Genomic DNA, 72,089 nt, shown 5'->3' on the forward strand with positions numbered 1-72,089 from the left:
CAAAACTCGGAGGAGCAGATGGAGGTGAAACAAGATGGTGTGATAAATGCAAGAAGAAGCATGGAGGGAAGTGCAACGAAGAAGTGACTTGTTACAAGTGTGGGAGGATGGGTCACTATTCCAAAGACTGCACACATAATGACAAAGTATGCTACGGATGTGGAGGCAAGGGGCACATGTCCAGAGACTGCCCAAGGAAAAATAAAGCAGCAAGACCAGAAACGCCACCAAGGCCAAGGGAATTTCACATGATCCTCGACGAAGCAGAGAACCATGCGAGGAATCAAGAATGAGGACTTCTTCCCCGAAGATCGGATTATGCAGTAGCCATAGTTTCGTATGATGTAGCCTAGTAGAGGCATAGTCTAGGGTGAACTTGAACACCTATGTAATCGTTTCAAGAATTAATATAAAACCTTCGTTTTGTTATCTGATGTGTTGAATGATTGTATGATTTGCTGCATGGTGACTTGGAAAACTGCGAGACAATACTTGGGACGAGTATGAGTAGGTGTGAATGGTAGTAGAGGCCTATACTACCGAAAGCACAGGACTCACACTTGGATCAGGGAAAGTCACAAGGTTACCAAGAAGCTAGTAATTGATTTCGTTTTATTCAAGTGTGTTGTTACCATCGTTTCGGTAATGACTAAGAAGATTGTTGATATTCCGACCCTGGTGGTCATATAGAATCGAGTCCGACTACGATGAGTATGTTGTGTGGTTCAGAGAACCAAGTTTGATGTAGCGTCCGACTTAAACCAAACGGTTGAAATCAAAGCGATCAATAGAAGTATCGCACTCGTTGTTAAAGAAGTTGGTGGCTAGAAATGCCTAATGTTAAAGTGTGATTATATCACATTAGAACATGAAGGAAGGCATAGTCTGTTTTAGAATTTAACTCTAAGAGACCTAAGTCTAAGTGTTGCAACATACGATGATAGGTCATTAGAATATGACACATCGATCCATAGTAGTAATAAAAGAAGTCATCTCAAGTTCGTATCCAGTAAGGATCGAGATTGTGACTTGAAGGTCATAATTTGGAGTCTAACCTAAGGTAGAGAGCAGGTGCACGATCGAGTACTCTTACAGTCAATGAGTTTAAGAGATAGAATTGAAGGAATGTAGAAGTTATAATTATTACCTGGGATGAAGAGATGACGTATGGAGTCATTATACGACCCTGTTTCGTTGATGATTCCGGGACGTAATCATCCTAAGGGGGAGATAATTGTAACGCTCGCAAACCCGGGCTAGTCAAATTAGAGGCAATAGGGGTCGAAAACGACTTTTCTACAAAAGATTATTTAGAATAAATAATCTTAACCAAGTTTTAGAGTATGTTACAAGGTTTTCGTACATATAAATAACGCCAAAATCCGAGTTATAACGAAGAAGTTATGACCCGTTGAAGTTTCGCGACGGAACCGGCACGATACCGGGAAGCGTAAATAGTGAATTTACGATAGAGCGAGATTTAGCCTTAGCGATCTAAACGAAAGTCGTAGAATATGTTAAACTAAGAACATCGATAAAAAGAACGCCCAAATCTGACTTCGTATGAGGAAGTTATGATTTTTCTAAAATTTAGCACAGCAGTGCACAACCTGAAATCTGAATTTTAGATCGGTCGATTTTTAGCCGACGGGATCTAAATGAAAGTTGTAGTACTCGTAAATACCAACGCGTAGATATAAAGAACGTCGATAATAGAGCTCGTATGCGAAAGATATGGACGAAGCTTAGTCCCTACTTTTCGAGCGCGGCGAATTCGATACAGTTTTGTAAATCCGAGATAGAATGAGAATTAGCCAACGAGGTCTAAATGAAAGTTGAAGATCTCATTAATAGGAACTCAACGGTAAAAAGACAGACAAAAACGGAACTCGTATGCGAAAGTTATGGACGAAGCTTAGTCTCTACTTTTCGAGTGCGGCGAATTCGATACGGTTTTGTAAATCCGAGATAGAATGAGAATTAGCTAACGAGGTCTAAATGAAAGTTGAAGATCTCATTAATAGGAACTCAACAGTAAAAAGACAGACAAAAACGGAGCTCGTATGCAAAAGTTACGGACGAAGCTTGGAGACTACTTTACTATACACTTCCTATAAATACAAGGGTGAACTCCTCGTATTTTCTTCACACCATAAACCTTTCTTTCTCTCTCTAACTTCTCTCTAACCTCCCTAAACCCCTCCCAAGTCTAGGGAACCTCCCTATCACGAGAAGAAAGCCCCGGAGCGCCCGACGGCTCCGAGAAGAAAAGCTTTCGGCTCGGAAACGCTGCTCTAGCGAAGCCCGGTTTTTAATAAAAACCCGCTGTAAGTGAGTTACGCCTATACTATATTTAATATAGCTTTTATTTAATTATAGTAACATTATTAGGACCTTCAAATAATTATTTGGGCTATTATTATGAGTTGTATTGAGTGTTATTTAACGCTTATATAATAGTAATAATAGCTAGAGTATTAATTAGTCGCGATTAACGTTAAAACTAAACTCTAGTGGTATTAATAGTAGGTTTTGGTCAAGGAAAAATTGTTTTAAGAAGTAACGAAGAGTTGTCCGAGTGCCGAGTCACCACCTTACCAGGTGAGTGCATGGTCCCTTTCATCTTACACATAGATATGGAGTATTTTATATAAACTACGTGCTATGTGTGCATATTATCTGAATACTTGCTGTCTATGCTGGTTGAACGTTTTATACATGTTTTAAAGGACTTAAACTGTATACGTACCTTATATATACGAAAATGTTGGGTATGAGATGGGTAGATGAATGATGAGAGATAGAAGATGACGTGAGTATACATTGGCAGCTATAGACTTAGTGTCTATGGGACAAACACCGGTAGCTATGGACTTAGTACCTTTTAGACGTTGGTAGCTATGGATTTAGTACCTGTTGGGATTTGGTAGCTATGGACTTAGTACCTATTAGTTAGACGCTGGTAGCTAAGGATTTAGTACCTGTAGGAATTGGTAGCTATGGACTTAGTACCTGTTGAACATTGGTAGCTATGGACTTAGTACCTATTAGATAAAGACTGGTAGCTATGGATTTAATTAGTACCCGATGAATAGACTATAGCAGCTATGGAATTAGTGCTTTATGAACGAACATTGGCAGCTATGGATTTAGTGCCAGTCCTATAACCCTGGAAGTAAGGGACTTCGGAATAAACGAATGCAGGATAGATGACTCTTAGGTTAAATCCTTAAAGAGTAAAGAAGATAATGGGGATGGGTAATTGGGTTGATCGTTTGATTGAACATAATAATTATATTATTGTGGGTTGAAAACCCTATGTACTCACCAGGTTTCCCAACCTGACCCACTCAGTTTATGTATATCACAGGTGACGAAGTGAAGTGACATTACACTGAGAGATTTAAAAGAGATGTAGATCACTAGTGTAAATCATTGTAAGTTCTGTTTATGCTTATGTTTCGGTATTAACGATGACATCCCAAACATTTTAAAATGAAATAAATACGTTTCTTCGAAAATGTTTTAAGAACGTATTTACCATGTTTTTCTGGGAACAAATTCCGCAACCTTTTTATAAAATGAAGTACTCTGATTTTTATAAAGCATAAACAAAATCGGTCTTTTCTGGCCGTGATTTTGGGGATGTCACAGTTGGTATCAGAGCATTAGTTTAAGCAAACTAGGAATATGGATTTATTTCTAGACTTAAACTTAGAATGCTAAGCGATGATTGTGAGGTGTGAGCACTAGCTTATTTTAGGAATTGTTCCTAAAATGCTTTTATGTGCTAAATGCTTTGTGCATGATATGTTGTTAATTGTTCGGATCTATGGTCTGTTGCCGACCGGATCTGGAAACCTTATGTGTTTAGGATTCTAAACGTACGACTACGGTATTAGAACTAGCATGTAAACGTTTCGGAGTGATAAGGATGATTTAAACGTCAAGTAAAGGTCTAAATTCACCTTATTCGGTGTATAGATCGAGATGGTAAGGACCCGTAGCGGAAACGTAAACGCAAATGGGAATAGGAACCAACCCCCAGTGGTTCAGCAAATACCTGTTGTAGAAGAAGTTGCGCCTGAGCCAGTCACCATGGCTGGAGTTCAAGCCATGATTCGGGCTATGTTGGCTGAACAAAGGGAAGAAATGAGACGGATGTTGAATAGGGACGAACCTACTATGCCCATTGAGCAACCCGAACTGATTCCCAAGCAATCTGAGGAAGGGAACTACAGCCGCCAAGTGAGTCAAGTTGGGACTCAAGGTGAGCAAAGGGATGGCCCAGAAGGGAGAAACAACAAGGATGGGCGGATGTACAAGAACTTCTTGGGTGCGAAACCACCAAGCCTCTCAGGAAGCCCAAAGCCGGTTGAGATTATGGATTGGATCTCTGAGATGGAGATGGTGTTTGAGAGCTGCAGCTGTAATGAGAAACAGAAGACTGTCTTTGCAGTAAGACAGCTGAAAACTGGAGTCTTGAGCTGGTGGAAGCTATTGGCAGATACGATGCCATGAGGAGAAGCCTTAAGGATGTCGTGGGAAGAGTTTTTGGAACAGTTGAAAATGCAGTACTGCTCGGAGGTAGATCTGATAGACCTAAACAACGAGTTTCAGAACCTGAAGAAAGGGAAGATGAGTGTTGATGAGTATGCCACCGCATTTACCGAGAGGATGAAGCTATTTCCCTACTTGGTGCCTACTGAACTCTCCAAGATTGATAGGTTTGCTAACGGACTGCCCACTGACTTTGGTCCAATGGTCAAAATGGCAACTACCTTGAAAGCAGCTGTTAGGGCAGCTAAGAACGTAGAGGCCCAGATAAGAGAAAAAAAGATAAGGCAGGAGAGAAGCGAAAGTTTGAGGGATCTTCAAGGTCGAACAAGGAAAGCAAATTCTCAAAACTCGGAGGAGCAGATGGAGGTGAAACAAGATGGTGTGATAAATGCAAGAAGAAGCATGGAGGGAAGTGCAACGAAGAAGTGACTTGTTACAAGTGTGGGAGGATGGGTCACTATTCCAAAGACTGCACACATAATGACAAAGTATGCTACGGATGTGGAGGCAAGGGGCACATGTCCAGAGACTGCCCAAGGAAAAATAAAGCAGCAAGACCAGAAACGCCACCAAGGCCAAGGGAATTTCACATGATCCTCGACGAAGCAGAGAACCATGCGAGGAATCAAGAATGAGGACTTCTTCCCCGAAGATCGGATTATGCAGTAGCCATAGTTTCGTATGATGTAGCCTAGTAGAGGCATAGTCTAGGGTGAACTTGAACACCTATGTAATCGTTTCAAGAATTAATATAAAACCTTCGTTTTGTTATCTGATGTGTTGAATGATTGTATGATTTGCTGCATGGTGACTTGGAAAACTGCGAGACAATACTTGGGACGAGTATGAGTAGGTGTGAATGGTAGTAGAGGCCTATACTACCGAAAGCACAGGACTCACACTTGGATCAGGGAAAGTCACAAGGTTACCAAGAAGCTAGTAATTGATTTCGTTTTATTCAAGTGTGTTGTTACCATCGTTTCGGTAATGACTAAGAAGATTGTTGATATTCCGACCCTGGTGGTCATATAGAATCGAGTCCGACTACGATGAGTATGTTGTGTGGTTCAGAGAACCAAGTTTGATGTAGCGTCCGACTTAAACCAAACGGTTGAAATCAAAGCGATCAATAGAAGTATCGCACTCGTTGTTAAAGAAGTTGGTGGCTAGAAATGCCTAATGTTAAAGTGTGATTATATCACATTAGAACATGAAGGAAGGCATAGTCTGTTTTAGAATTTAACTCTAAGAGACCTAAGTCTAAGTGTTGCAACATACGATGATAGGTCATTAGAATATGACACATCGATCCATAGTAGTAATAAAAGAAGTCATCTCAAGTTCGTATCCAGTAAGGATCGAGATTGTGACTTGAAGGTCATAATTTGGAGTCTAACCTAAGGTAGAGAGCAGGTGCACGATCGAGTACTCTTACAGTCAATGAGTTTAAGAGATAGAATTGAAGGAATGTAGAAGTTATAATTATTACCTGGGATGAAGAGATGACGTATGGAGTCATTATACGACCCTGTTTCGTTGATGATTCCGGGACGTAATCATCCTAAGGGGGAGATAATTGTAACGCTCGCAAACCCGGGCTAGTCAAATTAGAGGCAATAGGGGTCGAAAACGACTTTTCTACAAAAGATTATTTAGAATAAATAATCTTAACCAAGTTTTAGAGTATGTTACAAGGTTTTCGTACATATAAATAACGCCAAAATCCGAGTTATAACGAAGAAGTTATGACCCGTTGAAGTTTCGCGACGGAACCGGCACGATACCGGGAAGCGTAAATAGTGAATTTACGATAGAGCGAGATTTAGCCTTAGCGATCTAAACGAAAGTCGTAGAATATGTTAAACTAAGAACATCGATAAAAAGAACGCCCAAATCTGACTTCGTATGAGGAAGTTATGATTTTTCTAAAATTTAGCACAGCAGTGCACAACCTGAAATCTGAATTTTAGATCGGTCGATTTTTAGCCGACGGGATCTAAATGAAAGTTGTAGTACTCGTAAATACCAACGCGTAGATATAAAGAACGTCGATAATAGAGCTCGTATGCGAAAGATATGGACGAAGCTTAGTCCCTACTTTTCGAGCGCGGCGAATTCGATACAGTTTTGTAAATCCGAGATAGAATGAGAATTAGCCAACGAGGTCTAAATGAAAGTTGAAGATCTCATTAATAGGAACTCAACGGTAAAAAGACAGACAAAAACGGAACTCGTATGCGAAAGTTATGGACGAAGCTTAGTCTCTACTTTTCGAGTGCGGCGAATTCGATACGGTTTTGTAAATCCGAGATAGAATGAGAATTAGCTAACGAGGTCTAAATGAAAGTTGAAGATCTCATTAATAGGAACTCAACAGTAAAAAGACAGACAAAAACGGAGCTCGTATGCAAAAGTTACGGACGAAGCTTGGAGACTACTTTACTATACACTTCCTATAAATACAAGGGTGAACTCCTCGTATTTTCTTCACACCATAAACCTTTCTTTCTCTCTCTAACTTCTCTCTAACCTCCCTAAACCCCTCCCAAGTCTAGGGAACCTCCCTATCACGAGAAGAAAGCCCCGGAGCGCCCGACGGCTCCGAGAAGAAAAGCTTTCGGCTCGGAAACGCTGCTCTAGCGAAGCCCGGTTTTTAATAAAAACCCGCTGTAAGTGAGTTACGCCTATACTATATTTAATATAGCTTTTATTTAATTATAGTAACATTATTAGGACCTTCAAATAATTATTTGGGCTATTATTATGAGTTGTATTGAGTGTTATTTAACGCTTATATAATAGTAATAATAGCTAGAGTATTAATTAGTCGCGATTAACGTTAAAACTAAACTCTAGTGGTATTAATAGTAGGTTTTGGTCAAGGAAAAATTGTTTTAAGAAGTAACGAAGAGCTGTCCGAGTGCCGAGTCACCACCTTACCAGGTGAGTGCATGGTCCCTTTCATCTTACACATAGATATGGAGTATTTTATATAAACTACGTGCTATGTGTGCATATTATCTGAATACTTGCTGTCTATGCTGGTTGAACGTTTTATACATGTTTTAAAGGACTTAAACTGTATACGTACCTTATATATACGAAAATGTTGGGTATGAGATGGGTAGATGAATGATGAGAGATAGAAGATGACGTGAGTATACATTGGCAGCTATAGACTTAGTGTCTATGGGACAAACACCGGTAGCTATGGACTTAGTACCTTTTAGACGTTGGTAGCTATGGATTTAGTACCTGTTGGGATTTGGTAGCTATGGACTTAGTACCTATTAGTTAGACGCTGGTAGCTAAGGATTTAGTACCTGTAGGAATTGGTAGCTATGGACTTAGTACCTGTTGAACATTGGTAGCTATGGACTTAGTACCTATTAGATAAAGACTGGTAGCTATGGATTTAATTAGTACCCGATGAATAGACTATAGCAGCTATGGAATTAGTGCTTTATGAACGAACATTGGCAGCTATGGATTTAGTGCCAGTCCTATAACCCTGGAAGTAAGGGACTTCGGAATAAACGAATGCAGGATAGATGACTCTTAGGTTAAATCCTTAAAGAGTAAAGAAGATAATGGGGATGGGTAATTGGGTTGATCGTTTGATTGAACATAATAATTATATTATTGTGGGTTGAAAACCCTATGTACTCACCAGGTTTCCCAACCTGACCCACTCAGTTTATGTATATCACAGGTGACGAAGTGAAGTGACATTACACTGAGAGATTTAAAAGAGATGTAGATCACTAGTGTAAATCATTGTAAGTTCTGTTTATGCTTATGTTTCGGTATTAACGATGACATCCCAAACATTTTAAAATGAAATAAATACGTTTCTTCGAAAATGTTTTAAGAACGTATTTACCATGTTTTTCTGGGAACAAATTCCGCAACCTTTTTATAAAATGAAGTACTCTGATTTTTATAAAGCATAAACAAAATCGGTCTTTTCTGGCCGTGATTTTGGGGATGTCACAGTTGGTATCAGAGCATTAGTTTAAGCAAACTAGGAATATGGATTTATTTCTAGACTTAAACTTAGAATGCTAAGCGATGATTGTGAGGTGTGAGCACTAGCTTATTTTAGGAATTGTTCCTAAAATGCTTTTATGTGCTAAATGCTTTGTGCATGATATGTTGTTAATTGTTCGGATCTATGGTCTGTTGCCGACCGGATCTGGAAACCTTATGTGTTTAGGATTCTAAACGTACGACTACGGTATTAGAACTAGCATGTAAACGTTTCGGAGTGATAAGGATGATTTAAACGTCAAGTAAAGGTCTAAATTCACCTTATTCGGTGTATAGATCGAGATGGTAAGGACCCGTAGCGGAAACGTAAACGCAAATGGGAATAGGAACCAACCCCCAGTGGTTCAGCAAATACCTGTTGTAGAAGAAGTTGCGCCTGAGCCAGTCACCATGGCTGGAGTTCAAGCCATGATTCGGGCTATGTTGGCTGAACAAAGGGAAGAAATGAGACGGATGTTGAATAGGGACGAACCTACTATGCCCATTGAGCAACCCGAACTGATTCCCAAGCAATCTGAGGAAGGGAACTACAGCCGCCAAGTGAGTCAAGTTGGGACTCAAGGTGAGCAAAGGGATGGCCCAGAAGGGAGAAACAACAAGGATGGGCGGATGTACAAGAACTTCTTGGGTGCGAAACCACCAAGCCTCTCAGGAAGCCCAAAGCCGGTTGAGATTATGGATTGGATCTCTGAGATGGAGATGGTGTTTGAGAGCTGCAGCTGTAATGAGAAACAGAAGACTGTCTTTGCAGTAAGACAGCTGAAAACTGGAGTCTTGAGCTGGTGGAAGCTATTGGCAGATACGATGCCATGAGGAGAAGCCTTAAGGATGTCGTGGGAAGAGTTTTTGGAACAGTTGAAAATGCAGTACTGCTCGGAGGTAGATCTGATAGACCTAAACAACGAGTTTCAGAACCTGAAGAAAGGGAAGATGAGTGTTGATGAGTATGCCACCGCATTTACCGAGAGGATGAAGCTATTTCCCTACTTGGTGCCTACTGAACTCTCCAAGATTGATAGGTTTGCTAACGGACTGCCCACTGACTTTGGTCCAATGGTCAAAATGGCAACTACCTTGAAAGCAGCTGTTAGGGCAGCTAAGAACGTAGAGGCCCAGATAAGAGAAAAAAAGATAAGGCAGGAGAGAAGCGAAAGTTTGAGGGATCTTCAAGGTCGAACAAGGAAAGCAAATTCTCAAAACTCGGAGGAGCAGATGGAGGTGAAACAAGATGGTGTGATAAATGCAAGAAGAAGCATGGAGGGAAGTGCAACGAAGAAGTGACTTGTTACAAGTGTGGGAGGATGGGTCACTATTCCAAAGACTGCACACATAATGACAAAGTATGCTACGGATGTGGAGGCAAGGGGCACATGTCCAGAGACTGCCCAAGGAAAAATAAAGCAGCAAGACCAGAAACGCCACCAAGGCCAAGGGAATTTCACATGATCCTCGACGAAGCAGAGAACCATGCGAGGAATCAAGAATGAGGACTTCTTCCCCGAAGATCGGATTATGCAGTAGCCATAGTTTCGTATGATGTAGCCTAGTAGAGGCATAGTCTAGGGTGAACTTGAACACCTATGTAATCGTTTCAAGAATTAATATAAAACCTTCGTTTTGTTATCTGATGTGTTGAATGATTGTATGATTTGCTGCATGGTGACTTGGAAAACTGCGAGACAATACTTGGGACGAGTATGAGTAGGTGTGAATGGTAGTAGAGGCCTATACTACCGAAAGCACAGGACTCACACTTGGATCAGGGAAAGTCACAAGGTTACCAAGAAGCTAGTAATTGATTTCGTTTTATTCAAGTGTGTTGTTACCATCGTTTCGGTAATGACTAAGAAGATTGTTGATATTCCGACCCTGGTGGTCATATAGAATCGAGTCCGACTACGATGAGTATGTTGTGTGGTTCAGAGAACCAAGTTTGATGTAGCGTCCGACTTAAACCAAACGGTTGAAATCAAAGCGATCAATAGAAGTATCGCACTCGTTGTTAAAGAAGTTGGTGGCTAGAAATGCCTAATGTTAAAGTGTGATTATATCACATTAGAACATGAAGGAAGGCATAGTCTGTTTTAGAATTTAACTCTAAGAGACCTAAGTCTAAGTGTTGCAACATACGATGATAGGTCATTAGAATATGACACATCGATCCATAGTAGTAATAAAAGAAGTCATCTCAAGTTCGTATCCAGTAAGGATTCTTTCTCTACCCAATGGAGTTGAAGAAGCATTCGAGAAGATGAAGAAGAAGTTGTGTGAAGCATCGATTCTTTCTCTACCCAATGGAGTTGAAGACTTCGCAGTGTATAGTGATGCGTCGGGAGTCGGGTTAGGACGTGTTCTAACTCAAAGAGAAAAGGTGATAGCATACGCATCTCGAAAATTGAAAGAGCACGAAAAGAACTACCCCACTCATGATCTAGAGTTGGCAGCGGTAGTATTTGCCCTAAAGATATGGAGACATTATCTCTATGGCACGAAGTGCAAACTTTTCACTGATCATAAGTGTCTCCAGTATCTCTTGAATATAAAGGAATTGAATATGAGGCAATGACGCTGGCTGGAATTACTCAAGGACTACGACTACGAGATACTTTACCACCCCGGTAAAGCGAATATCGTTGCCGATGCTCTAAGTCGAAAAGTCAATCTTGAAAGAAAAAGGCCAAGAGTGTTGAGAATAGAAGTTGTCTCGACGATTGTGAAAAGTATCAGGAAAGCTCAAGAAGAAGCTTCAAAGAAGAATGAACGAAAGGAAAAACGTTAGTGTTCGGTACAAACAGTCAAGGATTAAAGGTATTCCAAGAAAGGATTTGGGTACCTAAGACGGGAGGAATAAGAGATCTTCTGATGGAAGAAGCTCACAAGACCATGTACTCGATTCATCTCGGCAACACAAAAAAATTTAGGGACCTAAAACCCAACTACTGGTGGCCGACGATGAAGCTCAATGTTGCGATGTATGTAGCCGAGTGTGTGACATGTGCGAGAGTTTAGGAGCAACATCAAAAACTGTATGAGAGTTTAGAACCTTTACCTGTACCCACGGGTAATGGGAAGACATCACCGTGGATTTTGTGACTAAACTGCCTAGGACGAAGAACGGTCACACGAACACAGACTGATGGCCAGATAGAAAGAACGATTCAAACACTGGAAGATATGTTAAGAACGTGTACCCTGGATGTAACATCCCCCTCTGGCACGTATCACAATATTGTCCGCTTTGGGCCACCCAGCACGAGGACTTCCCAGGGGGTCACCCATCCTGGTACTACTACCGCCCGAGCACGCTTAACTGCAGAGTTCTTATGGGATCTGCTGCCCTCACGGCTTTAAAACGCGTTGTGATAGGGAAGGTATCCACACTCCTTATAAGGAATGTTTAGTTCTCCTTCCCAGCCGATGTGGGATCAAATCTAACCCACTTGTACAAAGTGGGTTAGATCTGATCCCACATCGACTTGGAAGGAGATCGAAACATTTCCTTATAAAGGGGTGTGGATACCTTCCTTGTCACAACGCGTTTTAAAGCCGTGAGGGCAGCAGATCCCATAAGAACTCTGCAGTTAAGCGTGCTCGGGCGGGAGTAGTACCAGGATGAGTGACCCCCTGGGAAGTCCTCGTGCCGAGTGGCCCAAAGCGGACAATATTGTGATACGTGTCAGAGGGGGATGTTACAAATGGTATCAGAGCCAAGGCATGGTTCGATGTGTTCGACGGGGACGTCGAACCCTATAATGGGGGGTGAAAGTGGGTTAGATCTGATCCCACATCGGCTTGGAAGGAGAACGAAACATTTCCTTATAAAGGGGTGTGGATACCTTCCTTGTTACAACGCGTTTTAAAGCTGTGAGGGCAGCAGATCCCATAAGAACTCTGCAGTTAAGCGTGCTCGGGCGGGAGTAGTACCAAGATAGGTGACCCCCTGGGAAGTCCTCGTGCCGAGTGGCCCAAAGCGGACAATATTGTGATACGTGCCAGAGGGGGATGTTACAAATGGTATCAGAGCCAGGGCACGGGTCGATGTGTTCGACGGGGACGTCGAACCCTATAATGGGGGTGAAAGTGGGTTAGATCTGATCCCACATCGGCTGGGAAGGAGAACGAAATATTTCCTTATAAAGGGGTGTGGATACCTTCCTTGTCACAACGCGTTTTAAATCCGTGAGGGCAGCAGATCCCATAAGAACTCTGCAGTTAAGCGTGCTCGGGCGGGAGTAGTACCAGGATGGGTGACTCCCTGGGAAGTCCTCGTGCCGGGTGGCCCAAAGCGGACAATATTGTGATACGTGCCAGAGGGGGATGTTACAAATGGTATCAGAGCCAGGGCACAGTTCGATGTGACTATGCAGTTAAGCGTGCTCGGGCGGGAGTAGTACCAGGATGGGTGACCCCCTGGGAAGTCCTCGTGCCGAGTGGCCCAAAGCGGACAATATTGTGATACGTGCCAGAGGGGGATGTTACACTAGAGTTCCAAGGGAACTGGGACGAGAACTTACCTCTGGTAGAGTTTTCCTACAACAATAGTTTCCACTCGAGCATCAAGATGGCACCTTATCAAGCTTTATACAGACATAAGTGCCGTACGCCATCTTGTTGGCTTAAGGCTGGAGAAAAGCAGTTTATGGGCCCCGAGATAGTCCATGAGACTACTGAGAAGTTGAAGGTGATTAGGGAAACAATGTTAGCAGCTCAAAATCGTCAGAAGAGCTATGATGACAAGAAAAGACGACCGATGACTTTTGAAGTTGGAGATTTGGTTTTGCTTAAAGTCTCACCGTGGAAGGGACTTATAAGATTTAGGAAACCAGGAAAGTTGAGTCCAAGGTTTATTGGACCGTTCAAAGTTCTTCAAAGGATTGGGAACCAAGCTTATGCTCGAATTACCCGAAGAACTAGATGGTATTCATAACACTTTTCATGTGTTTTATTTGAGGAAGTTCACGGGAGAAGTTCCCGACATAATACCAATCTCAAAGTTAAGGATGGATGAGAATAAGAGGCTAATCGAAGAGCCCGAGGAAATCGGTGACCGTAAAACTAAGAAGTTACGACACATGATGGTCGAATTAGTGCTTGTCCGTTGGAAACATATGAATGGGCCGAATCTCACCTGGGAAACAGAAAGTGACATGATGAGTCGCTACCTACATCTGTTTGTTGATGCATGATTCTGGGACGGAATCATCCTAAGAGGGAGAGAATTGTAACGCTCGTGTTTCGGGGCTAAGCATTAGTGCAGTCTAGGTCAACTATTGTAACTCCTTTTGAAGTAATAAAGATGAATCGTTTCAATATTATGTGAACTTATATGTTTATTACTTATTTATAAAGTTATAATTAATAAAAGATAAAAATAAGCATCAAAATTTAAGTTTTGAATAAACCTGATATTGATACATGAAGTGGTATAGGCCGTGACAAGGATTCCATACATATAGAGAACGCCGAAATTCGAGTTATAACGAAGAAGTTATGGCATGTCGAAGTTTCGCGGCAAAACCGGCACGACACCAGAAAACGTAAAAAGTGAATTTACGATAGAGGACTTTTTGGCCTTAGTAATCTAAACGAAATTCGTAGAATATGTTAAACCGAGAGCGTCCATAAAAAGAACGCCCAAATCTGACTTCGTATGAGGAAGTTATGAATTTTCTAAGATTTGGCTTAGCAGTGCACAGTCTGAAATTCGAATTTTAGATCGAGCGGTTTTTGGCCAACGCGGCCTAAATGATAATTTAAGATCTCATTAATAAGAACTCAACGACAAAAAGACAGATGAAAACGGAGCTCGTATGCGAAAGATATGGATGAAGTTTAGTCTCTACTTTTCGAGCCCGGTGAATTCGATACAGTTTTGTAAATCCGAGATAGAATGAGAATTAGCCAACAGGGTCTAAATAAAAGTTGTAGTACTCATAAATACCAACGTGTGGATATAAATAACGTCAAAAATGGAGCTCGTATGTGAAAGATATGGACGAAGCTTAGTCTCTACTCTTCGAGCGCGATAAATACGATAAAGTTTTTGTAAATCTGAGATAGAATAAGAATTAGCCGACATGGTCTAAATGAAAGTTGTAGTACACGTAAATACCAACGTGTGGATATAAATAATGTAGAAAACAGAGCTCATACGCGGAAGATACGGACGAAACTTAGGGACTACTCTACGATCAAACTCCTATAAATAAAAGATGAACTCTTCATAATTTCTTCACACCATAAGTCTTTCTTTCTCTCTCTAACTTCTCTCTAGCCTCCCTAAACCCCTCCCAAGTCTAGGGAACCTCCCTAGCACGAGAAGGAAGCCCTAGTGCGCCCCACGGCTTCGAGAAGAAAAGCTTTCGGCTCGGAAACGCTGCCCCAGCGAAGCCCGATTTTTAATAAAAACTCGTTGTAAGTGAGCTACGTCTACACTGTTTCTAATATAGCTTTTATTTAAATATATTAATGTTATTAAGATCTTATAATAATTATTTGGGCTATTATTATGAGTTATATAAGTGTCGTTATAATATTTTTTTAACCACTCACGGTACGGGGAATCTGATTTAAAGGGCCGCATAGGGTTGTTAGATTTCAGAAGTGTTATATGCCAAAAGGGTCTTGTCCTCCGGTGTTTTATGACTGGCCCCTGTCTGTACATAGTGGGTGAAGATTATTGTTTAACGCTTATATAATAGTAATAATAGGTAGACTATTAATTAGTCTCAGTGAATATTATACTAAACCCTAGTGGTAATGATACTAGGTTTTTTCAAAGGAAATTGTTTTAAGAGTAACAAAACGTTATCTGAGTTCAGAATCACCACCTTAACAAGTGAGTGCATAGTTACTTTCATCTTACACATAGATATGAAGTATTTTATATGAATTACGTGTTATGTGTGCATATTATCGGTATACTTGCTATCTATGATGGATGAACGATGTTATACATGTTTTAATTGATTTAAATTGTATATGTATTTTATATCTACAAAATGTGTTGGGTAAAATATGGGTAGATGTAATAGTTGTTGTGTGATAAAATAAAATAACGAGAGGCCTCGATGTTATTGATGATCTAATCATCTAGTGGAGTATAGATGACGACCACAGGCTATTCTAGACAGTCCAGTGGAACGCTAGCAGGCTTGCAACCTGTAGGTGTTTATTTGAACTGTGTGCTCACCAGCAGTACTCCATCCCCCACATGGTTGCCTTATTTGACATGAATTGCTGAGGAACCCCCAAAGCATGTGTTGTCGCCCCGATGAAAAGCCTTAGGCTAGGTCCCTTATGTTAGATGTTTTAGGAACGTAAAGTGAGGATAACGGGAACGGGTAATCGGGTTTGTTTGGTTGACGAAAATAATAAACTTATTTATTGTGGGTTGAAAACTCTATGTGCTCACCAGGCTCCCAAGCCTGACCCACTCAGTTTCTTGTATTACAGGTAGTGGCGTACGAGCATAGATATGATGTTTGGGATGAGAGATTACGGATATAGGCCTGTAGATATGAATAAATGTAGGGGCGTACGAGCATAGATATGATGATTGCAAGGTTTTATTCCAACGAAGTATGGTTACCGGGAGTGGAAGGTGACTTGATTTAAGCCATGTATGATAAAACGAGGAGTAAATATTAGGTGTTAATGAAGATAAATTTAGACTTAGGATAAAACCATTAAAATTTGTCAAACTTAAAAGAATTTTTGTCAATATGCCTTCTAATTTAAGTGGTAATGTTAGGGGGAGAAGGGGTGGATGATTTTTATTTTTACTTATAAAAATATTAAATTTTATATAAAAATGTAAAAATCAAATTAAAATGACAAAATAGTCTTTTTAAGTATCTATAATCCAAAACCCAACAAAACCATAAAAATTCAGTTTTTGGACCATTTGTGCAAGTCGAAATTTTTTTGGACTAAATCCATAAATTTTTACAAACCACGTGGACCAAATTTGTAGTTTACTATTATAACATTTAAACGGTCAAACTAATAAATACAAAATAGTTCATTGCTAAATTATGAAATAGCGAAAAAAATATGCATAAAATATGACCTTAACATGGTCGCTCGTGAATCTAATTTGTTACGATCTATGTCAAACTTTTTTGTCACAACATTTATGGTATTCAAGTTTACTAATAGATATGTTTATATATAAAAATATATTTTAGAAAAGTAATTAGCGTGACTTAAAATTAAAAAATGTAACACCAACAACGTTAGATTAGAACAAATTCTAATTAAGATATCTGATTTAATAAATTTTATCACTTGCCACTTGTTTGCATGATTTAAGGAGAAGTATTAGAATATACAAAGAATATACTATCCCCCATCCCATTAGCACTTGCTTTTATTTAAATCTTACCTTTTTCATATTTTATTAGTTACCATAATAAAATATCAAGTAATGGTCTGAACCAAGTTAACCAAAGAAGACTCAATCAACGGTATTTGCCGGTGGAAGGGCAGGAACGGGGAAGGGAGGAGACGGCGGTTGGCCTGACATCGCACCTTCATTACATATCTGAAGCCGGCATAGAGGAGGAAGGTGGCGGTGGTAGGGCGTCGATGGTCGAGAGATGGGCAGACGTCATGGATGCTAGTGTGATGTTGGTTGTAGGAGGGACCCGATGGTACATGGAGCCATGGAGGGAAGGGAGAGTTTGGTTTTTGAAGCCGATGGTACATGATGAGAGAAAAAAAAAATAATAATAATAATAATAAGTCTTGGATCTAAAATTGAATCTGATAGTATGTTTGTGAAAGTGACTAATATTTCTTTTTATTTAATATCATGTTACCTCATTATTTTTAGCTATCGATAAAAAATTTAAAAGGTAAGATTAGAATCATTGTTGCAGCAGTCTTCATTAGACTAAGTTGGTATATTAACTTTTGTTAGTGTATATGCATGATCATAAAATAACGACATCGTTGTTAACTTTTTTTTTTTTTTTGATCATCCTATAATTGGGTTGCAAAAATGGATAAGTAGTGAACGATATCGCTATTATCTAATATTAATGGACCATAAGTTTTCTACAATTAAAAGAACAAATTAAGATTTAATAAAATACTTAACCTGGATCAAAAAAATTTGGTAGGCTCTTAGAAGGCCCTTCCACTAATGGGTACAAGGACATTGTAGATGAAAAACCTGCCATGTACAACTACAAGATACTATAGCACAAATAATACGTATTGTATGTATAAAGTACAAACTAGAATTCAGTCCTACAACAGTTAGACTTGCACATTGATGTAAGTAGATTATTGGTTTAATCGTATGGGTTGAGTTATGTTGCAATAATCAAATTGGCAACGAGTAGGACTTAGTTACCTTTATTCTACTTGCTTTATCGAAACTTGATCAAACCAAAACAAAACCATAACTAAGTAGATTCCAAAATCATTAACCAACTGCAACACATTCTTGTCGACTTGAAACATATACTAGAGCAAGTAAAGGTAAAGCAGCCAAGAAAAATATAAAATGAAATGAGTAAAGGTCTTAAAATCTACCAAAATTCTCAAACATCAACCACATATTAAATACGTCATATCCAACAAAACAACCCTACAACAGTACACACCTCCTAAAATCACATCACATGGCTACACAATTGCATTGGCAGCACTAGCAATCCTGGGCCACAAATCAGCACACTCCTTTCCAATCGGTCCAGTAATAGCAGATCCTGCAAATCCAATCCCACAACACAAATCAGCTATAACATGGAATCATGCAAATCAAATCAGCGACAAAAGATAGATAGCAGTTAAAAAAGATTACCCTTCATTTCACCCTTGGGATTCACGATAACTCCAGCATTGTCTGCATAAACAAAAACAAAACAACTTGATTAAGATTTGGTTTTATCCTTTTCAATGTAAATTCAAACAGAACATGTGATGTTATTTGCCTTGTACAACTACCAACAACAAGTCTAGCATCAAAAACAAGTTAAAGTAATGCAACAAAAGTAAATTAAAAAACACCCAACAGCAGTTAGGCAAATCTTATGATAAAGGTCCCTCTTGAAAGAATATGTTACAAGGCATGTAATCGCAAGTGCACATAGTTTGACAAGCTTTGATGTATATTACAAGGTATCTACGAGGTCATCAACATGAATAACTGTTCTTACACAAAGCCTACATAAACCATGTCACTAGACAGAAACTAACTGATGTTAATAATTCAAATATATTATTCTTGATTCAAAGTTAAGTTTTTGGTACTAAAATCTAAGGAAGAATGAAAGCTACTTTAGCAACATCTACACTAAGCAAACATTGGGCAAATACAGAGCCTAGATCCTTGGTTGTCAACTGAATTTCATTAAAACTATAAATTAAGTGCGTTTCGACCAAAGCTAACATGTTCTAACGATTTGCAGTTCACTATTCTAAAGTAATTCAGATATGTAATCAAGTATTGTAATTACGAAATGCGACAAAATATTAAGTTACAAGAGCGAAACTAGACGTGTCTAAGAAATTTTACCTTCAAAGTACATGAAGACACCGTCCTTTCGGCGCCAAGGCTTGCGCTGACGAACAATAACGGCAGGCATAACCTTCTTCCTCAGATCTGGCTTACCCTTCTTCACAGTAGCCATAACCATATCTCCGACGCAAGCCGAAGGAAGACGATTAAGCCGTCCCTTGATTCCCTTCACTGATATGATGTAAAGGTTCTTGGCACCAGTATTGTCAGCACAGTTGACCGTCGCAGCCACTGGAAGACCGAGCGACATCCGAAACTTGTTCCCGGCGGAACCTCCACGACCTGCCGAACAACAAGTAATTAATTGGCATTACAGTTTTATTTGCAGTTGCATTTACCGATATCGACATCGATCTCAAATAAATGCATCAACGCTCATGAGAATTAGAATGGGATCGTACCTCGCTTCGACATGGCTGATCCCTCTCACAAAGACTCTGGATGGAGGCGGAGTGGGGGAAATTAGGGTTTTATATGAATGTAGTAATTCAGTGTTAGGCCTTTAGGGTATATGGTAGGTTTGGGCCGTGTGCAAATATTAAGGCTACTTAAATTAAATTAATATGTTGGGCCGAGTCATTCTTAATTTTTCATTTTGAATAGATAAATTTTCACAAATATTAAGGCTACTTAATAGTCTTCACGTAACTTTTTCTTTTTGTATGGATAGTTTTTTTTGGGTAAATGTCACTGTAAACCAATCAACTATCGGGTTTTGTTTTAAAAGTTCCCTGTCTTTTTTTTTTTGTTCTCTAGGGGTATAATCTTGACTTTTACGGTTTTAAAAGGTCCCTTTTAAGAAAATGAAGGGGTCACCCGGTAACCCCCTTCCTAATCAGTAATATAAACCGCCACGTCATTTAATGAAACTTGCCATCTCATAAACCTTTCTCTCATTCTTCTCTACCTGTCATCATGTTTAGATTCAAGTTCACGAACACAATGTAAAAAAACTTCCGATTACAGACTTCGACTAGCTTCCTGAGTTTAAAAAAAAAAGGTACTTATACTCAGCAACAAATTCTTAAATTCCATGTGTATATATTTACTGCTCTCTTCACCTTCAACTGCCATGAGAGATCACCTTCATCTAACATCGTTCTCACCAATTTTTCTTCCACTTTTCTTCAAAAACAACCTAAAATCACTCAATTCTCCATGCCCCAGACAAAAAATGAATTCAAAATAAGTTTAATCATCACAATTTTCAGAAAAAAAAAAAGTTGTAAATAATGTGGATTTTCTTTTCGATTTTACCTTAATAGAATTTGCAAGCTTATACTCATGCATGATCCAATTGGTTTTAGACCCGTTTTGGGGCTTTGCCTCGGTAGAAGACCAGAGTTTTCTTCAAATGGTTATGTGTTGTGCTAAATTGGTTGAAAATAGAGGCAATATGTATCCTGTGTGTAGGGCCCAAAAGAAATTAAAAATCGAGATATAGGGGTTCCGGTGGTCTCTTCCCCTTCGAGTCATGAACAAAGCTATTTTTTGTTGTTGTGTGTGTCTCTCATCCCGTCCCTTCAATCGTTGGCTTCCAAGCAAGATGGCTTCCAACCTCTAAGCGATTTGGAAACCGTCTGTCATCTTCAACCTCCAATACCGCCACCAATCACCATCGTCTTCCACCACAATCGTCCACATACCTGAAACACGATTCTAGGTTTGAGAAAAACGATTCCACATGGATTCCAAGCAAGATTATCAACGAACAAAAACAAAAACACGTGAAATCGCAATGAAGAAGATAGTCGAACCTATTGCAAACTCATGCCCTCCGAACTCCGATCGCAGACCGACCATCAGTTTCTTCAGCCTTTGCATAGCATCCTTGTTGGGTTGTTGTGATGCTTCACCGATTTGTACATCCATGTAAATCAGAATGAAGAATAGATTCAAACCTGGGATACCAAGTAAAGAGAGAAACCTAATCAGAATAAGGAGAAATCTCTAAGGCGAAGGTCGATGAGAGCGAATCGGGAAGGTGGGTGTCTTGCTTGAACATGAACATAAAGTCTTATGTGGTGGGTGAGGATGCGAGTGAAATGTATTATAGTTTAATTTTCCTTTTACTGAAAAATGCTAAATCATTAAGTAGACCGGCAATTGCAAGTCAAGTTCCCTTTTTAGCAGGTAAAAATTGATTTTATGCCTCTAAACTGCAAAAAAATAACATTAAGGACCTTTTAAAACAAAACCCGATAGTTGATTAGGTTACGGTGACATTTACCCTTTTTTTTTGGGTAATTTGTGCGTTTGGTCTCTAACTTATTTTTTAACTCGAAAAGTCCCTACTATTTGTTTTTGTTACGCGCTTGGTCCTTACTGTTTGTTTTTATTACGTGTTTGGTTCATGTCTTACCTAAAAAGACTATTATTTAAATAGGGAAAGATGGTGGGGTAGGTAAGTTAAGGTGAAGGGGTGGGGTTGGAGTGTATTTATTTAAATAAATTAAAAAATCAAGGGCAAAATAGTTTTTTAGGTAAAATAGGGACCAAGCGCGTAACAAAAACAAACAGTAGAGACCTTCCGAGTTAAAAAAAAAGTTAGGGACCAAACACGCAAATTACCCTAAACCATAGGAACCATTCGTGTAATTTACTCTTCTATTAAATATAAATGAAAATGCTCTCTCTCTCTCTCTCTCTCTCTCTCTCTCTCTGTCTCTCTCTCTCTCTCTAAAGCTTAACACCAAATTTTCCTTAAAGATTTTAGGGGGTGTTTGGGATTCCCTTTAGAATGACTTTTGACTTTTAACATTTTCAAAAGTCAAAAAAAAAGTCAAAAAGTGTTTCGGTAATAAAAAAAATTCTTTTGAAAATGACTTTTTGCATAGAAGAAAAGAAGGGGTTTCTAAAAGTCATGAAAACCTGACTTTTTGGGAATTTTTGTTGTTTTACATGTAAAAGTTAAACCAAAAGTTCGTTTGCTCGTTTTTTGTTAATCCAGACGCATTTTAAGGAACTCCTTTTGTAGAAACTCCTATTACAAAAAGTCCTTCTACAAAAAAGGACTTTTGATGTTCAAAAGTAATCTCAAACACCCCCTTAGTGTGTGAGTCTAAAAATCAAACCAAATCTATCCACAAACCAGAAATACATTAACCAAATCAAATCACCATTGGAAATACATTAAACAAATTGGGTCAACATAGACCAAATACACAGAGAGGATTTTATCAACATAGATAAAAAAAGGAAGGACATAGAGCCTTCGGTAGTGGGAGATCGGTTGTAAATGAAATTGGATCAATACCTAAATGCAAACTTCAACACGACTTTAAACATAGATGCAGGTTTCCGACGACAAGGACTTTAAACCCAGATCCATGGAAATCAGAACCTTCATCATCTTCATCTTCATTTTTAATCTATTGGTTTGAACATGTATCTCCTTCTCAACCCCAATCCTAGTGGCAAGTATCAATGAATGGTGGTAAACAGTTTCTGAAAATCATCAGATAGAGGAGACGAACTCGAACATATGTGCTCCGATTATCTTGTGATGATAAAAGATGAACACGACTTGTAGATGACGGTGATGGTAACTTCGATAAACTTCATCGTCCCCTCCAAATCCATAAATCTAGAAATCGAATATTATTCCATAAATTTTCATCTTTTTTTTGGGGTTGTGACACAAGGATACATGTAGAGTGATGGATAGGAATTGGTTTTGTTCATTGAAAAGAGTGGTGGGTAAGTGACAGTGTTTATTGTTTCCAATTGAGGAGGTTGTGATGGTGGTCCCGTAATTTAAGGTTCTTCAACACACACATGCACACAGGGCCCCACCGATGTGCAAGGTTTAAATACAATTAAAAAAATTCATTAAGGGTGTATTAGTACTTTCACATAGGTTTAACTAGAAATTTTTTACATGGTTATTAAAAAAGAGCAATAGTCGGACAAATTTCAAACTACAAGTACCTGAAACCAAAACTGAAAACCGTAAGCACGAAGCTTACTGAGTCTCCCCAAACTACCACATATCATACACATAATCACATAAACTGGGCCCCGTTCCTTCATCAGGCCCCGCCCGACATCAGGCAATGTCCGGCATCAGGCCCCGCCTGGCATCGAGCCCCGCTCGGTATACAAATTTGTTTTTCCCAGGCCCCACTTGTCATTGGGCCCTGCCCGCTATACATATACTGACAATATCATATAATTATACTAACACATAAAGAATCATACACAGTCCTATATGTTCCAGTCCTAAGGCCTCGCCTATCATGGGCCCCACCCCTACTCTGCTTGTGATGAGATACGGGACCCCGCCCACACTCACCTCCCTACGAGACACGTACAAGTATCATAAAGACAACAAGTATAAATAAACATGCACATAGTCATCGGGTACCACACGACATCGAACCGTAGTCCGGAATCATACATATAAACATTCCTCAGGGCTCGTCCGACATCGGACCGTAATCCGGAAAGCATACAGATATTCCTCGGGTATCGCCCAACATCGAACCATAATCTGGAAACATACAAATATAGACACATGCAAGAATCACGAATACATCAAGCATACCAACATTCATCGGGCACTGTCGGGCATCAGATCGTAATCCAGAAACACAACATAAATACGGGACGCCATTGGTGCCTTCAACCCGTTAAAACAGGAGGAAACTCACCTCGCAAAGCTGAATGCAGAATCTCACGGTATGGAATCTATAACGGCTTCCCCGGCGACTCCACGAGCTATCATTACCTAAATAACACTTAGTCAAAAACCAATAATCTTTCTTAGGGTAAAATCACCATTTTACCCCCGATCTAATTTGGTCTATGTCTAATGCCCAAAACCATAACATGAAAGGCCCAATACTAAGTAGACTTCCCAAGCCCACTAATGGCCCAATTTTCTAATTTGGGCCCAACCCCATATGGGCCTTTCCCAAAAGCCCAACGATTCCTGGTCCAATAATAATAATTCTCCAATGGCCTAACGACCAAGCCCATTAGGCCCACCAAGGCCCAATAAAAAATTTTGGCCCATCAATACATGTCCAAGTAAAAGTCTAAAACTCTAATAACTTTCTAACCAAATAGCCTAACACACGAAATTCTAATCCAAGTCCAAAGCACAACATGAACAAGCCCAAGAAGCCCCCTATGGACTGAACGTTGGGGGTTCCCCTGTGGAACGTTGGGCGTTCGTTACCTGGCCGTTGATCGTGACTTGACAGCAGAACACACAACGTTCCCAGGATGAACGCGTTGTGTTCCCGACCAGGGACCAAAAATCACATTTATGTCTTAATACTTGAAGTCCAAAGCTCAAATCTTGAAAATAACTTCCTATCAGAGTCTTAATCCACAAAGTCCTTGACTTGGCACCTTTGCATGGCCCAAAAGGATCCAAACATCCATTAAAGATTCCAATCCATAAACCAAGACCCAAAACCTCTGCATGGTTGGTCCTCAACCATCAAGTTACCATTTTTATGACTCTAACAACTCATAAACATGAGGATCTTCAATCCTAGGCTATTGGAGTGGCTCAAACCCCCAAAGAGCGTCAACATGACCATAAGAAGCACAAAACAAGCCCTAATCTAGATCTTAAGCTATAAGATAGCAAGATAAAAACTTTATACCTTATGAGGCTTGCAAATAAGCAGGAGAGTCGGGATCCAAAAGCTCTTCCTTGATCAATGAGACTCCAAGGTGATCACTCTTCTTCAAGGACACCAAAATACACTCAAAGATGGACTTCCAAGCTCATACACTCAAAATTAGGGTGAGGGTTTCGAAAAGAGGCTTAAGATACAGTGGAGGTTGAGAGAATGAAGAGCCTTACGACTTAAGTTGTTTAAATAGTGCACACTTAGGATTTTTGAGTGCAGACGGCCAACACCCCCCATTCGTCTTGGCCTCATCGTCCAACTTCATGCACTGTACGTTGAGCGTTCAAGATATGAACGCCCCGAGTTCGAGCCTTGCTGTAACGCCCGTAGATCCGGGCTAGTCAATTAGAGACGATAAGCGTGAAAAATGACTTTTTTTAGAAGATTATTTAGGATGAATAATCTTAACTAAGTTGTAGTATATGTTACAAGGATTCCGTACATATAAAGAACGCCGAAATTCGAGTTATAATGAAGGAGTTATGACTTGTTGAAGTTTCGCGACAGAACCAGCACGCCACGGCGCGACGTAAAAAGGTGAATTTACGTTAGAGCGATATGTAGCCTTATTGATCTAAACGAAAGTCGTAGAGTTCGTTAAACCATGAGCGTGCATAAAAATAACGTCCAAATCTGACTTCGTATGTGGAAGTTATGATTTTTCTAAGTTTCGACTTAGCGGTGTGCAACCCGAATACTCGATTTGAGACCGAGCGGTTTTTAGCCGAAACAATCTAAATGAGAATCGAAGATCTCATTAACTGTAGTAAAACGATAAAAAGTTAGGCGAGAACGGACGTCGGACGAAGAAGTTATGAATTTATAACGAAGTTTTCCTGTCCCGGCCTACTAAAAATAAATAATAAAAATAAAGTCAAAATTAGCCGACGAAGTCTAAACGCGTGGATATAAAGAACGTCGAAAACGGAGTTCGTATGAAGAAGATATGAATTTTTGAAGTTTATTAAATAATTAATATATAAATTTAATTATTAAATCCGACATTATCCGAAGGGAGTCACCGGACTTATCCGAAGTACGCCCAACGTACAGCGAAGCATGACGACCCTCGCACTCGAGTTCTTCAGATGACGCATGCAATGACGATTTCGGAGGAGTACGCCCTGTGTAAGGCAGTACGCCCAGCGTACTGCGAGGCCTCAGCCTCCTATAAAAGGGTTGCGAGGGTAGCCGACTCCATTTGCCAAATTCTCTCCTCTTTCTCCCGTTTTGCATCGTTTTGCGTGCCAGAAGTATCCCGAAGCCCTGGTATCATTCCTGAGGCCCGAAGCAAGTCCCGAGGCCCCGAAGATCCCGAGAAGTGCGATTCCCGAGCCGAAGCTCTGCCCGCGAGGAGCCCGGTTTTTGTGAAGATCTTCCAGATCTACCGAAGAATAATACTTCTACAAGTCGTAGTGTTGTCCGATCATCTTCTAATCAAGTGAGTGTGTGGTCACTTTCTTCTAACACATAAATATTATGTATTTGCTATGAAATATGTGCTATGTGTTTATACATTGTTGTTTATTTGAGATGTTGGTGGAATGCATGAACTATATAGGTTTTAATGAGTTAAACTGTATATGTATTTTGTAACTACAAATATGTTGGGTAGCACATGGATAGATGAGATCCGTGAGTATGGATCAGATCAAGAGATTAGTTTAGATCTTTGAGTAGGGATCAGATCAAGAGGCTAGTTTTAGATCCATGAGTATGGATTAGACCAAGAGGTTAGTTTTAGATCCGGGAGTATGGATCAGGTAAAGAGATAAAACTTGTTATTAGTCTGGGAGTATGGATTAAGACTAAGTTAATTGTCCCTAGTCCGGGAGTATGGATTGGGCACAATTATAGATCCGGGAGTATGGATCAGATCAGGATTAGGGTATAGTTAATTGTCCCTATTCTGAGAGTATGGAATGGGTACAATTATTGATCCGGGAGTATGGATCAGATCAAGAGGTTAGTTTTAGATCCGTGAGTATGGATCAGGTAGTTTTAGATCCGTGAGTATGGATCAGGTGAAAAGGTAGTTTTAGATCCGTGAGTATGGATCAGGGGAAAAGGTTAGTTTTAGATCCGTGAGTATGGATCGGGTGAAAAGGTTAGTTTTAGATCCCTGAGTATGGATCGGGTGAAAAGGTTAGTTTTAGATCCATGAGTAGGGATCAGGTAAAGAGGAAAATTTTAGATACGAGAGTTTAGATCGCGTCGTTGTGAGGATCGATGGGGTGGAATAAGAGTTGCCTTTATATGGTGAAATTATACAAGTTTGAATGTTCTATATTTATAAATATATGATATAACATTGTGGGATGAAAACCCTATATGCTCACCAGGCTCCCAAGCCTGACCCACTCAGTTTTCTTTGTATCACAGGTTTTGTGACAACCCGATATTTTGAGACAATAAAATGTAACACCAGTCAAATTTAGGTCAAAATATAACTTTCCTGAAAATCTTATTTGGGTTAAATAAAGTAGTAGGAATCGTATCAAGGTTTTCGTACATATAAAGAACACTAAAATCCGAGTTATAACGAAGAAGTTATGACCAATCTAAGATTCGCGGCAAAAACCCGCAACGCTGATAGACGTAAAACGCAAAGTTTCGATCCAATAATTTTTAGCCTTAGGTATCTAAACGAAAGTCGTAGATTATGTTAAACCATAATCATGCCTAAAAAGAAAGCCCAAAACGGACTTCGTATGAAGAAGATGCAAATTTTCTAAGTTTCGTAACAACGGTAGACAGCTAAAAACTCGAAATAAAGATCGAGCGATTTTTAGCCGACACAACTTAAACGAAAGTTGAAGGTCTCGACAATAATAGTTCGAAGGTAAAAAGACAAACGAAAACGGACGTCGGATAAAGATGTTATGGATTTTTAACGAAGTTATCGTGTCCCGGCCTATTAATTAAAATATAATTAAAAATAAAGTCAAAATTAGCCAACGGAGATCTAAATGAAAGTTGTAGAGTATTTTCTCACCTTCGTGTGGATATAAAGAACGTCAAAAACGGAGCCCGTATGCGAAAGTAACGGATTTTACAAGTTTGTGGCACACACACCGAAACGATTTACGCCCAGCGTACCCTCGTACGTCCAGCGTACTCGGATGCTAGGCTCCGGATCGTCCACGTCGACCAAACACTTCGCCCGAGGATGCGGTCAGCAGTGATGCAAGCGAACGCCCAACGTAACCTCGGAGTACGCCCAACGTACGAGGTACGCCCCGCGTAAACCCGAAGTACGCCCAGCATACCGAGGACCTCCAGCCCCTATAAATAGAATGCTAGGGTGCCGGCCATCCTTGCTCAATTTCTTCATTTCTCTAACATTTTCACCTCGTTTTTTCGTGCCGACAACATCCCGACTTCCCGGTTTCATATCTAAGCCCCGACGAAGGTCCGAAGCCCCGAGATTTCCGAGAATCTCGTCACTTTCCGGTCGAGGTGCCACCCGAGAAAATCTCGTTTTCTTCAAATCACGCACTTTCTTCGGTGACTTCATACCCCTATAAACTATATTTTTTTAATGTGTTATAAATACTTTTTATATACACTTTTAAGGGGGGGAATACAAGTAAACACACGATTATTATCGTGTATAACCTAAAGTTTCACTATATACTCTTTTTATCAAGTAAATTATATGTGATTCATAACTACTACGTGGAACCTTTCGTACGCAAAATATATCACGATAACATCTTGTCTTTTGAAATTAAATATGTTGTTATACATATACGAATCAAACACGTTATTTATACTTTGAGTATATGTGTTCATTTATGTCTCTACAAAAGTTACACTTTACATAACAAGTGAGCATTTCACTAGGGTTTACTATACAAACGAAACAAACTTTTGGAAAAACCATAATAGTTTACGGCAAACATTTTTACATGTTAAAAACTCTTTATCAAACTGTCTTACATACTTTATGCTTCCTTTCAAACGCTGTTAGAATCGTGTTTCAAACAAAGGTCTTCTTATACTTAAAATTGTTCTTATCAAACAAACTACTTTCAAACCGTTTTATAAAATGACATCAAGTCATCATTTCTTATTTACTAAACTTTTCAAAGGTTTTACAAAACTTCTTTTATATTTTTATGCATGCCTATATATGTATAGTTATATAAGTAATGTTTGAAGGACTTAGGACGGCTAGCTCGCTTTATTTCCTTTTCCTCGTTGGGATGTGGCTTTAGGGCATCGGTTATTCGTCTGAATGTCATCTAAATATTAGTTATATATATCATAACTACATATATAGACATAAAAGTTTCTGTCAGTTGGTTCAGTACCTTTGAGAAGCAAAGGCATATTTCGGTTATACACATACAATACTAGAAACTATAATAGGTATAGTTAGGAGATACTACTTACCATCCCAAGTACAAGGGATCACACAAGAGTCAGTTTATTCATGAGTCTATACAAATACATTACATACTATATGAAGAGATGCGATTACATACAATTTCAAGACATACAATTACAAGAGATACGATTACATAAGATAGTGTACTAGATATTCATGAAATTTTACATATTACAAGTACCATATCTAAGAGATATTTTCATATACAAGAACAAATGGACATTTTCATACGTAAATATGTTTTATACTAGGTTTTGTGAGACGTTTCACGTACTTTCGAGTATGCATTATTAAGTTTTGTATTATATACCATGATCCCTTGTAGGGGGAGCGTGATACTTGTGTATAGATCTATACGGGATTGAAAATCCCACACCTAAGTTGTTAGCTACAGCTAGGCCGGCAGGCCTGGGGTGACAAACGTCATAACATTCCAACGCCTGAAGAACGTTGTTACAAGCAGTCTGGGTTATTAGCATGGTTATAAAACTCACATGGAGTATTAAAAACACGTTGATTTACGGGGTTATCAAATACCTTAGCAATTATATACGTACACAAATCTATTATTTTAGACATGAACAACACCATGGTAGTTCATTTTTGGGACTTTTAAACTACCACCCACTTATGGGCAAATATCGGATTTCTAAAAGTAAACATTTAAACAGTCGGGTCTCGGTAGAAGGCTACTCTTGATACTAGTAGAAAATATGGGATTTTCTAGGGTTTTCAAATGTTACAATTACTTACAAACATGTTCATTGGTACAAAATTTCTTCAAACATTTACAGGTCTTTCTTTACAGCTTTACAAATCAAAGTCACATAAATACTTTTGAATTCACCAGCATTATTGCTGATACTCTCTTTCAAAATAACTTGTATTCCCAGGACACAGATAGACAGGTACGACTACCAGGTTCTGTGAATACGGAGCGGTCAAGACTCGTCTTTTATTTTGAATATTCATTTTGTAGAATTATACTATGAAAGAACTCAAATGTAATTAAAATTATACTATTAATGCAATGGATGATGTTGTTGCTTGTTTACTACTTTGCATTGTTGTGATACATTACATGACGTCCTCCGCCCTAGAACGTTTCCGTCGTTCTCGGTTTTGGGGTGTGACAGGTTTCGATACGAAGACATATTTCACAGAGAGATTTAAAGAAGATATAAATCATTAGTGTAATTGAATGTAAGTTCTGTTTATGCTTATATGTCTGTATCGGAAGATGACATCCCGATGTTTTATTATTAAATGAAAATACGTTCTCTTTGAGAAATGTTTTGATAAGTTATTATAATATCTTGTTTTGGGAACAAATTCCACAACCGTTTTCTTTAAAAGATTACTCTGATTTTATAAAACAAAGCATAAACAAATCAGTCTTTTCTGGCCGTGAAAATGGGGATGTCACACTTGCCTCCAACACCTATCTAGCAATTAAATTCCTAAGCTTGAAGAACATCCATACTTGAATGGGTTCAAGCTTATGCATGCAATATGAATCGTATAATTCCTGAGATGTTACACAAGGTTTGCTCCAAAACGTCTATATATATATATATATATATATATATATATATATATATATATATATATATATATAAACAAAATAAAAACTAGTTTTATGGGTGTTTGCTAACCACATTACTTGTCCCATTAGGATGAAACATCATTCAAAAAGATCATTTGATACAGTTAAACATATTTACCAAATAAGGACAATTTGTAATTTAATCTTACCCTTATTCTTCAATACCGCCTACAACCCAACACATTACATTGACTCCATCTTTGGCTTCAAAATTATATGAAAATAACATCTATAACCACACTAGACACCGAAAACTACATTTACGGTTTGATTTATGACTTTTATTTTGAGTTTGATTTCTTCCATAAACTCATATTAAGCTACTTGATGATGAAAAAGTCATCAAACTTTTGAAATATACTTGTTCTACAACACAATTCATTCTCGATTTTGATTTCAATGTGGTAAACAAAGGCGTCAAACATTCTTATCGGTTTTATGATTTCAATAAAAGGCAAGATTAGTGATTCCATTTCCTTATACACACATGTGGTTCAATGAATGATGAGTAATCTCTCATTTCTTCATTCCTTTATACTATTTGCATCGTTTGATTGAATCGTGTTAATTTTATGTTTGATGTTCATTTTTTAATCACTAAGTTAACTAAAAGTTCTATTTTCTCTCTCTCTCTCTCTCTCTATATATATATATATATATATATATATATATATATATAGTAGGCGTATCCTCACACGTTGCGCACGAATATAATTATTTAATTAAAATAATAAAATTTTACAAATTGTGATTTAGTATTTATACATGCAAAAACCAATGTCAGTAGCAAAATAAAACATATAGTTAACCTATTAGTTTTATTAACTATAATAAGTTTATATCAATGGTTATTTCTGCTATTAATTGATGATTTATAGACCGTTTTATGTTGTGTAAATTGTATATCAAATGTATGTTATTTTATATATATATATATATATATATATATATATATATATATATATATCAAATAACAAAGTAGTGTATGAAAAAATAAATACTTTAACTTCTGATGATTTTACAGACCGTTTTAAGTTGTGCGGTTATATATAAAACAAATAAGAATTAATATGGAAAAATACAAGTTTTAACAACATAAAAACATCAGAACATTTTATATAACATTTACATCAAACAAAACTCATTAAATGCTTATAAATCATTCAAAATGAATATTTATAAATCAACAGGGTGATCTCGGCTGAAAGCAAGCTTGATTAGGGGTATACATTTGATATATAGAAGCATTGTTTAAAAAAACAACCGCGTTGAAATAACCTTTAATGCGACAAAACTCGTTTTTCAACTCTTTTCACATTTGAATCACAAATATTTTCAAACATGTTTTGATCAAAACTTATTTATATAGTACAAATATAGTTGTAGTGTGTATAAATAAGTAGAAAATAAAAAAGCATTGAACATTAATAATCATTCAAAAAAAAAAACCTTGAATGTAGTAGAAAATAAAAAGTCATGACTAATTACATTAAATTTGGAATCAAAACTACATTTAAAATAGAAAAAACTCTTGAATTGTAATATATATTTTTTAGTCTTTTTAAAAGTATTTTTTTATTGATTTTAAAAGTAAGAATATATTTTTTACGTCTTTTTTAGTATAATTTTGGTTTTAAATTATATAAATAAGAAATAAGAAAATGTATATAAAGAAATAGTTTTATTTAATATACAAATATGACGTTTAACTAAATAAAGTTTATAAATACATAAAAATATGTACTTATATATGAATACATATAATATGAAAAAACATATTTAGGGTAAATATGTAAAACAATTACATACTTGAGTGTTTTCTTTCAAATTTTATTTTTTGGTAACTTAGAAAGCTATGATAGGAGGTGACAAAGGTAATAGGTGAAAAACAAAACTAGAACAGTTTTAACGCACCTAAAAATGATTTTAGAATTAAATCACTATCCGTTAACAAACTTTATGACTTTTGTGTCAAATATGTGATTAATGGATCTAAAAAGTTATAGTCGGTATTCTTGTTCCATTTAGTTGGGTTTGACATGCTATGCACGAGTTCCTCACCTCTTATTCAACGAGACTGGTGGGCATTGGTTTTCATCTCATGAAATCCAAATTTAGCTTATTTCAAGCTATTTATTCTAAATTAATGACTTGCATCACCACTTGTAATCAATGAGTTTTGTGGACATTTTTTTCTTTTTAGGAAAATCAAAATATAGCATATTGTTCATTGCACTTAAAGTGGCAAATTCTATTTTGGTTATTGTTGCAAGGGCAACACATGTTCTTACCACATATTCTATATGTTTTGGTGGACGTTGGACTTTCTATTATGAAGTCCAAAAATCTTAAAGGAATTGACAATTGTTAACTTACCTACAAAAGTTTTGCCTAAGTTGCTTAGGCCCTCGCCGCCTGTTCTAAGGGTTTTGGTGAGTTTTTGTCTGATCATGAGGTCCAAATCGTTTTCAAACTTAAAGTAAATTGGAAATATCTTAAAATTTTATGATTTGGTTATATCAAACATTGGTCTCAAGCATCGTGAAAATTCCAACAATTGCATTCCAACTTTTAATAAATTATGTCAATTGATTAAGTATTAGATATTTGGGCTCAATGGAAAAACTATCTTACATCATTTTTAAGAGAAATCTAAATGGCTTCCAAAAGTAAAAATGCAAAACAAAAATCACCCAAGGGATAATTTACTGGTAGGAAGATGTTTGTTGTAAAGTTGGAAAGTCTTTTCAGGTAATCACACCCTATAAGAAAAGTTAAATAACCAAATTAGAAAAAATAAAAACATAATGTTAAAAAAGATGCAAGTAAAGAAACAAAGTTGTAGTTTATTTTTATAATTATTTGAAGCTAGTTAATTTATTTTCAATCATAACATACATTTGACTGAATATTAGCATTGTGATAGTATTTTGACAGACATTTGGAAGCATTTTAATAGCAATTTCAAACAAAAGAAGGATAATAAGAGTAGTTTTTCATTATCTCTTTCTTTTTACACATGCATAAGAACTTCCTCTGCAACGCACAGTAAGACAACTAACCTCTAGTTACAATCAATCATTAAATCATTACATTGCAACCACAGTTAAGTTAATTATATATAGCCATTATAATCTAAATATAAGTAAGTTACACGTGATAACAATTAAGTGAACTACCATGGAGACTAATTGATACCAGAAACAACAAAATTGATATTTATAAGACAGTTAATTAGATCAGAAATTAACATCTAATTGATACTCACAAAAGCTGTACCCACAAACTAACTACTAAAGATCAGAAATTAACGTCTATTGTTATGTTTAGTCCCATAACAATAGAAACTGACATGTTTCCCGTTGTGTGATATCTGAAAATTTTTGTTCAAGCACAACATAAATTGTAGTTCCTACTACAATTTTTTTTTTTTTTTTTGTTGTCAAAAGTGATGTTCAGACAAACTGACTCATCCTCTGTGTCCTCCTTAACTTCTCCAAAATTAGCCTGAGTAGAAAGAGTTTTAGTTAGTTGTACATATTGTTAATGCAGCAAGCAGCAAAATAAGCATGTATATCCCACAGTTCCAAAAGTTATACCTGTACAAATTGCAAAATAGAGCCTTCTTCAACAACTACATCAACTGATTCACCGGTTTTAACCTCAGAATCTAAATCAAAAGTCAAAACAATATCATGAGTTTGCAAAAAACAATAAAATTACACTAACTTAGAAACAGTTGATATGAAAAACAACCAACCATCCATTTTTCACACTATATTTTAAAAATGCAGATAGCACGAGCATTGCTGCAATGCAGTCTTATAAATCCAACTTATCACCCAATTTCAAACAAGACAAGGTTTAGTAACATGCAAGGCAGATACATAATAATACATAAACAAAAAGAAAAAAAAAAACATTCACTTTCTAAGCTGGATTTGCTAACAGTCTTCCTTACCAACACAACTTTAAATCTAGATCAACACTTGAACATACTATTTCCTAATAAAGAAATAAAATTTATTCAAAATCAAACAACAGCCTCCCCAATTAGCACAAACAAATACATAAAGCTGCATTCCACGACAATAATAAAATTGAAAATAAACGTGAACAAAACCAGAAGAAAACGATGAATATCATTAAGGTAAGTGAAAGTGAAGATTTGCGGGCATCATCTTCAAAGCCAGAATTTTCATCTAAAAAAAACCCTAACTAAATAAATTAAAAGGAAGAGAGACACAGTGGGTGTAGATACTGAAATATACGTATATAAAGAGAAATGATTCGTTACCCCAAAACGCCATTGTTGCAGAAGGAGAGAGGGATTCGTGAGAGAAAGGGGCGAGAAAGAGGAACCGTTAACAGTGTTGCTTGCGAACAAATTTAAAAGCCCACTTAGGCTTGGTGTCACGATCGAGATTCTAGACTCTTCCGGAGTACTCAAGAAAATGGGAGAACTCATAAATATAGCATATAGCACATTAGACCCTCGAACATCCTAGATTTCTCTAGGACATCAAAGAATGATTTAGAACATTTCATGAAGACTTGTAAATATATGTAACTTGGTAGAATATTCTAGATTAGTCAAGAATATAGGACTAATGTATTAATATCTAGAAACTTCCCAAGAGGAGGAAGGACAAGTATAAATAGGGAGGAGCTCATTTGCTCCAGACCATTGGAAGTTCTCTTGTATTCTCTCGAGCTCTCTAATAGAAGTTCTCTTTCGTTTGTAGATACTTCAAAACCCTTATACTCTTGCTTACTTAGTCGTTTATACATCCAAAAGAAGTGTCGTAGCCTGACTTAGTCGAAGTTACACTAAGTGGCACACGGTGATTGTGTTGTCCCGTGACACGTGGTATCAGAGCCAGGTTTCATACAAGCAAGAGATCATGACTACGGAAGCAGGAAGTAGCGAGGTAGCAAACCTACCCCCTGTCGTCGAAGAGAGAGGAAGAAAGTCCAAGAAGAGGGATCAATCGATAGACGCCTTGGCAAGCTTAGAAAACAAGCTTACAAGGACGGAGATCAACGTCGGGGAGATCCTTGAATGGAAGGATACCGTCGATCAGTTCGTTGCGGAGATAAGTGACACGAGCGATGGATTGAAGGAGACCATCGGTGTCATCAAGGAAGAAGTCCTTGGACTTGTCAACACCTTGCGAAATGAGTTTCGTGAGAAGATAAACGCTTTGGAAGATGAGGTGAAGCTATGCAAAGCAGCGATAGCCGGAGGATCTGTCACGAAGATGACGCCACACACAGAAGCACCTAAGCCCTCAAAATATGGAGGTAAGCGTGATCCTAAACTACTTGAAGAATTTTTCTGGTCCCTAGAATGTTATTTCAATGCTATCGGAGTAAAGGATGACAAGTACAAAATAGACACCGTCGTTCTGTACTTAAGTGAAAATGCGGCACTATGGTGGAGGCGGAAGCATGGCGACATTGAAAAAGGCTTATATGTCATAGACACTTGGGACGAGTTTAAGAGACAACTCAAGAAACAATTCTGCCCCCATAATGCTGAGGACGTTGCCATGAAGAAACTCCGAGGATTGAAACATGTCGGGTCTATCAAAGATTACGTAGCAGAGTTCACCGCCTTGATGCTGGAGTTACCCGACTTACAGGAGAAAGACAAGTTATTTTACTTCCAAGATGGACTACAATCATGGGCTTACAACGAGCTCAAGAGAAGGAACGTCCAAGATGTTGACGAAGCTATAGCAGTAGCGGAAGACCTTATGGACTTCCGAAGAGATACCCCGATTAGGAAACCTAGCGGGGGAGAGAGACCGACAACTAGGCTACAACAGAAGGATGATAAACCCGCTGCAAGACCATCAACTTTCAAGGGGAAGGCGAGTGAAGGGGGACCTCGAAGGGAAGTCAAGTGCTACTTATGTGACGGCCCCCACCTAATCAAAGATTGTCCCAAGAAGAAAAGCTTCAATGCGATGGTCTTCGAAGAAGAAAAGGAAGGGAGAGACGAGGCACAACTAGGCTCAATGCAACGCCTCAATTCGGTTACAAAAGAAGAGACCCACTCAAAGAAGGAAAGAGGACTCATGTTTGTGGAAGTTAGTATAAACGAGAAAGTCACTAAAGCCTTAGTAGACACAGGTGCGTCCCATAATTTCCTTTCTAAAAATGAAGCTGAAAAGATGAACATTCAATACACCAAAGAAATAGGTTGGTTGAAAGCTGTCAACTCTCCTTCCGAGCCTATTCTTGGAGTCGCTTATGGGGTAGTTATCGAGATCGGAGGATGGAAGGGTCCTATCGACCTAACCGTAGTACCCATGGATGATTATTGCATGGTCTTGGGGATGGAGTTCTTCGACCAGGTACGCCCTTTCTCGTTCGAAGATCAAACCATGCGTATCACCAAGGATTCAACGATACACATCGTACCCTTGGAAAGAAGCAAAACGGAGTCCCGGATCTTGTCGGCCATACAACTCAACAAGGGACTAAAGAAGGGAGAAATGACATACTTAGCAGCGTTAAAAGAAGAAACCACCCCTCTCAATGAAGAAATGCCAGAGATAGTGAAAAAAGTACTAGAAGAATTCAAGGACGTGATGCCGCCAGAGTTACCAAGGAAGTTACCACCGAGAAGGGAAGTGGATCACAAGATAGAACTCGAGCCCGGAGCTAAGTCGCCAGCTATGTGTCCTTATAGAATGGCTCCACCGGAGTTAGAAGAGCTAAGAAGACAATTGAAAGAGCTACTAGATTCCGGATTTATCCGCCCCTCAAAAGCCCCATTCGGTGCCCCAGTCTTGTTCCAGAAGAAACATGACGGAAGTCTAAGAATGTGCATAGACTACCGGGCCCTGAACAAAGTAACGATAAAGAACAAGTACCCAATCCCACTGGTAGCTGATCTATTTGACCGACTCGGGAGTGCTCGATGGTTCACAAAGCTGGACTTAAGGTCGGGTTACTGGCAAGTACGCATAGCAGCAGGGGACGAACCAAAGACGACGTGTGTGACAAGGTATGGCTCCTACGAATTCTTAGTCATGCCTTTTGGATTGACGAATGCCCCTGCCACATTCTGCACTTTAATGAATAAGATATTCCACTCATTCTTGGACAAATTCGTAATGGTGTACTTAGATGACATAGTAGTTTACTCTGAGTCGTTAGGGGAGCACGTTAAACACTTGCGGTTAGTCTTCCAAGTACTCAGGGAAAACCAATTATACATAAAGACAGAAAAGTGCTCCTTTGCCCAACCAGAAGTAACGTTCCTAGGGCATAGGATCGTTGATGGGAAGATCCATATGGATACCAACAAGATACGAGCGATCCAAGAATGGGAGCCACCAAAGAACGTTTCTGAACTACGATCGTTCCTAGGCCTTATAAACTACTATCGAAGATTTATATCCGGATACTCAGCTAAAGCCACTCCCCTCACCGACCTTCTAAAAAAGAAAGTTTCGTGGGAATGGACGGAGAAGTGTCAAATGACGTTTGATCTTCTAAAGAAAGCTGTCACGGAGGAACCGGTCTTAAAGCTACCAGACTACACGAAACCATTCCAAGTGCAAACGGATGCGTCAGACTTCGCGATTGGAGGAGTGTTATTACAAGATGACCATCCAGTGGCCTACGAAAGCCGGAAACTAAATGATACAGAATGGAGATACCCGATACACGACAAAGAAATGACAGCAATCGTACATTGCCTTCGAGTATGGAGACACTATTTGCTTGGAAGCCGGTTCGTTATCCAAACCGACAATGTGGCGACTAGTTACTTCCAAAATCAGAAGAAGATAAGTCCTAAGCAAGCTCGTTGGCAAGATTTCTTAGCAGAATTCGATTATGTCATGGAATATAAGCCGGGAAAAACCAATGTAATTGCGGATGCCCTGAGTCGAAAGGCCGAACTAGCAGCCCTCTCCCGAGTAACGTGCGATTTTGCTGACCGGATCAAGGAAGGGCTAAATCACGATCCGTTAACGAAGAACTTAATGGAAATGGCAAGAGAAGGCAAGACCAGAAAATTTTGGGTCGAAGGCGAATTATTATTCACGGTCGGCAATCGAATGTATGTCCCAAGATGGAACAACTTGAGAAGAGAAATCCTAAAGGAATGTCATGATTCCAAATGGGCTGGACATCCAGGTACTCATCGTACGAAAGCAATTATAGAACGATCCTATTATTGGCCGAATATGCGAAGTGACATAGACGCCTATGTGAGGACTTGCGTTATTTGTCAACAAGATAAGGTCGAACAAGCCAAACCGGCGGGATTATTGGAACCACTACCGATCCCCGAAAGACCATGGGAAAGCATATCGATGGATTTTATTTCAGCATTACCGACGTCCGAAGGGTGCGGATCAATAATGGTGATTGTAGATCGATTCTCCAAATATGGAACGTTTATTCCAGCCCCTCGGGATTGCACAGCTGAAGAAGTAGGGCGACTATTCTTCAAGCATGTCGTGAAGTATTGGGGACTTCCTCGAAGCATTATAAGTGATAGAGATCCCCGCTTTACAGGGAAGTTTTGGAGGGAGCTATTTAAGCTAATGGGATCAGAACTCCACTTCTCGACTAGTTTCCACCCTCAAACCGATAGCCAAACTGAAAGGGTTAATCACTTGCTCGAGATTTATTTGAGGCACTTTGTTAGTGCAAACCAACGGGATTGGGCCAAGCTAATCGATGTGGCCCAATTTTCGTATAACTTACAACAGAGTGAGGCTACGGGGAAGAGTCCTTTCGAGATTTTAACAGGCCAACAACCATTGACGCCCAAAGAGCTAACAAACGGTTACAAAGGATCAAGCCCACCTGCGTACAAGTTTGTCAAAGGATGGGACGAGGAACTCGACATAGCAAAGTCTTACTTACACAAGGCAGCCAAGCGAATGAAGAAATGGGTGGACGAGAAGAGGCAGCCAAGAGAGTTCCTAGTAGGGGACGAGGTGATGGTAAAACTCCCACAAAGGATGTTCAAATCCACCCGAAAGGTACACAAAGTCTTAACACGAAGATACGAGGGGCCATACAAAGTTCTCGAAAAGGTTGGGACCCGATCATACAAGCTTGAATTACCATCCTACTTAAAGATCCATCCAGTATTCCATGTAAGTCTTCTCAAAACTTACAACCGCGATGAAGAAGATCCATCGAGGAGCAAATCACATCGAGCCCCAGTAGCAAACGTGGTCTCATATGACAAGGAGGTGGATGAAATCCTAGCAGATAGAACGGTACGTAAACGAGGCTTACCTAATTGGACAGAATATTATGTTCGATGGAAGGGACTACCCGATAGTGAGTCCAGTTGGGAACGAGAACAAGATCTGTGGCAATTCCGAAGCAAGATCGAGGAGTACATATCTAAGACTTGACGAGGTCATCAAGAACTTAAGTGGGGGAGGGTGTCACGATCGAGATTCTAGACTCTTCCGGAGTACTCAAGAAAATGGGAGAACTCACAAGTATAGCACATTAGACCCTCGAACATCCTAGATTTCTCTAGGACATCAAAGAATGATTTAGAACATTTCATGAAGACTTGTAAATATATGTAACTTGGTAGAATATTCTAGATTAGTCAAGAATATAGGACTAATGTAGTAATATCTAGAAACTTCCCAAGAGGAGGAAGGACAAGTATAAATAGGGAGGAGCTCATTTGCTCCAGACCATTGGAAGTTCTCTTGTATTCTCTCGAGCTCTCTAATAGAAGTTCTCTTTCGTTTGTAGATACTTCAAAACCCTTATTCTCTTGCTTACTTAGTCGTTTATACATCCAAAAGAAGTGTCGTAGCCTGACTTAGTCGAAGTTACACTAAGTGGCACACGGTGATTGTGTTGTCCCGTGACATTGGGCTTTCATTCGGTGGAAGGGCTTTCAAGATACTTAAAACGCTCACTTAATTCTTTTTATTGTACTAAATATTACATATAATGAACTCAACTCTTTATTATATTTAGTTAACACTATCCTAATTTATCCGTATAATGCAGCGGCACACAATTTTGTCATAAAAAATTAAATTGATGTAAAGTTTAATAACTTGTTTGAAGCGTAAATTTGAGGTCTAATTAATTGAATTATATCAAAAAGTTACCCATATCCATTATTTGTGTTTGATTTTGGGTTCATGTCATTTTCATCCATAAATGATAGCCAGTGTGAATTAATAAAAAAAAAACATAAATAATGCAAACTTAAACCAACAATAAGCTTAATTTCAACAAACCAAGCTTACATCTTTAGAGCACCTAGTTGGAGACTTCATATCAAGACAAGCGCCTATTTTCACAGATGGCGCAACTCCTAGCACGGGAGGTCATGTTTCCCAAGATCTTGGATGAATATTTAAAATCCTGTCTAATACCAAAGATCTAGGGATAAGTCCAGTTATGGCGAAGGAACTCATGTAACTGAGAGACATGATCTTAAGTGTACTACACATGATTCAACATATACCAAAGGTGTCAGTTGTCAGCCATAGGGTCTCAAGATTTTCACCCCCTATTTGTGACATTGAAGTCCCAAAGAGGTTTCAGACGCCCAACATGAAGATGTATGATGGGACCACGGATCTTAAGGAACATGTCGCCCGATATAGAGAAAGCATGGAAATTGTTTTAGCCCCCCAACACCTTAAGGAGGGTTGCTTATGCAAGGGTTTGGCTCAACCTTTACAAGATTTGTACTTAAGTGGCTCCTAAACATTCCTCCTTACTCTATTACTATTTTCTCGCATCTTATTAACTTATTTAAAAATCAATTTTCTTGTAGTAGAACTTTTTAGAAACTAACAAATGACCTCACTGAGTAACTCAGGGCAATGATGAATCTTTGAGAGATTATGTAAGTAGGTTTGGGAAAGAAGCCCTAGATATTCCACAAATGTTGTGATAGCCGTGGAAGCCTTTAAGATGGGACTAAAGAAAGATTCTCCATTTTACGAGAATCCTACCATGACCCCATGCAAGAAATTGGATGAAGTCAGAAGTAAAGCAAGTAAAGCCCTAAGATTTATTAGGCTCAAAGAAGACAAGAAGATCCAAAAGAGGATGTCTTGATGAACACTTCCTACGATCATCCCAATAGGAATAACAATTCTTCTTCCCAAAAATCTTACAAAGCTAAACCTTACTCAAGACCTAATAATCATAGGGTTAATGCTCTGGAAGATGAATATTATCCTAAAATATATGATTATTGTTTTTTTTTTTGTTAATGTTTCAGGTTTGCTTTATTAAAACCAAGATCTTGGGGATAAGGCAAGATGGCCCAAGGAGAATGACAAAACATCAGGATAGAAAGATAAATCTAAGTGGTGTACTTACCATGAATGTTTTGGACATCTTATGACTCAGAAAGGAAATCAGCTACCTATTGAGCAAAAGACATTTAAAGGAATTCTTGGGAAGAATGAATGACAAGATTACTCAGAAAGCCTAAGATCCTGAAGTCCTTTCTACGTTATTTACAGAGTACTTTGACGCATGGTCTTTTTATATGACAGTCATATGCACACTGCACACTATTTGGTCTCATACTCTAATGTTGATTGGGTTGGTTCTCTTTAGACTCATCGGTCCACATCTAGGTTTTATGTCTACTTAGGTGATAATCTTTTGTCTTGGTCTTCCAAACATCAACACGTAGTCTCTAGATCCAGTGCCGAAGTTGAGTATCGGAGGGTGACAAATGTTGTTGAAGCTGTTTGGCTTTTTAATATTCTCTTCAAGTTGTTGTGGCCATTAACTAAAGCCACTTGTGTTTTGTGATAATGTTAATGCAATGTACCTATCTTCTAACACAACACAACACCAATGCACCAAACATGTGGAAATAATGATATTTTGTTAGGAAACATGTTGTCATTGGACATGTGTGTGTTTTGCATGTGCTTTCAGCTCACTAGTTTACATATATATTCTATTACTTTTTTTTGTCAGCTTCACAGTCAGAAATAAAATACGCACACAAACCAAACCACATATACAAGAAATAAAATGAAAGATGAGATCAAAGTGGTAATGTTTTTTATGGGTTTTGTTGGTACAAAAAAAAAGTCTACGAAAATACCTAAAATAAGCCTTGACTTTTGGTTATTACATGTAGTACAATACATAAGATAGATACGAAACAGCATCACCATCGCTAGAGTGATGAGCTTCAAAACGGATATTAACTTTAAGTGTATCTTCTTCTTCTGTGTCCTGTAATGTAACAACACAAACACAACAGAACAAATAACAGATTTAAGCGTTCACAACCCAAAAAACAAAACTTTCCAAATTCAATATTATACTATTACTTACTGTTTGGACGTTTATTGTTTCGACAGAACCTGCTGCCACATCGGCATCGAAACGCCTTCACAGGATGTGTCTCGTCATCAAAATCAATGCCATAATCCTGCATCATATTCATATTCATATTCAATGCAATAAATAGCAACGTTGTGTTTTTATAGCAAGTATTTTTTTTTTCTTATATCTACCCAAATAAATTTAGGATAATCTTGTAATAGAGAAAATGCTATAATAAACAAATCGATGAAATTAATTGCTTAACATAAACAATAAAGTGGGATCCAGAATTCCCAACAACTAAATATCTAACTCACCCATGTTAACTCTTCTAGGGCTTTCACCTTTCTTGTAGTGAAGAAGGCAAGCTGCAAATACCACAAAAGGATTCACTTACTAAATATCCCAACACCGATAATATATATACATAAGAATATAAGTAAAACAAACATTTCAAAAGTGTGCTGATTTACATACATGATAGTAGTGATGATCCGGATTCTCAACTTCCACTGGAATCTCCACTAAAGTTGGATCCCAACACCTACCAAAAGAAACATGGATTCAAAACATGACTTTTCAGCACATCTAGAGTTTTTTTTTTTTAGGAAGATTACCGATGATTGATGAATCTAGCGACATTTCCATAATAAGTGGCATCCAAACAAAGAGCTTCTTCATCCTTTAATTCACTCTCTGCAGCCCAATCAGCATCAAGATTCACTGGATAAGCATGTTCATCCTTATTTGAACTTTTTTGAACTCGATCATACAGTTCTGCATTGGTCAACACTTCTCCAACATATTCACAAACAAAAGCACCTTTAGGTAGGTCCTCAAGGGTCCTCAGACCCCACCCTTTTCCTCCAGGTGTCATAAACACCTACAACAACAACAATAAAATTTTACAAAAGGAATCTCAACAACATATATATATATATATATATATATATATATATATTATATTAATAAGATATTATACCTGTAATTTACGTTGTATACCACGTTGTACTACACGATTACCACACTGTTTATTGCATCCACATTTTAACCAACATTCTCTTATAAAACTCCTTACAGAATGTCCTTTACATGGCTCAGTAATCCCCTCATTTTTTGATCGTTCAAGTGGACACTCCTTACAGTAAAACAAACAGTGTTTTTGAGGGTCCCGGTTCATTTTTATACACTCATCTAAAAGCGTCTCTTTCACAAGACCCTCTTTTGTGTATGCAAACTCACCACCAGACTGCAGTGCACAAGCACAAACCGTTGATGATGTCAGACAATCACCAAAACAAGTGGAACAACAATTGTCATCACTGATTCGCGCAAGTGAAAAGTTAACATATGCATTCTGGAAAACCGCATTTTGGGGAATGTAATGGAAAGATGGAGGACACTCGTTGTTCACATCATTCACCAATGAAATTATTACCGATTCTTGCCCTTTAGCTATGTCATTCACATCATGGGTAGACCTTATGACATCAGAAACTGACTCGTTATTTGACTCTGTATTATTATGAACACCATTTTCACAATCATCTTCGGTGACCCTTTGACTTTCATTGACTGAGCCATTGGTGTCGGATGGCATGTCTTTAGTGTCTGGATCAGCTACACAACATCTTCTGGATGGTTTAGCAGGTGGTGTAGAGGTGGTTTCATTATCCAGAAGACACTCGCACATATCTTTCATCAGTTTCTTTATGGAAATACTTGGGTCCAGGAGTTTGACCGAATTAAGACATTTATCTTCCATTGTTTTCAATACAGAATCCACATCTGTGATAGATATGTTGGGTTTTCCTACAATATTACAGGTCAGAGAAATCTTGATTTCCCCAGAAGATGAGGAGGCAATATCTAATTTTGTTGTTGACTCATCATTGGCCACTGCAAGCGGTTGAGCAGCCTCGCTGACTGGACCATTTTCAGTTGAAGAATCTCCATTGGTCAATGACTCTGTAAGTATAAAAGAAAAGGAAAAAAAAAATACATAAAACACTTGTCACTCTATGAAGATGTTATAATATAAACAAGAAGTACCTGGTCTTATCACTGCAAGAGGCACCACAACCTTTGATGTGTTGTCATCTGTGAGTGGCTCATCTTTGGGCTTTATTAATGCAAGAGGGCTCTGCTTCACCTTTGGCTCTTTAAACCTCACTCCATGGGATGATGGCCTATCAGAAATTGACCTCTTTTCTTGAAAACCAGTTTGAGGTAAAAAAGGTTCTTTCCCTTTGTCTTTCGGATGCCTTGATCGGATAGCAGAATCACCTCCTGTTTCATTTGTGACATCTGGTTGAGTGTTACAGTCTGAAACAGGTTGCTTCCCCTTGTTTCTACTTTGTGATTGAGGTGAAACAAGCTGAGATTCATTAGTTTTGGCATGTGATCGAGTCCGGGGTATAGCATAAGGAATGTCATCAATCTCCAGTTTTGGCTTTTTCAGTGGTGTGCCATTTGAATTAGGGCTGGAGGTGGTGCAAGAGGGTGAAGCATGTCCATCTTGGTGCCTTAAACGCAACCGCTTTAAAGGCCTTTCTGGCTCTTCTGGAATTTGTGTTTCTTCTTCAATAACTTTCATCCGTTCAGCTAGCTCGAGTTTCTTTTTCTGTTCTAATGCCTGAAAGATGATGTCAATTAAATGTTGGATACTCATGCTATAAACTGTTTAAAACACCATGAATGGTTTGGATCTACTTACTTCAGCTTCAGCAATATCATGCTTTTTCTTCTGTTCTGCTGTCTCTGCCTCCTCGCTGTCAAAAATAGCATCTGCAAGTGCTCGATAATTTTCTTCTTCAATAAGTTCCCAATTCTTTTCATAGAGTTTAAGAAGGTTTTTCAGCACTGGTTTTGTTTTCTCTTCGGGAATCCCAATCTCTCTCATAGCACGAAAGGCTTTTGCAACTCTGGGATTGGGAGCCATCACTAGCTTTGCAGGTTTTCCTAAAACAGATTCAGACTATCCAATACACCTGCAAACCAACAGCAACTAATTAACAGTGGATTGGCTTATTTCATCACAAATTCGATACTTCTATGAACCTTTTTTGAAACTAATTAACTTAACTGGTCTATCATACTTTCATATGTTCCTAAGGGAATGAACTAAACAACAATCCCCATGGTATAATGAATCAAACATTACCAGGACATTCATTATGGCTATAGTGTATTGAGGTAACACAAACTTTACCTCGATTCTAATATCCCCCAACTCCAAGAAGTATGCTATGAGGAATGAACTAGTAACAATAGCCCTACCAAGTAAAACGCTTTGTGTATTAGTTTAGACCCGTGATTCCATGAACCTGAAATTTTTACAGAAGATAAAAAAAATAAATGTCAGAATCAGCTAAACTCAGACTCTACTTAATCAAGCATGGGAAACATAAATCAAACTAAAGTTTACGACATATACCAGCATAAGTATGTTACAGTGTCTTATCCTACAGCCTGAGGGAGCTAATTTCATCTTAAATTGATGCACATTACATTAAAACACTTTAACAGGCCACAAAAATAGAATAATGTTACCTTAAATCCTAAATAAAACGTATCTTTTAGCATTGGGAAGTGACAGGTGTTACATCAAGAGTGGATCTTTCTTGAACAGAAGGAACAACTTCGTTGCTAAAAAAGAACTTCGGGATTACCATGAGTAAAAAAAGTAATGAGCTCAAAAGAGAATCTTTTAAAAACTAGATAAACCCAAAAACGGTGATTAATAAACCTCGAGTCGTCTTCCCCTAGAAGCTGGTGCATTACAAACAGATTAACCTAAACTGATGACCAACAACCCAATATTGATCAAGAAATCAAACCAGTAGCTTCGATTAACAGAAAACGAACTGCGATTGAACAATGTCAAAGCACCTAAACTCAAAATACTTAAGATTAAGTAACGCAACTAAAAACCACAACAAAAGACGAGTATAGCACGTACAACCCGATTAAGCGGTGACTAGCCAAAAAAACAGGGAGACGATCAATGAAAAACACAAAAGAGAAGTTATTACTGGAATTGAGATTCAATTCTTTTGCATCTCCTCACCAACAGCGTTCTGAGAGCGATTCGCATCGATCTCGAAAAGGAAGGAGGACACTGTGTGTACTTGCAAGAAATTAGTAGGGCACAGATAATGGGGAAATTTGGTAGGGCACGTTGGAAAACCCCCGTTTAATTTTGCACGGAAGATCTGATGTTTACACTTTAGCCCTCAGATTATAGCGTTCTTTGTAGTTTTTAGGTCATCTCCAATCTATTTTATTGACCTCCAAAATAAGGGGAAACAATATAAATGTCCAACAAATTTTATAGGATTTGTCATTTTAATCCATAAATTATTTTTGTGGCTTTACGAGGAAACCAACTCGTTAACAACTTGTTTTTTTAGTTATTTTTACTTGTTTTAGACTGTTTGAGTGACATGTAAACAAAACACTCTCTCTCTCTCTCTCTCTCTCTCTCTCTCTCTCTCTCTCTCTCTCTCTCTCTCTCTCTCTCACTCAGAATAGCCACAAGTTCATATAGCGATAATGCATTGTTACATCAAGCTTTCAGTTGTGTTACTACAACAGTTGAAATTAACACCTCAAAAAATGTGTATAATTTATTGATATGTCATAGTGGCTATATTTTAACAAGTAATTAAGATGGTTATTTTGTACTTAAGAGATAAATAAGATGATTAAAACTCCACACATTTATTCGAAAAATGACCCACAAATTGAGGGCAGTTCTTGAGGATCAAGTTGACGTTAATTCTTGATATCGACACGCAACTAATCCCTTCAGTTAGCTGCTCTCGACATGTATAAATCATTATTCATGTTGAACCCCACTATCCTTCTTTAGACCCCTTGTACAAAACTTATTTATTTGTCTATACGACTATACGTCCTGCTCGTGAAACTCACGCACCACCTTCAACATTTCTTCTAGTACTTTCATGTCTATACGCCAATACTTTTTTGTCTATACGACTATACCCTCCTTTGAATCGCGATGTTTCTCATCTAAAGTGGACAAGAATTATCACCGAAGAAGCCACCCAACTTTCTTCTACAGGTGCTTATAAGAAGATTCAAGATTGAGAGTCTTCAAGCTGTTCTTGGAAGTATAAAAAGCCTCATACCCAGTTCTGCTCGGACATTCCTTCTGCTATCATTGGCTGGGGTGTTGATGGGGTAAACAAAGAGGCACCGTAGCAGCGACGGGCGTCGACTAATCTGCATGCTTTCCACTATTTTCAATCGCCGACCGCTTCCACCATTCATCCAAAACCCTTTGCACCCCCGCCTCCGACCAAAAGTAACGATACAAAGGGATACCAGTTCTCGATTCTTTTTTTGTTGATGTGTGTTGACGGGAACAAAAAACAGGGAGGCCGGCCGTCGAAGCAACACTGGAGAGGCTAACCAGAGGTTACCGGAGAAAGGTGTAAGTTAAACTAATTTTCCTATTTCTAATTTCCGATTTTAGATTGGTTATTTTAAGGTGGTCATCAAATGTTAACCCTAGGGTTGAATTTTGCATCCACTGTTAGGGTTGTTGGATAGTGGATATTCGTAGATTATTCCTCAAAAAAGGGTACGTTCATCACTTATTGACTTAAATTGAAAGTGTTATCGAGCTACTTCAGTTTTTTTCCTTCTAATCTCTTTGATATTTTTAACATCTAATAGAAAAGAAAAGAGCATATACATGTGTGTTAGTGATTTTTAAGATTTTATCTTCGATGTCGGTGTTTGTTTCTATGCATAATATTGTAGACGCTATAGAATTAACATATCTTAAATTTACAGTTTTCTCCTTGACTGATATTATATTAGGTTTGAAAAGGAATGGAAAGAGCTGCAGATTAAGATGGATTAAATATCTAAGGTCGGGATTAAAGCGACGAACATTCACATCACACGAGGAGAATATCATTTTTTCTCTTCATAACATGTTAGGTAATAAGTAAGCAACCAAACCATGATCCATATATAGATCCATTTTTAATTTATTTTACAATTGTCATCACACAAAGAAACCATAAATTATATATTTGTCTTTTTATAACACAAGTGGTCACAGGTTTGACACCCCAAGAATCAGAAAAGGATTAGAAGTAATTAAATTTTACGCAATATTTTATTTGTTGAATGGCCATCTGTCCAACAGTTTCACAGGTTTGACATTCCAAGGATGGAGGACATGAGTAGTTCATTTTTGTTGTTTTTGAAGTTAATTTACATGAAATTGGTGAAACATGGTAATCATAGGTGAATTAATTGGGCGTCTTCAATGAATGAGTTCTGATCGTGAATAGGCTATGGATATTCTACGTTTTTTTTCCCCTTTTGGTGTTGAATAACAATAAAGGTTACAAATAAATGATTAAAAGTCGAGTTTGAGTATAAATTTCCCTAGAATAGGAATTTCATCCTAATGCATTAACACATCTATGTGTTGTTGTCCTTTGTTGATATAAAATTTAATTGTAACATTTCCGTTTAGTTGTATCCCAGCTGCTACAAACCCCTACAGGTTCGATTTATTCCTTTTCTTTTATCAATTTCGTTTATGTTCTAACAAATGGTTTGGTTTTTTTATCATTGAACGTTTTTTTCTGTAACGCCCCGTTTATTTAAATAAATTAGTAAATGTAAGTCCCGGACTAATTTGTGAAGAATTTTAGAAGTCGGGGGTTAAAAGAGTAAGTTTTGGATGTGATTTGAAAAGGGTTTTAGAATTGGGGCTGCTTGGTAATTTTTAGGATCTAAATTGAAAGGAATTGGGAGTGTTGGGGGCTGAAGTGTAAATTACGGATTTGTTTTGAAGAGTTATGAGAAGGAGGGACTGGAAGTGTCATTTTCGCTTGAAGTTTGAATGAACATGGGATTGAACCCGGTGGTATATCATTCCCGTCATAAGGTCATCACTCCCAAAACCCTAACCCTAACCTTCTTGCAGCCGCCATCACCTTATAATCCCCAACCGCCATCTCTCTCCTTCGCGTCCGTTTTCCGATCAGACGAGGCCGCTAGCGACCACCGTGCCAATGGAACGCCGTTGTTACTTCCCGATATCGTGGTTAGAAGAAGCGAACCCCACCTCCGGTGAGCACCTCACCCGCCATGCGTGAGCACCTCAGTCGCAGTCGCCATTTGGTCGCGCTTTTCCGACCAGCCGAGCCGCCGAGCGTAACAACTTTTATTTCCGGACGAGGGCAGTCGACAACGTGGCTTCCGGGTGTGTGTGAGTCGTCATTTTCCTGCCATCCTCCTCCTTCTTCTTCTTTTGCTGTCGATGCTCAGGATCCGACTCGACTGTCCGGCGTCGTTCTGACAACCCTTCGCCATCGTTTTCCCAACAGACGAGTGGTCGTCGCCACTCCGAGCAACTGATGTACGACGTTGCTGCCGCCTCCCCGGGGTTCTGCCATCGCCAAGCACCACCAGGTGGTGGTTGTGTTACTTTTCCAAGCATAAGGGTGGGTGGGTGTTGTTTCAATGATGTATGATTGGGATTGTTTGATCGGAAAGCCGGGAATAGCCACCGCCACCACCGTGAGGTAAGCCAAGCTAGGGATAATGTAGTAATTATCCAAAGCATGTATTTATAGTTATGTGTTAGAACCAAATTATTAATTGGGTGTTATTTTGGTGTTGGCAGTTCGGGAATCTGTCATCCAGCAGCTGGGGTTGAGTCTGCGGGACTTCAATAGTGTAGAATTGTGTCTACGGGACTTCAGCAGTGTGAGGTGAGTTTCCTTCCAGTAGGAACGGGTATACGGCCACAATGTCGGCCCGTTTAGTTAGCAGTAGTCCCGGACTACAGGCCGATGTAGTAGTTCATTATGCTTTGTGTCTTTGTGATACATATGAGTTATGCGTTCCGGACTATGGTCCGATGCAGTATGCAGTATATGTGTTTATATTATATGCTATGATTATGTTATGCTATGTTCAGTTAGTTCCGGACCTCGGTCCGATGCAGTAGTTAGAGTGCTTGATGTCTTTGTGATTCAAGCATGTTTTGTGTTATGTGTTCCGGACTTTGTTCCGATGCAATATGCAGTATATGTATTCATGCTAGTTGATATGTTTATGCTATGTTATGTTCAATCAGTTACGGACTTCGGTCTGATGCAGTCAGTTCCGAACTTCGGTCCGATGCAGAGGGCAAGGCCCTGGTTAGTCCGGACTTCGGTCCGATACAGTGAGCAAGGCCTATGTAACATCCCGAATATCAAGAATAGAGTTGAAGGTGTAAAAGAGTAAATTGGGAAAGAGCGACTCGGCGAGTCCATGGGTGGACTCGGCGAGTAGAGTCGCGACTTGGTCGCATGTTAAGTAGCCGACTCGGCGAGTCGGTAAGATGGACTCGGCGAGTAGGCGCTGAGTGGAGAAAACCCTAATTCTCGGGATTGAGCCCTATATAAAGAACATAACATCCATTCCCCCAGCCTCTTTACTCGTCCTCAAGTCCAGAAACCCTTAGCCTTCGTGTGTGAGTGATCATATTGCATTGGGAAGCTTGGAGAAGCAATTGTTGAGGAAATCTTGAAGGGTAGGAGGCTTGGAGCAAGGGGCTTTGCTTGGATTCGAGTTCCATTGCAGTTGGGGCGTTCTTTTGAGGTAATATCTCGTCCTTGGGCTGTTACTCTTATGGATTCATCATTTTGGGGTTTGTTGGGAGCTTATCTTGGTATGTTTTGGAGTTTGGAAGTTAGATCTGAGGTTGCTACCTCAGATCTGGAGTGGTGATGGTCCAAATGTGCATTAAGTCCCTGTGTTGAGTGTTGGGTGAAGCTATCATGTCCCAAACCCTAGCCCTAAAGTGTTAAAGGCCTAGATCTCTTTGGATTCACGTAAAGTTTGCCACTTTACGTGATGGATGGGTTGTAGAAGGCTAGATCTATGTTTTGGATCAATTGCATGGCCTGGGGTGCTTCTGTATGGATTCAGACCGGTGGTACTCGGCGAGTCACATGGGTGGACTCGACGAGTTGCTTGAAGATGAGCTGGAACTCGACGAGTTGGAAGAACAACTCGGCGAGTTGGATGAAGATGACCTGGAACTCGGCGAGTTGTATGAACAACTCGGCGAGTAGGTTGAAGATAGCCTTAGACTCGGCGAGTCTGTTCTTGGACTCGGCGAGTCTTGTCGAAGAGTCCCAATATTTTCTGGTCGAGTCGAGAATCAGTGAGTCAAGGGATGACTCGGTGAGTTGTGTGCGAGTGGACTCAGAGTTGTTGGACTCGGCGAGTTAGGTCGCGGATTGAGGGAAGTCTTGAGCTTGGGGACTCGGCGAGTTATCGGGTTGACTCGGCGAGTAGAGTCAGTCAGGGGTTGACCTTGACCTTGTCCAAGGGTTGACCAATTGTCTTCCGGGGGTATTTTGGTAATTAAGGGTATTTATTGAGTTGAGTGTTTTGGTGTTCAGTGGAGGAGTTCGTGTCGGAGTTTGGAGCAGCGAGATCTTATCCTTTCAGCCGGCAGTTTCAAGGTGAGTTATCCTCACTATATCAACAGGGTCTAAGGCACCAAGGTCGGCCCTTATCGGATTGAGATCCGGGTAGTTATTGTTATGTTACTGCTTTGATATGTTTGCATCCTGAGAGCTAGGATGGTATATGATAGAGACCTGATTGAGATCGGTATCTTGAGAGATAGGGAGATGCTATGCTAGTGACCTGTTAGGTCGGTATCCTGGTTAGGGTGATGATATGTTATGTGATCTGTTTGATCTGCTTGTTGACTGTGAATTGCTATATGATTGTATGTATATGTGCACATGGTTGTTTGGACTGAAGTTGGGTTGAGGCGGGTCCTGCTTTGTGCTATAGGCCAAGATACCCAGGGCGGACCGGTTGTCCCGAAGGCCCAGTGAGCGGTCCGGATAGGCTGTAGGCCCCAAGAGGGCGGACCAGACTAGCCGAGGCTCGGAGAGTGGACCAGGCCGACTAAAGGCCCGGTGTGGGCGGACCAGTCATACTGTAGACTCAGAGAGTGGACCAGGTGGATTGAAGGCCCGATGCGGGCAGACCAATTACACTGCAAACTCGATGTATGTGGTTAGATTCGGAGAGTGGACCAGGTGGATTGAAGGCCCGGTGCGGGCGGACCAATCACACTGTATACTCGAGGTTTATGGCTAGACTCAGAGGGTGGACCAGGTGGACTGTAGGCCAATGCGGCGAACCAGTCACACAGTAGGCCCGAAGTGCATGGTTGTTCTGTGATCGGATATGTTATGGCATGTTATGCGTGTATGGTATATGTGGTTGGTATTTTGGGGATATCTCACTAAGCTTTCGGACTTACAGTTGTGGTTTTATGTTTTTCAGGTTCTTCAGGAGACCGTGGCAAGGCGAAGGCGTGATCGTACCGCTCCTCATGATTTTGTAGTAATGTGATTCTGGGAATACTTAAATGTTTTGTATTGAAAACCTTTTTGTAAAGATTTAATGGAATCGAGTTGTTTTTGAAAATTTTAAAATTGGTTGTATTTTTCGGTCGTTACAGCCTAGTAGTTGCTTTATATGTTATTGTATGGTATGTGGTAGTTTGGGGGAGCTCACTAAGTTTCGTGCTTACGGTTTTCAGTTTTGGTTTCAGGTACTCGTGTTCAAAGGAAAGGAGCTCGGGAAGATTGCAGTGCACACACCATTTGTTTAGCCTGAGATGTTTATACTCTGATATATTTGAGAGTTGTTATGATATTTTGAGATACATTATTTATGATTCTTATATGACGTTGATGAATATGGTTTTATTACTGATTTAAAACGAAATTTTCAGATTGTATTTTTGGGAGGTTACATTTTCCTTTTAATAAACATAATTATGGCCTCAAACCAATTCCAAATTGGGACTTGGTTTGGTGGCTTACAAATGGAATTTGTGAAAACTGATTATAATTATGAACTGACGTGGGTATTCTATCACTTTCAGGAAATTTAGTTATCTGCTTTTATATTAAATTTTGTATAGACTCTTTCGTGGATTGAACATGAGATGTTTATCAAGGTAAAGATTGATTTTTTGTCTATGTGTGACTATGAGTTCATTTGACTATACTTTGTTGTAATGTTCTATTTTTTATGAAGGGGGGCTTTTCATTTGATGGAATGTATACAAGTTTATGTTACTACGAATGATGCGGTGAGAAGTGCCAAGTCAGCCAAAGGGCATTCATGTCCCTTATTACATCTGTTTCAAATTGGAATATTTAGAATATTGGGAAACCCAAAAGTTATTAACTTGATGTATGGATTAACCTATCACCCAAGTATTTCATAATCTATTATTTTAAATAAGTTTGAGCAGATTATATAAATAAAGACGAATTGTGATATTTTATATGGTAGACTGATTAGAATTATGATAAACTACAACTGTCAAACATTTGGTTGTTCGACCAATAGTCTTGAAGGGTATTGGAAGCCCGCTTTTCATGCTTAGCAGTAAAATTCGTGCCTTTCTTCTGGTTAGTAATTAATTTTTTATTGTAAGTATCATTTTGTTGATTTGTTATGCTAAGAAACAATTATTTAACATATTATTTTAACATCATTTTTTAGATTTTGCTTTAACTGATTGCAATTGTACAGGTAATCATAACTTTGTCTCCTACTCTTTACCTGCATTTTATATTAAGTGGTTATTATAGTATTATTTTAATCTTTGAAGCCACTAACCTTCACCTTATGTGTTATCAATTTTAAAAAATACCATGATTTGGTAATTAGATTTGAAAGTAGTAATGTTTTGTAAAAGAAATTTGTAATGACTTGTGTGTATGTATCATGTATGCAAATAGGTAAATTTATGATTTCATATCATCAAAATATATTGATTATCAAGAATCTAGGATTATAACTTCATCATACATACTGTGTTTTTTGACCAAACTGCCCCTACATACCGTTTTTTAAACTTAAAAAAAATGATTTTAACAGTTTTGGACCAAACTGCCCATACATACTATTTTTATAGTTAAAAAAAATTTGATTTTAATAGTTTTGGATGAAATGCCCCTGCATAATGTTTTTATACTTTAAAAAAATTGAATTTAACAATTTTGGATGAAACTGCCCTTGCATACTGTTTTTATAGTTATTTTTTTTTATTTTAACAATTTTGGACAAAAGTATCATTAATGTTTCAAATTTATCGTGCAAAATGTAGAGCGGGTGTGGTTTCTTGTCTTTGTGTCTACAGCCCCACCACACGATGATGAAGCAACGAAGATAACTAAAAAGGTTTATGCCAAACTTTAAGTTTTTTTTACCTCAAATAAGAGCGAAAGGTAAGTTTCCTATCTTAATAAATGTATCTTGATTTCAATACAAAAAAAAAAAAAGAGAGACATAACATCCTTTGTAGATTTGTAATTGTAACAGGTGCTAGAAATTAGATATGCATGAACCTGAAACAACTTTCTGGGAAGATTTGGAATCTGAAATGGCAGAGTCCTGATAAGAAATTTTGCAGCTAAGTTTTATTTATGTTTCCTGCTTTCAAAGGGTTTTGTTTACTGGGTTGTAGATTACCTTTCATTTAATTAGTAATTTGTTGTAAGATTAGGCTGTTTTAATGAAATTGAGGAAACACCCCAAATAACATTAATAACACAAATAATAGATTATGTTAGAACGAAAAGAGCTACAACATCTATTTATTCGTTTATGTATTTATTTACATTCTTTATACTCAAAGTAGTTCAACAAATACAATTCATGTAGTTTACGGGTTTCTAAGGGCATATTTGTAAAATCAGGTGCATAATGATCCACTTAATGCTCCGGTTGATGGTCCAACACAATGGGTAAATTTCATGTCATTAAAATATAGTTTTGCTTTGTTGATTTAATAATGTTTGTTGGTTTGGTGTTGTATATAGCCTCTGCCACATTTAGAGCAACTTCTAGAAGAGGTTGTGGCAATTGCTTCAAGTTTTAACTGTATTTGGAATCATTTTAGAACACATTTTTTTATTTGATTTTTTTTACTTTCTTTTTGTTTGTTTTTTTATATTTGATAAAAGAGGATTTGCTACCAGTGAACACAAGAAAATGATTCTTTTTTTTTTGCATTACTATGTTTCTATATCCAACTTTTTATGGCTTTTTCATATAGTCCCCAACAAAAGCAAAAATAGCCATAATACATACTGAAAAAGAAAAAAATAAAACTCTGATCAAAACTGAGCCCCGCGAGGCGGGGCACCTCAGCTAGTTATCATATATGATTGTCTTGGTTCTTTTTAGTCTAATAAATTTATATTTCATTGTAAAACATGATCATTTTTTTTATCCTTGAGTTAAAGAACATTGCAAATGTTTTGAAACCATTTTCGATATTAATTAAAAATAACGATAATATACTTACTAACAAAAAAATACAATGTTATATATAAATAACTATTGTAAATTTGTGATTAATTATCAATTCCTAAAAAACCACCAAAAATGTTCTAGTCATGTTACTTCGTAATATCGACCAAACCAAATGGACGTGCAATGGTAATAGATTACAGATTGTTAGACTTGGAAAACATGTCATTAAGCCCAAATGATATATGATAGATTCTTCAGTGAGACTACTAGTATATTTTTATATGTTTCCCCGTATTTTACGCGGGTCATAATTTAATGTTAATTAAACTACATCAGATTATGGTTAAACTCTTTCAATTTGTTTACTGTTTTGACACAACACAAACCCAATGCGACATGACACGTTTGCCATCTCTACATGTAAGTGAGAAAATGAAACAAAACGACTAGTAATCTTAGATTAAAACAACAAAATCGAATGTCTTTTGATCAATGGCCACTAGATCTAGGGATCCCAACTTATTCTCAAACCTAATGGCTTAGGGGTTGTTTGGTAGCCTTTTAATTGACAAATTAAGAGGCAACCTCTTAATTATTCAGATTAAGAGTGTTTGATAGGCTATGAATTAAAGCCTCTTAAACTTTCAGAAGCCTCTTAAACTTTCAGACTTGGGATTGCATCTGAAAAATAAAAAAAAACACGCGCCCTTCTCTCTTTTACCCACAACGTTGCTGATATGCCCTCCTCCAAAACAACACACCCCCTTCAAATCATCTTTTCCGTCTCCGACTCTCCTCCTACCTCTGACCATGTCGAGCGCCAATCACCTCCCCGTCGTCGACCTCCTTGAAATCGACTCCCACCACGACTTCAAACGCTTGGCTCCAACAAGATTGCCCCTTGTCCTTCATCCCACCTCTTCTCTTACCTCTCCGCCTCAGGTCCCTCTGGTCATGGTGGTTTGAGTTATGTTCCTCGCCGGAAATCTTCAAGTTCCGGTATTAGTTCAAGATCGGATCCTCATGGTAAATGCCCGATGCAGACTTATGATTGATTTGTTTTTGAATTCTAGGAGGTAGGCTTCGACAAGATTGCTCCTTCTCCTTCATCCCACCTCTTCTCTTACCTCTCTTATCTACAGTCGTCTGCACCCTCCCTCCGGAATTGACTTCGCCCCCAGACGCTGCGCTGCCTCAGCCAACTTCCGCTAGCACCGCAGCTACGACAACCTCCTGTTGTAGGTAAGTTTTTTTTTCATGGCTTGTTCTTTTTTCCCCTAAAAACCGATTCATAGAAATACATGGATTTTTTTCCCTAGAACTCGATTATCGGTCATTGATTTTGATTTTCTTTGTATTTCATGCCCGATCTTGTATTGGATCTTCATATAATACATGTATTTGTTTCCAGATTTTTGTCTAAAATTGTCTATATTGAGGTTCTAATTAATAGTATCAAGGTTCTACAAAATATGAACATTGATTGAAATCTTAATATAGAAGATGATAAAACAACCAATTGTTTGGTGAATCTGAAATAGACCACACAGATACATATGTTTGGTGAATGAAATTGTATATTTGAACTCTGAAACTTTGAAAAATCGAGTTTGAAATATATGTTGATACATAGTTGATGGTGCATCATTATCTAGCAATTATACATGAACTGTGTGTGAATTGAAAGTAGCTGTACAATTGGAGTTTTTGACAATTTATTCGATTCTAGCAACATACTTTGAAAAGTTGTGATGGATTTGGTATGCAATTTCTATATATACGTTTAAAGTGTTTTTTGGAATAGCTTGAATTTCAACCCAAACCTACAAATGTAAAGATCATTCATTCAACTTTAAGTTAATGATTATATAACTTGCTATCGAGCTTATTTGTTTCCTTATTGAATTTGGATTTTACAGGTTGAAATGTTTGAAAGAAATTTTTTAAAGGCTATCATGTTTGATGTAATGATGGAGAAGGAAAGGAGTACAAATCAATCATCAATAGTTCAGTTGCAAGTTCGTTGTCATTTATGTTTCAGCATTCAATGTCAAATATGTTATTTTTTAACTTTGAAATCCTTGGGATATAAAAAATGATGTTATTTTTGTAAATATATGTCAACAAATCATTATAAATTGTTGAAGATAAATTTTGATTTATGTTAACTTTGATTTTGTATGTTTTTTATAAATATTCGGTAAAGATTAAGACAAAAGGGTAAAATGGTCATTTTTATAATTCAGCACAATAGTTCAGAGGTTCCAACCAAACAGCATGTTAAAATTCAGACCCTCTTAGAAATTCAGACCTCTTAAAAATTCAGATCTTAAAAATGCAGATACTGCCAAACAGCCCCTTAGTTGATTGGAATTTTCCGGACATACGAAAACATAGTCGCACCGAGCATATTTGTTTGCTAGTTTCTTGATCCCTGAAATCTTGTACTACAAGGATCGAAATTTTAAAGCTTGTTGAACTCCTTTCAATGAAATTATCAAACCACAAATATCATTTTTGCACTTTTATTTGTTATATGGTTTGATTTCTCAATTAAAAAAAAAACAAAGTACGTTAAGAAATATATTTAACCGTGATCAAGAAAATAAACACTTCACATCGTTATGATTATAAACAAGATCATTTCTTAATTACTAAGAAATTAAAAATATATATAAGCCTATAATTTAGTTAAATACTGTACTAGTTGTATATTATAATTCTAATGAGAACATAAATTCAAGTAAATCTATGAATCACCACCGCAATCCATTAAAATAAATCCCTTTTGTACCTCTTCTTCCCCTCTCTTCGATTTCCATTTTGTTTCTTCTTCCTCAAATTCCCAATTGAATTGCAGAAACTCCATATGGGTCTTCCATTAACAACCCCTCTCTTCCTACTCGTACTCTCCATCTGTTCTTCAACTTCTTCCTATGCAGACCTCACAACCTTCGTTTACAAAGGCTGTGCTAACCAAAAATTTGAAGACCCATCTGGTATCTCATCGCAAAACCTCAAATCACTCTACGCCAATCTCATATCCCAATCATCCACTACCAATTTCTACAACACCACCACCGGAAATGCCCAATTAACAACCTCCATCACTGGAGTTTATCAGTGCCGAGGAGATTTATCCAACTCTGATTGCAACACATGCGTCAAAAAAATCCCTGAAACAATTGAGAAAGTATGTGGTGGAGATACAATCGCCGCCAGAGTTCAGCTAGATGGATGTTATATGAGGTATGAAGTTGTTGGGTTCCCACCGGCGTCAGCAACGGAGCTGCTGTATAAACAGTGCGCGTCGAATCGGGCGAGTGGGTCTGGATTTGATGAGAGGTTGGAATCGGCGTTGGAGCAGATTGAAAAGGGGATTGGGAACGGGAAAGGGTATTACGCTGCAGAGTATCAATCGGTTGCTGTTTTGGGACAGTGTGAAGGCGATTTGGGGAACGCGGATTGTGTGAACTGTGTGAAAACTGCGGCGGAAAATGGAAGGAGTGCGTGCGGGAGTTCACTTTCCGGTCGCATTTATCTCCAGCAGTGTTACATCGGGTACACATATTACCCAAACGGAGTACCCGGATCAGGTAAATTCATCTCACCGGAACTCTCTATCAGCTCAATCTAATACTGTTTTATTGAAAACGACTGGAAACGAATCGTATCAATAATCACCCGAAACCGCGACACGTACAGAGTCAAAAGTGGGATCTGCGATCTATGATCCGATATAGTATCTGGATTTTTGTTTTTTTTTCTTCAAGTTTTACTGATAAGTTTGTGGGTTTGGTATGTTGATAGGGACAGGTAGTGGTGGTGGTGGTGGTGGTGGTGGAATAGATACAGGTGTGATGGAGACGGGTGGCGGAGGTGGGCGGCACAATACCCAGAAGACGGTGGCGATTGTTATCGGGGGGTTAGCGGGATTGTTTCTGGGGATTGCTTTCTTGCTGGTTTTGAAATCAGCTTTCAAGAAGAAAAAGGACAAGTACTCTCATAGCCATGGAGGTCGGTCGGTTTCTTTCTTCATTACACATTCATGGTGGATTAAAGAAATCTTAAAAAATCCACTTGTCAGATTTGGCACTAATTATGTTTTCACTAACTAATAAATTAAACATCATCTTTTATTCTGTTAGGGCGTCGGTTATAAATTATGGAATGTGCAATTTCAAAAATGATAATTGTTAATTCAATAATAAAAAAAAACCAGCTAGATGGTTTTATATTGTCTATGGAATATACTATATAGTAATATGCATGTTTAATTTGATGGTGAGTCTTGAAGTAATAACTAAAAAAACAAGGGATTTAATAGTTTTTCTAACCGTTGTTGATTAATAATTATAAATATGCTAATTTATATTAAAATTTATTAAAATATATATATGTATTACTACATATTTGTAAACAGTTTTAAAATAAAATGTATTGTTTTTTATACCAATAAAGCATATCTTAAAAGAGTGGTTTGTTTAATAATGTAGGTTACTGAAAAAGGAGAAGATAATGGTGAATTATTTTTGGAGCTTTCTAAGTGGATGATGTAAAGACAATGACAAAGGACACTTGCTTTTTTCTGTTTGTTTTTATATCTTTTACAGTTTTATATTTTTCGTGTAACTTTTTTGTTCAAAATTTATCCTTTTTCTTGGATAGAAGAATATTTGTGTACCCCCATCTTTTATCCAAATTATTTAACACAAAAACTATATTACTATTACTATAGTAATAAGCAGTAACTTAACCACCTATATGTTTTATTATTTCTTAAATATATATATATATATATATATATATATATATATATATATATATATATATATATATTATTGTATCTGAACACTCGAAACATTATGCATCACCACCACCACACTATTATGATATTGTCAAATGGAGGCTCAAAATCTATGCAAATCAAATCAAGCTTTTGGATGTTTTATTCGTGGGAACAACTTTTGGGACAAATATGACTTATGAGCTGTTTTGTTGGTAGTTTCTGGACAGAATTCATGGGCATTGATTGAAGAGCAGGGCGAGTTGAGGTACAAGACTTCTATGCCTTCAATGTGTTTGATAAAATGCCTGTATGAAATTTAGATCAAGTTTGACAACCCTGATGAAATTTACATGCTTATATGTAGTGATTGTTTCTGTATTTAATGATATAAACTACTAAAATGATTATGTTTTATAGTTTAGTGACTGAGTTAAGTTTGATTTTATGTCTGGGTTTGATCTATAATCCTATATGAACGAATTATGAAGAGAGAAAAAAAGATGGCAACCCTTTGAGTTCATTCATTTGTTCATGCCTTTGAACCCAAGTCAAGTAAGTCTAACTAACTTGTCATATTGGCACATGCATGCATTAAGAATCAATTCCTCTTAGCTTCCAAGTCAAGCAATAAACAATATAAACCTCAAATTCTCCCCTTTTCCCTTTCAATCTGAATTGAGCTCTTTCCTCTTCACTTGCCTACAAAACTCTATATTCATCTCATACTTCTCTGAAATTTGAAAGAAACAAGAAGCTCCTCAATCAAGTAAGTTTGTGTGATTTATGTTATTGCTTTTAGCTTTGTTAGATTGAGAAAACTGTATTCAATAAGAAAACGTTCTATAATCTATAATACTAAGCACGTTTCCAACATTTGGATTTGTGTTTCAATTTTGAATAAAAGTGTATCCCAAGGTGATCGTCAAAGAACAAGTCCATGATCATGTCGAATCGTTTGGTATGTTTATTTTCATTCATTTGCATCCTTTTTTTTTCTATTAATTTACTAATTTTCTGGTGCTTTTTTTTTTACTTGGTATTTTGATATTTTACTTGTTATAATAGAAGGTCTCCGTTATCTTGTTCGTTTTGGAGTAGAAAACGTAGCCCCTGATGAATCTTATGCAAAAGCAAGGCAAATTTGTGGGTCAAATTTGGCAATGCGAACTTTTCCCATCGCAAAAGGTTGCAATTTCATATGCCAATAAAGTTTCTCACAACTTTTTTTTTTAATTATTATTTTCTTTATGTTAGCGTCATCAAAGTATAAGATATTAATATGTTTGATGAAAATTCAGGGTCGGGGAAGATAGAGAATCGTGAAATTAAGGACGTTGATCATGCAGTTCAACGTCCTCGAGCAGTATTATCTAGTCCCGGTACATTTCCTTTGAACAAGCTTTTTAGTGATATTTTTGATAATGAGGATGTGAAGGGCATTTACGTCTTTTGTACATATGAAAAGATCGACTTGTGTCACCTTTTTTGTGTGGGACAATTTTTTTTTAGTTTTTGTTCCATTAACATAAATCTAAATAAATGTAGTACAAGGCTGTCAAGTTCTACAACTGTGTGTCATGTCAAACGGGTATCAACTATACAAAACTAGAGAATGAGACATTTTCTTGTTTGTTTACCATGCAGATAATGACTATTTGATTGGGAGGATGAACGAGAAGGCATTCAAACGGGTTTCTACTCCAAAACCACATGTTAATTTGGTTCATGTTGACGTTGGGAAGGCACGTGTTACAGTTCGTGGTACAAATACAAACCCAACCTTTGGTGTACAAAATCGCCCCAACATAAAAGACCACAATAGACCGTCAATTTTAAAAGATAAAACATGTATAACAAAACTAAAATCATAAATTTATAAGACATTGTGATGGATTTGCTTATAAATTTGATCTTATTGACTGCAACAGTTTGTGTTTTTTCCGTGTTTTCTCACGTTTTGTATGATTCTTGGGAAACTTGAAATAAACCGGATGTAACGCGGTTTTAAAATACATTTCACGTAAATAAACAAAATTTCAAATGAATACCTTTTGCGTCGTTCCAGAGAGCTGTACTATGTATGGATGTGACGGGTTAGGGTTGTCTATTAATTCAATCTCGATAATATTAGAGAATACGGTTGAGTTCAATTTGAAGATTCATTGATTGACTGCAGACACGATCTTGAACCAGTAGAAAATATCCGTTTAATTGGATTGATTGATGTGTTTGTCCTTTCTTTTGTATGTAAACCTTGTATCTTGCCCTAAGTCTAGTTTCTTGCTATATATATATATATATATATATATATATATATATATATATATATATATATATATATATATATATATATATATATATATATATATATATATATATATATATATATATATTAAACATGATTTGGAAGTTCGAATAACTCAAAAATATGTATAAAACCTAGCTTTATTTAAATCCGACTTAAAAAAAAAATATTAATAAATATATGACACTCAGGAAAACTATATGTATGAACGCTAAAATAACATGGAAATAGTTTGACTTGATCGGGCTTCAATAATTCAAAATAATTCAATAAAAGTTTAATTAATGGAATCAAAACATTGCTATTAAAAAAAAATAATAAAACACGTAAAAGGTTAAAATTCAGGTTTGTTTCTGAAATAATAAAGTTATACGGTGTCAAAGGGTTTTCACCGCCGGTAGTCCAATGTAGATTGCTTTATCGGCGGTGAGTACCGTGCCTCTCCCATCTTTTCACCGGGCTGGTATGTTTGCATTGGTGGTGAAATTTCAATTTTTCGAACGGTGGAGGTGATAGATAACCGTTGAAGTTGTTGGTTAATTTTTTTTTCCATTTTTCGTTTACCACTATAAATACAGACCTACAAATCAAAACTTATTCATTTCTATAAATTTATACAGTGACGGACACAGAACGTATTTTAAGCCGATGCACCTAATAAAAAAACATTAAAAAAAAATTACACTACGTGCCGGAATCGGAGCAGTGGCCTGGGACCCCCCCCCCCCTCGAGCTCCACTAAGGTCCGCCATTGAATTTATATCCATCTTGACATTTCTTTCATACATTTTTTTAGAAAATCTTCTCAAAAATTGCAAATCCATTACAAACTTTCAAGTTGTTACTAACGTCAGTCAGACTGTTATGAAATCATGGGAAGCGATTATGGATATGGTACAAGAAGAGGAAGTTGAACCTAGGACGGGGAAGATGCTTCTCAAAGATTGTTGGGATGCAAACACTCGTCTAATGACACATTTAGCCTAAAGGATTAATGAACTAGAAAGATAACAAACTTTGGTCTTTGTCCACATTTATGTAACTGTGTTTTTTTCGTATATATTTGACAATTGAACTTGTTTGACCTGTTCAAAATAGGGTAATATGATCGGTAATTAATGACAGCATCACATTTATGAACATGTCAAACAAGTTTAGGTCAAATATATACAAAAAAAACATGGTTGTCTAAATATAAACAAAAGCCAAAGTTCCTTACCCCTTTTTGGTAATATGCTAAGTGCAACTAGTCATAAGACCCACTGATGTGAAATGGAATCAGGTTATCAATTCTTTGTATATGAGGGTTATTGGATTAGGTGTCTAAGCCCATAACTATAATTGGTATGTACTTGACCCGATAGAAGTATGGTCCATTTTGGGTTGCATTCACCAGAGCAATTTGATAGGAAGGATTTTTGAGAAAGAGGTTATTTGTGATTTATTAATATATTATAAGTAAAATATATTAATTGAAAAATCATATTATTTAATTAGTATTGATCAAGAATTAATTTGAAATTAATTTAGTGATCAAAAGAGACTGCTTAAATTAATGTGGCCTGATTAGGTAAATCAGTGATATTTATAGTTTTGGCTAATGATCCATATTGATTAGGATGGACTAATTATATGTGGGAATCCATGAAGAGTTAGTCCAAAGGGCTTATCATATGGGTTATTTGATTAAAGGCCCAATGAAGTGAATTAGGGTTTACAAGTTAGACCCTAGGAATTCCACACTATAAAAGTAACCCCTATACTCCCAAAATCGGCACTTGTGATCATAGATGAAAACTTAGCCGAATTTGGAACTTCATAACCTCTCTCTCAGAGTCCTCCTCTTGCTTTTGGTGTTTGTGAACCATTTGAGGCATCACACTTGAGGTGATAAGCTCTTGAAAGGCCAAGTTCTACAAACTACATAAAAGATGTATTCATCTAACTAGTTTTTATGTTGTATATCTCCAATTACATGCTATCTAGGGTATATGCTTTGGATAATATGAAGTTGCTTGTATAATTAGAGAAAACTTAGATCCAAAGAATTAGGGTTGTATGTGCACCATAGGAATGTTATAATACTCAAAACCCATAAAGGATATGGTCAGGTCTTGGCCAACCTAACTAGTTAGGGGTTAGGTTGTATACACTTAAGGGACTAGCTTATGTGCGCTTTAGAGACATGGCAACACATCCTAGCCCATTTATAGTTGGGCCTTAATTGGGTTGGCCTAAACCTAACATAATTGTCCGTTGATCTAGATCTATAAATAGAACACCTCCTCCTCCATGAGGAGGATCTTTCATTTTCATTCACGAGCCTCCGCTGTATACATACACTTTTCCCACCAAGATGGTTCTCCTTCCAGGAGAAACTATCTCCTCATTCACATCGATCCAACTTGATTGTCATAGTCTGATCCTATGGCACAGTCCTTGAGACAATTCTAACAGTTTTGTTGTATGATGACACGTAGGAGTCAAGTCAGGAACCCGATAATGACACTTGCTCTATATATAACACAAAGACCTGATAACCCGATTCCATGTCATATCAACGAGTCTTTTAACTACTTGCACTTAATATAACGAGCCAAATATTACCAAAACGGGTAAGAAACTTTGGTTTTTGTCCATATTTAGGTAACCATGTTTTTTCATACACATTTGACCATTAAACTTGTTTGCCATGTTCATAATAGGGTAATATTACCATAATTACTGGTCATATTACCTTGTTTTGAACAAGTCAAACAAGTTCAGTGGTCAAATGTGTATAAAAAACATGGTTACTTAAATGTGGACAAAGACCAAAGCGCATTACCTTTATAGGTCATTAGCCTAATAATAAATGTATACAGTTTTCATTACACACATAGAGAGATGTAAACACTTATAAGGTTTTTCACACTATAGCATAACGTAAAATAAATTTGTAAAGTCAAACAAACTATCGTAATAGGTTTTTAACCGCCGATTATTTTCATTTTCTATGTAAATTGATAAGTTTTACATATAGTGTGTGTGTGTATATATATATATGGTTAGGTTATTGTGTTCTAACTATTTATTGTGTGCATTTATGATTGATTCTGGACCAATCATTTTAGTTATTTGAAGAAAGTAATTAATGCATATTACATGTTAAAAATATAATGAGTATTAATTCAATATTCAACATTTAATATGCATTAATTACTTTCTTAAAATAACTAAAATGATTGGTCCAGAATCAATCTTACATGCACACAATAGATAATAGAAACATTTGAACCTAACTCTTTCTCTCTCTCTCTCTCTCTCTATATATATATATATATATATATATATATATATATAACGGAGAACAAAATATCATTAGCAAATAAAACAAAGACTTAAGCGAGAAGCTTAATCCATTACAAGAAAACGTTTAAAATAGAAGAATTACACCAACTAGGTCAATCAATCAAATTCAAGTTACACCTAATTTTAATCTAGTTAAAAGTGCATATACTACTCAAAACACACACTTTTAGCTCACACACTCAATAAAGGGGTTAGGGTTTGGGGAAAATGGCTCAAAACTATGGAGGCTGAGATGATGGAGGGTTTTGAGCTCATAAGAATGTTTATATAGCACCCAACCCTAAATATTAGGGTTTTCATCTGTCGTGAGTACGCCTAGCATACACAAGTGTACGCCCGATGTACTATGGCGCACCTAGTACGCTTAGCATACTCGTGTTGTTCTCGAAGTTAGAACTTTAGCCCTTAGGCTTCTCATTGCTCGACTCTTCCAACCCCAGGGAAAACAAATGACAAAATAATAATAAAATAGGGGATTTGGAAATACCTTCAAATCTCGGGATGTTACATAATATGACAATATTCACCTAGAGCAAATGGATCCGATACTTTGGGGATTAAGGTGATAAAAGATGAATCGCAACCCTTCGTGAGAGAACTTACTCTTTTAAAATGCTTGACAAACTTGATGATATCACCTTTCATTAAATGCCATTTAGATTTGATGATTTTGAATGTTAATCCATCAGGATCAGTATAACACCCGGTTTTGAAAGTGTTTGATTGTGTCTTCAGAGGATAAGGGCATAAGCGTAATCTGGCGATTCGGTCTTTTTATGGGTCTCGGGTTTTATTCGAAAGGTTTTAAGGCTTGGGGTGTAGCTAGGAGCGTAGGGCCTCGTTTCACCTTTTCGTTGATATAAAGTTCGTCGGAAACGGACTTAGAATGAAGAAGTTATAGTATTTTGAAGTTGTTGGCAGAATTGGTCCTTGAATGGAAAAGTTTGCATTTCAGCCTATGCATGCAAGGTGATAGCCAGGTGAGGACGCCCAACGTAGGGGTGTAAAGTGGACGCGGGTGTTGGAGGCGTACGCCTAGCGTACGAGAAGTACGCCCAACACTCGCTCAAAGTTTCTAAACCCTAATTTTAGGGCTATGCCACTATAAAAAGAATAATATGCCTCATTGATCAGCCTCCATTTCATCTTTAGACAGCCACCATGAAACCATAATCATCCCATAAGTGTTCTTGGAGTTTTGGAGGCCATTAGAGAGCATTATGGTGTTGTGAATCCATTTTCCAAGCAAGTGAATAACAAAGCAAGGTGGTGGTTCAAAGGAGAAGTTGTAGATCCGAGATTGTTGCTTCATTTCAGATCATCTTGAGGTATAAAGTCTTAAACTTGCCCCTTAAATTCTTAGATCTATTATGAAGAGTTTTTGGACCTTTTTGGTCCCAAGGATGGAGATTTATGGTTGAAATCCGATTCTTAGGCTTAGAGTTGCCACTCTCATTGTTAAATGAGTCCCTAAGGCAGAAAGTTGCCATATTGGAGGTCTTAATGGGTTCATGCATGAGTCAAAACCATTTTCATGGAAGTAGATTATCATTTTTGGAGTTTGAGCTTAAGTAGGTCATGCAAAGCCATCAAGTAAGCAACTTTATTGTAACGCCTGTGTTTCTGGGCTTGTCATTAATGTTGATATAATAGTATAGGTTAATCTTTGTAACCCGTTTTGAAATAATAGAAGTGTATTATTTGAGTATTATGTGTTTTGTGCTTAATTGCTTAATTATGTGGTTTGATTAATTAAGAATAAAAATAAGCGTCAAAATTTAAGTGTAAAATAAACTTGATATCTTTGGATAATGTTGTAGTAATTGAAACGAGGTTTCCGAATATATATATAGAACGCCCAAATCTGACTTCGTATGAGGAAGTTATGATTTATCGAAGTTTCGGTTTAGCGATATGCAGCCTGAATTACTCGATTTGAGATCGCGCGGTTTTTAGCCGAAGCAATCTAAACGAGGATCAAAGGTCTCGTTGTTGGTATCGAAACGATGAAAAGTTAGGCGAGAACGGACGTCAAACGAAGAAGTTATGAATTTATAACGAAGTTTTTCTGTCCCGACTTATTAAAAATAAATAATAAAAATAAATTCAAAATTAGCCGACGGAGACTAAACGAAAGTTGTAGAGCGTAGTGTCACCTACGTGTGGATATAAAGAACGTCCAAAACGGAGTTCGTATGAAGGAGATATGAATTTTCGAAGTTTATTAAATAATTAATAATTAAATTTAATTATTAAATTTGGCATTATCCGAAGAGGAGTCATCGGACTCATCTGAAGTACGCCCAGCGTACTAGCGTACGCCCCGCGTACAGCGAAGCATGACACACCTCGCACTCGAGTTCTTCGGATACGTAAGAAATGACGATTCTGAGGCAGTACGCCCTGCGTACTCCGAGGCTCCAGTCTCCTATAAATAGGATGCGAGGGCAGCCGACTCCTTTGCTATTGTTCTCTCTTCTCTCTCCCGTTTTGCATCGATTTGCGTGCCAGAAATACCCCGAAGTCCCGGTATTATTCTCGAGCCCCGAAGCAAGTCCCGAGATCCCGAAGATCCCGAGAAGTGCGGTTCCCGAGCCGAAGCTCTGCCCGCGAGAAGTTCGATTTTTGTAGAGATCTTCCAGATCTGCTGAGGATTACTACTTCTGCAAGTCGTAGTGTTGTCCGATCATCTTCTGATCAAGTGAGTGTATACTACCTTTCACAAACATGATAATAATACAAGTATGGTTTGAGTGTATTAAGTATATTGGTGTTTATATGTGTGAATGTGTAGTTACTTTCTTCTAACGCATGATTATGAAGTATTTTATACGAAATACGTGTTATGTGAATAATTTTGTTGTTATGTGCGTGAATGTATATTCACTTTCTTCTATCTCATAGATCTGATTTATTCTCTATGAAATATGTGTTATGTGGGTGTGCCTCATCTGTTATGTGGAATATATATTGAATGAAAATGCTATACAGGTTTTAAACTATGTATAAAAATATATATTTTTATCTACTAATATGTTAGGTAGAACATGGGTAGATAGTTGGTGTGTAATAAACAGATGAGAGGCCTCGATGTTGTTGTTGTTGTTGATCTAGTTATTCAGCGGAGTATGGATAACGACCACGGACTCTTTCTAGACAGTCCAGTGGAACGCTAGCAGGTTCATAACCTGTAGGTGTTGTGAACGATGTGTTCACCGGTGTACTCTATCCCCCTCATGGTTGCCTTTAGGATATCTATTGTTGAGGAAACCCCTTAGCAGTGATGTCCGCCCCGATGAAAATCCTAGATTAGGTCCCTTGAGATAGATGTTATTTTAGGGACGTAAAGTGAGGATAACGGGAATGGGTAATCGGGATAGTGATTGGTTGGTGAAATTAAATATAATTTATTTATTGTGGGTTGAAAACCCTATATGCTCACCAGGCTCCCAAGCCTGAGCCACTCAGTTTTATTTGTATTACAGGAAGTGGCGCAAGGGCGTAAGATGGATGAATCATCGAGTTGTTTTGTTTACAAGTCTGTATATGTATATATTTGTTGAATGACTTGTAATGTTATCGTTTATGCTTTATGGTCTGTATCAGAACATGACATCCCGAGTTTTGATTATATAATGAAAATGCATCTCTTGATGAAATGCTTTGATAAATATTATTTTATCATGTTTGTTTTGGGAACAAGTTCCGCAACACTTTTAAATCAAAAGGATTTACTCTGAAATTATTTTAAAAAGCATAAATGAAATCGGTCTTTTCTGGCCGAGATTTTGGGGATGTCACATTTATGGTTTAAGACGTTGAAGAGAACTTGGATATATAATTGTAGCTTCTGGAGTAGAGTATTAAGCACTTATTGGAAAAGTGGATTAACAGAGGAGTACGTTGGGCGTACATGCAGGTACGCGCATCGTACACCACCGTCAGCCAGTTCGCTTACCATACAAGGGAGTACGCCCTGCGTACTCATCGGTTATGGGCTTGGAGTGTTTTGGGCCTCGGGTTGGGCCAGGGAGTGAACATTGGGCCTTTGGGTTTTAGTGGACCATCAGGAGTCAGATTTTTTGGGCCAGGAATATGTTTGGGCTTAAGGTAAGGCCCATTAGAGGGGTTGGGCCCAATTTAGCAAATTGGGCCATTGGACCATTAGTGGGATTGGAAAGCCTACCTAGTTTTGGGCTTTTTGTTTTGGGATTGGGCCTAAGTTTGGATCATACTGGGCCAGGGGTAGAATGGTCATTTTACCCCATGCATGGATCAAGGATTATGGTATGGGACCTAATTGCTAATTGGATATAATGATTGGTAGTGATGGCTCGGGAAGTTGGCGGGGCAGCAGCTAAGGAATTCATGCGGGAAGCTTCTGTAGTGCGAGGTGAGTCTTCTCACCATACCAATGGGTCTAAGGCCAAGACCAGCCCTTTTTATGTTATGTGGTACACTAGCTATAGTAGAGATATGTGGTATGATAGTTAGCTTTATGCTAAGTGATATGCTATTGATTATTTGACATGTGGTATGTTATTTGTCTTTGTGATACTTGCATGGAAGACCATGTGGGGTAGCCCATGACACAATGGTATAAGACCCTAGGGGGAGCCTATGACATCCTTACAAGTTTATGTACGTGTTATGTGTAGACACTTCTATGATACATGATATGTTATTTGATATATATGATATTGGCAGGGAAAGACTATAGGGGAGCCCATGAAACTTGGATGTAAGACCATGTGGGGGAGCCATGGCTGTCCGACAGGGAAAAACCATGGGTGGAGCCCATGACACTTAGGTGTAAGACCATGTGGGGGAGCCCATGGCGTCTTATGCAGGGATATGTGGTAAAGATAGCTTTTATAGCTAATGTTATATGGTAGAGATAGCTTTATGGCTAATATGTTATGTGATATGTGGTAGAGATAGATTTTATAGCTAATGTTATATGGTAGAGATAACTTTATGGCTAATATGATACATGGTATGCGGTAAAGATAGCTTCTATATCTAATATGATATGTGGTATGTGGATTGTGTGGGGGTATGATATGGGGGACTCACTAAGTTTTGGGCTTACGGTTCATAGTTTTGGTTTCGGGTATCATTAGTTTGGAAAAGAAGAGTCTGGATTGATCTCAGTGCACATACCTATGATTTCCGCAAT

At 37.9% G+C, this 72,089-nt stretch overlaps 4 protein-coding genes and 1 long non-coding RNA gene across 8 annotated transcripts; 2 read left to right on the top strand and 3 right to left on the bottom strand.

Annotated features, from left to right (window-relative positions):
- Nucleotides 1-18,120: 18,120 nt before the first annotated feature.
- LOC145073058 (large ribosomal subunit protein uL14) lies at nucleotides 18,121-19,659 on the bottom strand. The gene is made up of 4 exons (XM_079019601.1): nucleotides 19,543-19,659; nucleotides 19,139-19,423; nucleotides 18,425-18,466; nucleotides 18,121-18,329 (listed from the first exon to the last, which is right to left on the bottom strand). The coding sequence occupies exons 1-4, from the start codon at nucleotides 19,553-19,555 to the stop codon at nucleotides 18,247-18,249; spliced, it is 423 nt and encodes a 140-aa protein (XP_078875727.1). The 5' UTR covers nucleotides 19,556-19,659; the 3' UTR covers nucleotides 18,121-18,246.
- Nucleotides 19,660-33,954: 14,295 nt separating this feature from the next.
- On the bottom strand, nucleotides 33,955-35,296 carry LOC145077210 (uncharacterized). Its single transcript, XR_013693017.1, has 3 exons — nucleotides 35,086-35,296; nucleotides 34,388-34,458; nucleotides 33,955-34,295 (listed from the first exon to the last, which is right to left on the bottom strand). It is a non-coding gene; the product is annotated as an uncharacterized LOC145077210 (long non-coding RNA).
- Nucleotides 35,297-42,802: 7,506 nt separating this feature from the next.
- Nucleotides 42,803-47,303, bottom strand: LOC145072379 (putative inactive histone-lysine N-methyltransferase SUVR2). 3 transcript variants are annotated; one of them, XM_079018792.1, is made up of 10 exons: nucleotides 47,150-47,303; nucleotides 46,327-46,441; nucleotides 45,832-46,105; nucleotides 45,168-45,750; nucleotides 44,098-45,083; nucleotides 43,733-43,998; nucleotides 43,593-43,659; nucleotides 43,433-43,483; nucleotides 43,125-43,221; nucleotides 42,803-43,022 (listed from the first exon to the last, which is right to left on the bottom strand). In XM_079018792.1, the coding sequence occupies exons 3-10, from the start codon at nucleotides 46,054-46,056 to the stop codon at nucleotides 42,997-42,999; spliced, it is 2,301 nt and encodes a 766-aa protein (XP_078874918.1). In that variant the 5' UTR covers nucleotides 46,057-46,105; nucleotides 46,327-46,441; nucleotides 47,150-47,303; the 3' UTR covers nucleotides 42,803-42,996. The 3 variants fall into 3 exon arrangements, with proteins under 3 accessions (XP_078874918.1, XP_078874920.1, XP_078874919.1); XM_079018794.1 differs by having other exon boundaries at nucleotides 47,185-47,300; XM_079018793.1 differs by lacking the exon at nucleotides 47,150-47,303 and adding an exon at nucleotides 46,668-47,114.
- An 11,899-nt stretch (nucleotides 47,304-59,202) lies between these two features.
- LOC145072436 (plasmodesmata-located protein 2-like) lies at nucleotides 59,203-61,226 on the top strand. The gene is made up of 3 exons (XM_079018854.1): nucleotides 59,203-60,061; nucleotides 60,276-60,482; nucleotides 60,962-61,226. Exons 1-3 carry the CDS (start codon nucleotides 59,335-59,337, stop codon nucleotides 60,967-60,969), a joined length of 942 nt encoding a protein of 313 aa, XP_078874980.1. The 5' UTR covers nucleotides 59,203-59,334; the 3' UTR covers nucleotides 60,970-61,226.
- A 349-nt stretch (nucleotides 61,227-61,575) lies between these two features.
- On the top strand, nucleotides 61,576-63,179 carry LOC145072437 (uncharacterized). 2 transcript variants are annotated; one of them, XM_079018855.1, is made up of 5 exons: nucleotides 61,576-62,020; nucleotides 62,159-62,212; nucleotides 62,320-62,439; nucleotides 62,553-62,633; nucleotides 62,899-63,179. In XM_079018855.1, coding segments are annotated over exons 1-5 (483 nt in total). In that variant the 5' UTR covers nucleotides 61,576-62,019; the 3' UTR covers nucleotides 63,126-63,179. The 2 variants fall into 2 exon arrangements, with proteins under 2 accessions (XP_078874981.1, XP_078874982.1); XM_079018856.1 differs by having other exon boundaries at nucleotides 62,323-62,439.
- The last annotated feature ends 8,910 nt before the right edge of the window (nucleotides 63,180-72,089 follow it).

The sequence above is a fragment of the Lactuca serriola genome, chromosome 9 (genome assembly GCF_051521515.1).
Source record: "Lactuca serriola cultivar US96UC23 chromosome 9, Lser_US96UC23_V15, whole genome shotgun sequence".
In the NCBI taxonomy this organism is placed as follows: Eukaryota; Viridiplantae; Streptophyta; class Magnoliopsida; order Asterales; family Asteraceae; genus Lactuca; species Lactuca serriola.

What these genes read in the sequence shown, in the direction of transcription:
- LOC145073058 (XM_079019601.1), bottom strand. An exon ending in TGTCTTCATGTACTTTGAAG is followed by an intron (nt 18,467 to 19,138) that starts GTAAAATTTCTT and finishes TTGTTTATGCAG; the next exon opens with ACAATGCTGGAGTTATCGTG. An exon ending in TCCCAAGGGTGAAATGAAGG is followed by an intron (nt 18,330 to 18,424) that starts GTAATCTTTTTT and finishes TTGGATTTGCAG; the next exon opens with GATCTGCTATTACTGGACCG.
- LOC145072379 (XM_079018792.1), bottom strand. Translation starts at nt 46,056, where the DNA reads ATGGCTCCCAATCCCAGAGTTGCAAAAGCCTTTCGTGCTATGAGAGAG. An exon ending in GCTAGATTCATCAATCATCG is followed by an intron (nt 43,660 to 43,732) that starts GTAATCTTCCTA and finishes TTCTTTTGGTAG; the next exon opens with GTGTTGGGATCCAACTTTAG. An exon ending in AAACAATAAACGTCCAAACA is followed by an intron (nt 43,023 to 43,124) that starts GTAAGTAATAGT and finishes GTTACATTACAG; the next exon opens with GACACAGAAGAAGAAGATAC.
- LOC145072436 (XM_079018854.1), top strand. Translation starts at nt 59,335, where the DNA reads ATGGGTCTTCCATTAACAACCCCTCTCTTCCTACTCGTACTCTCCATC. An exon ending in AAACGGAGTACCCGGATCAG is followed by an intron (nt 60,062 to 60,275) that starts GTAAATTCATCT and finishes GTATGTTGATAG; the next exon opens with GGACAGGTAGTGGTGGTGGT.
- LOC145072437 (XM_079018855.1), top strand. An exon ending in TGATCATGTCGAATCGTTTG is followed by an intron (nt 62,213 to 62,319) that starts GTATGTTTATTT and finishes TTGTTATAATAG; the next exon opens with AAGGTCTCCGTTATCTTGTT. An exon ending in AACTTTTCCCATCGCAAAAG is followed by an intron (nt 62,440 to 62,552) that starts GTTGCAATTTCA and finishes ATGAAAATTCAG; the next exon opens with GGTCGGGGAAGATAGAGAAT.